General features: G+C 37.3%; 1 protein-coding gene across 1 annotated transcript; it reads left to right on the top strand.

Moving 5' to 3' along the window:
- Positions 1–20,209: 20,209 nt before the first annotated feature.
- On the top strand, positions 20,210–22,479 carry LOC111050829. The gene is made up of 2 exons (XM_039442316.1): positions 20,210–20,715; positions 22,350–22,479. Exons 1-2 carry the CDS (start codon positions 20,340–20,342, stop codon positions 22,382–22,384), a joined length of 411 nt encoding a protein of 136 aa, XP_039298250.1. The 5' UTR covers positions 20,210–20,339; the 3' UTR covers positions 22,385–22,479.
- Positions 22,480–54,942: the final 32,463 nt, after the last annotated feature.

The following is a 54,942-nucleotide window of genomic DNA, read 5'->3' as shown; positions in this document are numbered from 1 at the left end:
TTACCTTCTCATATTATCAATCAGCATGATAATGAGATATGGAATCACTTTTATATTTTCCTAAATTATTTTTCTTAATTGGTCAAACAAACTTTTAAGAATAGCCTAATATTTAATTCTTTTGATGTGAAATTAATGCATGTTTAAAATGTTTTGTTTTTAATTATACATTTTTAAATTTATAGTTTTTCATGTTCTATTTCCACATAAAGTCATACCTATCACAATTTATTTATTTATTTTACTATCTCGAGATATTTCATTACTGATATTTTACGAATACCCATTAAAAATTTGATTGAAATGATGAACATTCATTACATTTAAAAAATTTATAATTCTGTAATTAACGGATGTATATATAACTTTATGAACCTAATTAAATTTTCATTTTTCTAATTTTCGTTTATATGGACAGGATTGGCAAGAGTTACTTTAGTTGAAAAGTCAATAAATTATGTAGGAAGATGATAATTCAAAGTTTTTTATCTTTCAACAGGAACGATGTTCATCTCATCAAACATTTCTGGAGATACATGTAGATTATTATAGAGATGCCACGAGCTATTCAATGCAATAAAGAGCAGCTCTACTTCCCAAGTGGAGATGTGGATCAGTGGATGTGGTATGAGATATCTGGTATTAATATTTTCAGTTCTCTAAACAGGTTAGAATTCACTAACACTTCCCTATTCTAACATAGATAGCGGCTAGGGCTGGGATGTTTATGGTGGTTACTATTATGACAGTTCATGCTGACCCTTTCGGCAGTGCCATGTTCAATACGGTTGGTTTTGAGTCCAATGGGTGCTTTCAAGTTAGAGTATTAGTTAATAAAATCTTAGTTAATAAGATGATAGTTTTGAATTGCAATAAGATCTGTTCACTCAAATTACCTCCAGCCATTGCTGGTTGGTACAAGAAAGGGGGGATCAAAACTACCCTTTGATAGTTTTGGCGCTAAATTCATCACTAATCTAAGGTAATGAGTTGATAGTTTTGAGTTGTAATAAGATGTGTTCACTCAAATTACCTCCAGCCTCTGCTGGTTGGTACAAGAAAGCGGGGATCAAAACTATCCTTCGATAGTTTTGGGGCTGAATTCATCACTAATCTGAGGTAATAAGTTGATAGTTTTAAGTTGCAATAAGATGTGTTCACTCAAATCACCTCCAGCCTTTGGTGGTTGGTACAAGAAAGAGGGGATCAAAACTATCCTTTGATAGTTTTGGGGCTGAATTTATCACTAATCTTAGTTAATAAGTTGATAGTTTTCAGTTGCAATAAGATGTGTTCACTCATATTACCTCCAGCCTTTGCTGGTTGGTACATGAAAGGGGGGATCAAAACCATCCTTTGATAGTTTTGGGGCTGAATTCATCACTAATCTTAGTTAATAAGTTGATAGTTTTAAGTTGCAATAAGATGTGTTCACTCAAATTACCTCCAGCATCTGCTGGTTGGGGATCAAAACTATCCTTTGATAGTGTTGAGGCTGAATTTATCACTAATCTTAGTTAATGAGTTGATAGTTTCAAGTTGCAATAAGATGTGTTCACTCAAATCACCTCCAGCCTTTAGTGGTTGGTACAAGAAAGAGGGGATCAAAACTATCCTTTGATAGTTTTGGGGCTGAATTCATCACTAATCTTAGTTAATAAGTTGATAGTTTTAAGTTGCAATAAGATATGTTTACTCAAATTACCTTCAGCATCTGCTGGTTGGGGATCAAAACTATCCTTTGATAGTGTTGAGGCTGAATTTATCACTAATCTTAGTTAATAAGTTGATAGTTTTAAGTTGCAATAAGATGTGTTCACTCAAATCACCTCCAGCCTTTGGTGGTTGGTACAAGAAAGAGGGGATCAAAACTATCCTTTGATAGTTTTGGGGCTGAATTTATCACTAATCTTAGTTAATGAGTTGATAGTTTCAAGTTGCAATAAGATTTGTTGACTCAAATCACCTCCAGCCTTTAGTGGTTGGTACAAGAAATGGGGGATCAAAACTATCACTTGATAGTTTTTGGGGCTCAATTTATCACTAATCATAGTTATAAGTTGATAGTTTTAAGTTGCAATAAGATGTGTTCACTCAAATTACCTCCAGCCTTTCCTGGTTGGTAGTGGGAAGGGGGGATCAAAACTATCCTTTGATAGTTTCGGGGCTTGATTTATCACTAATCTTAGTTAATAAGTTGATAGTTTCAAGTTGCAATGAGATGTGTTCACTCAAATCACCTCCAGCCTTTGGTGGTTGGTACAAGAAAGAGGGGATCAAAACTATCCTTTGATAGTTTTGGTGCTGAATTTATCACTAATCTTAGTTAATAAGTTGATAGTTTCAAGTTGTAATAAGATGTGTTCACTCAAATGACCTCCAGCCTTTAGTGGTTGGTACAAGAAAGAGGGGATCAAAACTATCCTTTGATAGTTTTGGGGCTGAATTCATCACTAATCTTAGTTAATAAGTTGATAGTTTTGAGTTGCAATAAGATGTGTTCACTCAAATTACCTCCAGCCTTTGCTGGTTGGTACAAGAAATGGGGGATCAAAACTATCCCTTGATAGTTTTTGGGGCTCAATTTATCACTAATCATAGTTATAAGTTGATAGTTTTAAGTTGTCATAAGATGTGTTCACTCAAATTACCTCCAGCCTTTGCTGGTTGGTATGGGAAAGAGGGGAGCAAACTATCCTTTGATAGTTTTGGGAATAAATTTCACCAAACTTAGATAAGTGGATGTTTGAATTATCTTTGTCTTGAATTATAATAATGGAATTTAAAATCTATGTTTACAATTAAGACTGGAGTTAGTTTGGTATAGCCTCTAGCCTTTGCTAATTGGCGAGGTGAGAGAAAGTATAGTCTCTTGCCTTTGCTAGTTGGCAGGGGACTAGAGATCAACGCTCTCTTGTGATAGCTTGGAGTTCAACTCATTCCAACCTAATTTCAAGTCTTTATTTGCATGCAATTTAGTTGGTAGGTGACACTATCCCATCGGTAAAAAAAGTGCACACATTATTTTGCATCGATGAGGGTGGATCACCCTTGGAGATGCTGGAAAGTGGAGATATTCTTGTGAAATTCAAGAGTTCTCTACTACTCTAAGAGTATCATTGAGAGTATGAAACTCTCGGATACTTTAGAGTACAAACATTCACCCCTACGCAGTGCCTTAGTTTGGTTCAGTGACAATTTTCCAATCTCAGGCAATTGAGCTCAGGTTGCATTCATGTGGCAATCCATTGTCTGCTGTCTGTGGCTGTCCACCTATTGAACAAGTTAAACAGTATAGGTATCTGGGTGTTGTATTCGATCATAAGCTGAGCTGGGGGGCTCATGTGCAGTACCTTAGGCAGCGGCTGCGAAAGCTGAACTACGCATTTGGTCAGCTAGGGCAAGTCCTGGGTGCCGGTTACTGTAGGAACGTTTATCATGCTTATGTTCAGTCCCTGCTCGAATATGGCATCTTGGCGTGGGGGGTGCCTCATCCAATGTATTGCAGCCCCTTGCAGTTTCACAAAGTTCACTCATTAAAACGCTTCTTTTGAAAAATAACAGATACCCTACTCATTTGTTGTTCCTCGAATCTCCAGTTTTGAACATTAAACAGCTCTTCATTAAAAACCTTTTAATTTTTATTAAAAAAAAACAATTCCCTATTCACAGAAATTCAGCATAATTATCCTACCAGAAATAGATTAAATATTAACATCCAAATCCCTCGTCTCGAAAACTCAATGCAATTATCAAACTGTTTCCATTTGGCCCATTGGCTTTATCGTAATGCTCCTCCAGAAATTCTATGAATTGGTGAGGGGTGTAGCATCGCCATCTATAAGCGTGGAGTGAGCAGGTGGCTTCTCAGTATTGGCCCGGCGGCTGCAGAGGCTCTGTTGCAATCTCCTTATGTCTAGCTGTAATAGTCCTAATAGTTCGTCCTTACCTTTAATTGGGGTTGTTCAGTTTTTTCTTGTCCTTCAACCACAGATACTGTACTTTTTATTTATATTTTGATTGTATGATACCTTAAATGCCGCAAATTAATTTAATAATTTTTTTTCGTTCGTCACTTAGTTGAACCTTATTTTTTGCTTATAATTTTCAATTTCTTATTCTATTATTAAGTTTTTAGTTACTAGATTTTTTATTGTATCTAGTGTCATTAAAGTATAGTTATAATTTTTCTTATCGATTGTCAGAAGACTCCTCCATGCACACGGACTTGTCGTCCAAGCATGGAGTTATTCATTTACTTTTTACTTGTTTTTCATATTAATGTTACAAACTAATGTATCGTCTTTACTTTGTTTTTACATACTATGTAATGTATAAAGTTTTTGAATAAAATGAATTGAATTGAATCTGGGATTTGCAAGCTCCTGTGAACATATTGTATTGACGCTTGAAAATTATGGATATTCTTGAGAAATTCAAGGTTCTCTAATGAGTATTATTGAGAGTAAGAAACTCTTATTGATACTGTATTATACAAACATTCACTCCTGGTAGTTCAGGTAGTGTCTTTGTTTAGTTTAGTAATAAGTCCAAGTTGGTATTTGTAACTTTTTATCAACATTATATTGAACTTCTCTGTCTCTTAATTAGGTAGTTTCTTAGTTTAGTTTAGTAATAAGTCCAAGTTGGTATTTGTAATTTTTTATCAACATTATATTGAACTTCCCTGTTTCTTAAATATGTTCCAGGATCATCATGGCTTCTCTCCTCACCTGTACACATGTTTACAACTGTGTGCATGTGAATAGTCACTAATATTCAAAGTTTTTGTGAAATATTATAATATAATATTTTCAATATTATTCATTGTATTCAATTGCTCTGTGTCTTAAATATGTTTCAGATTCATTGCAGCATCTCTCCCCAAATGTATACACGTTCATAAATTAATAAAAACTTGTAGTACCCTTTATTAAAAACTTTAAAATAAAGCTTAATTAAAACTTTAATAGAGGGTACTACAAGTTTTTATTAATTTGAACAAAAGTAGCCCATATAAGTGAATTGATTTCACGATCATAAATATTTCTTCATGTATGCTCTGAGTCATCTATGTTTCATCTAGAACAAGTTGTATTTTTCATCAATATTATATTCAATATTGCGCTTTTTCTCAAGTATGTTTCCGGTTTTTCAGTGGCTCATCTTCTCAAACGCTGACAACTATCACTTTATTTTTATTGAGTGCATGCTTGGAATGTTGGATCTTGATAAGATGTGTTGTGGTTATTCCTTGCATAATGAATGTGTTCCTGAGGATGATGCGCATATAAGCGGTAGGCTTGTGCATGTGGGTATGTGTGGAAATGAGAGGCTTGATTGTTGAGGCTTGAATGTTTTGTTGGTTAGACCTATGTGCATCTTGGGTAGTACTTTTATCAGTGGCGGCTGGTGATTGGAAATACTGGGGGTTGCTGTTTTTACAACATAATCTTCATTAACTGGAAAATAACTGGTACCTTAATGATTAAAACAAATATTTATTCATTTTCTGATTCTATCTTTACAAAGCAATAAAAGCTCATCCAAACAAAGCATTCTCCAAGTGAAACCATGGCGTATGGCAGCTGAGAATTTTCAACTCTGATAAAGATGAACAATGTAATTTTTTACAAAATGATTGGACCTACTTGTTTTGTTTCGAAAATATCAAAGCAATTGAACATGATATTTATTATAATTTTATTTTATCATGATGATAAATTATTACATCATGCTATTGAGGCTGTTATAAAATTATAATATAGCCCCATCAAAAGATTATATACTCATGAGAGAGCAGATAGCAGACTTTCACATTCATCAGAATCTGGTACGGGGTAATTTCACATCTAGAGTGGTATGGACTGCTAGCACCTCAAGCGGATGGTTGCAGAAAAATTGCCACCACATTGGTCTTATGGGCTCGAGTAGAAAAATATATGACACTACTAATATACATAGTAATAGTGCGCGTACATGAGTTTGGTTGCAGGAGGATTGCATATATTCACTGTTCAGTTCTACCACAGCGTCTGATTTCGCATGAACTGTGTTCACGTTCTACAGTTTGCTGCTCTTATTATAGGATTATGATGAAATTGTGAAGCGAATATCAGTAATTGAGATAATAATAGACCTCACTTATAAATTCATATATTATCATCAAAATGAAGGGGGTTGTGCAACCATGCAACCTTAACACGAGCCGCCACTGACTTTTATGATATTCCTGATTACATATTCCATTCATCATCATATTTCATTGAGATTTTATTCAACAGTCATTTTAATCATTTATCTAAATACTTGACTCAGTTCTTTTCAGTCCTTGAGAATCATAGGAAAATGTTTGCTATTCCTCTCTGTTGCCTGCACTCTGCCTCAACCGTTCTTCTCCATGTCATCCGTGGGCGTTCTTGTCTCCGCGATCCCTTGGGGTTCCAGCTCAATTCAGCCTTCCCTATTGCACCATCTTCTTTCCTCAACGTATGCCCGATCCATTTCAACTTTCTTCTTTTCAACGCCTTTTGGACTGTTCATTGATTCGTTAACTGCCAGAAATTTTCATTGTTGATTACCTCTGGCCAGTAAATGCAAGTGATAGGACGTAGACATCTATTTAGGTGGACTGTCCACTGGAACCGACTTCGTCCGAACTAGCATAGGCCGAAAACTACCGAACTCGTCCCAACGATCCCCCAACAAAGAAAGCTATAGATGCTCGTCCATTGCAACAGGTTCATAGGCTACGTCCGTGCACGGCCGATCAAGTTTTCGATCCGAATTGAATGGGATTTTCCGGCTCTATCCGGCCGAAGTCGAGCTCAGACAACATCATCCTAACATTAAAAATATTTCACAGTCTTGTCTGTTTTTGTTTTTTGAACTTGTTCTGTTCTATAAAGTTTTAACTATGGACGATGAAAAGTTGATAAGTTTGGTTCAAGAGCATGTTCCATTGTGGGATATGCGTGACAAAAGATATCATCGTCGTGATGTTCAAAGGAATCTGTAGTCAAAGATTACTAAACAAATAGATCTGAAGGTAGGATTATATTGTAATGAATAACTTAATTTAGTGGATATTTGTTTATTCAATTTTCAAAATCTCAATATAATCATTGTTTATGAAAAATTATGGTGGCTATGATAGTAGTTAATTCAATATTTATTCAATATTCAATAGTTCAGCCAACTACTGAACTAGACTAACATAAACGGTTCCAATGGACAGCCATATTCGGCCGAATTAACGGCCTGCAGAATCGTTCGATGTAACGGCCGAACAGATCGGTTGAATACGGTTCCAGTGGACGGCTACCCTATGGAGGTCTGCAACTGTCCCACAATTCGCCCAGTGATCTACCATGTTTCACATCCATATAACAGCACTGACTTGACATTTGTATGAAGAATCCAAATTTTTGTTGCTCTGGATACATTAGCAATTGTTAATGAAACTATTTCTGTAAAATTGTTGTTTAATCACACTTATTTATTGTCAATATATTTTCAATTATATTATTTAGAAAAATATTAATTTTAAAAAGTAAAATGTTTAACATATCTTTATAATCTTCAATTGTAGTTCAATCACTCTTATTTATTGTCAATTAAATTTCAATCAATTATTTTATTTCGGAAAATTTTAATCGTTTAAGGTATCTATATAATCTTAGCTTTTCAGCAATATTTTTTTAGAAATATTTATTTCCATGTAGGTCTACAAAAATGTTGTACTTATGAATCGGAAAAACATCTCAAGAATTGAAATTGCTTATAAAAGTGTGGAGGAACGGATTGGTTATAAGGGGTGATATGGAGGCCAAGGATTATAATTGTATTTGTTTGAACATCATAATTAGTCTACATGTCCTCATCATTTCAGTTTGTAATTATTATTGTAATTCTACTTGAAACAAAACATGTTTCTATTTTATTGGTTTTTTTTATTGTAAAAATGTTGAAATATTTGTGAGTTCCCTCATTAAAAGATATCTATATTATTTCTGTTTTTCTGTTAAATTGTAATTCAATCATACCTATTAGCTTTCCATATAATTACAATCGTATGTAGATAAATGTTATTTTATTTAAGCGCTTAACGTCTCTATAAAATCTTAGTTTTATATATTTTGTGAAAAGTATCTCCAATTAGACCTACAAAGATCTCCTTCTTATGAATGAAAAAGATATAGTTCAAGAATTAAAATTGCTTATAAAAGAGTGGAGGATCAGATTGGCTAGAAGGGGTGATGTTGAGGCCAACTATTATAAGTATATCAATATTTGTCTTATTTTATCATTAATACATGTCCTCACAATTTTAATTTGTAATTATTATAATTATATAAATCATTATCAATGATAATTCTACTTAAAGCAATAAATTCTTTTTTTTCATTTAAAAAATTTTAAAATAGGTACTTTTTAATTTCTTTTTTAAAAGATAGCAATATTATTTCTGTATTTTGTTCAATTGTAAGTCAATCACACCAATTGGTTGTCGAAATAATCAACTATCAAGTATTTTAATAAAGAAAATTTAATTCTATATGACCGCTTAACATAATCTACATAATGTTAGTTTCTCAGTAATATTTTGTAAAAAGAATTTCAAGTAAGCCCACCAGTGTTATTTTGAATGGAATATGTATGTTATTATTGTTACAGTACATGAAAATAGCATAACATTGCTCAGAAAATTATGGTGGAACGTATTGGCTGTATAGGGTGTTGTAGAGGCCAACTATTTTATAATTATTGCATATTTGTTTCAAAATAAAAACATGTCCTCACAATTTCAAAAGTGATGTGATTTTTTTGCTCAAGTTGTTATTTATTTATTTTCAGAAATGCCTACTCCGCAGATACGAGTAAAGCCCGGGCTACACTTATCATGCAGTGTTTCGATCCTACCCATGTCTATTTATTTATTTATTCATTCGTGGACAGAATCACAAATCATATAAATCAATAGGATTAGGAAGGAACAACAGGCTTGGCCCAAATCTATTCCATTCCCAAATTTCGATAAATTAATAAAATGTCCAAAAAATAGGTTATGTTTCTACTGTCAAACGTTCAAGTTCAATTTTCGTCCAAAAATATATACAAGCTAAACATTTTGAATTTATAGGAATTAAAACACCAATACAATAATTAATACAGTGTATTAATACAATAATTACATTTTTCACAAAGAGAAAGGTCTGCTCAAGGATTATTTTCCTATTTAAGCTGACATACATGTGCTCGTCGAATAAAAGTTAGTCCATCAGTAGAAAACAATTCAACAGTAACTGGACTAATCCACTCTTTTATCAGATAAGGCCCAGAATATCTAGGCAACAATTTAGCAGTAATCTGATTACTAGCTTTACTAATGGGGTTCGATTTTAGAAAAACAATATCACCAGTTTTATATGGAATTGGATTTCTGTACATGTCAAACCTTTTTTTACTGGAATTGTGTGACTTCAATAAGTTGTGATAGGCCTCTTTCCAAATTTTATTTGTATCCATAACAAATTTTGATGGAAGGATATCATCAATTTTCCAAATATTATTGATTAGATTATTAACCTTATGACAGAACATGAGATCATGAGGAGAAAACTTGATATTGATAGAGCTTTAAGATGGCAATAATTTAAGTATTCATTGTTTTCCACGCAAATTCGATGGGTTCAAGTGGATAAATTATTTCAAAACAGATTGGCCTTGACATAATACAGCTTGAAGTTTAAAGCTAAAATTTATCTCCTTCTCTTTCTTCAATTATTTATTTGAAAATGAATACATCATCATAATGTTCACTTCTTGATTCACTATATTTGTGACTTGAGTAGGATCATGTTTATTATTATTCAATTATATGAACATTCAATTATATGTTCACCAATTGGTTGGTAACGACTGATCATATTTGTGGTGGTGGGACATATCACATCATGACGGAAATAAGTGGCATCTGCTCCATTCCAGGCCTTTGTCATCAAACGGTTGCAAAAATGTCGCCTTATTCCATATGAAATTAGCAGTTTACTTAATTAAATTGAATGAATATGATGTATACATTACCATAGCAAAATAATAGCGTAAGTAGATATCCCATGGTATAGGGCGTTTATGTCGCAACTTTTACTGTTATCTCAAACCGATTACTGTCGATTATTGTCGATTTTTACTGTTTTGGCCGGATGAGATGGTATGAACGGCACAATATGAGAGACTGCCAGCGTCACATAGCTTTATGGGAAAGAACTACGTGGACTATCGGCTTGAGATAACAGAGAAAGTTACGACATAAACACCCTATACCATGGGATATCTATTTATGTATGCTATTGTTTCCCTAAGACATTACTTATACATTGAAGAAATATCAAAAATGGTAAAAATATTATAACTACAGAGAAGTACGACTGTTCATGTCAACCTCTTTGCACTATAAAAACACTGAATTATTATTATCATTATAGTCCATGCAAATTCACTTCAGACTTAGAGAAATATGAGGCACAGATAAATGGAGGGAGATCAGCCAATTACAGTGATTAATAGAGTCATAGGTGGAAGCGCAGTTGCCAATTTGTCGTCAGTCATCTGCTTTCAGACAGGAAAATTCGCATGTGTAGCATGAGCACATGAACAGTCACTAGAAGTTGGAGAACGCTGGCCGCTTCAAAACGGCAACATCGCGCATCTGTATCTCTCCCACTGTATGCTTTCTCTGCTGCGCATGTCCATCCCAAGTCGGAAGTAAATTTGCACGGACTATAAATCATACTATTCTATTTGACATAGAACGTATGCTGATATCGAGGGCTGTGAAGTGTACCTTGGCCACTCTACTTCTACATTGCAATCACTCATTGCCATTGTATATCTTCATATCTTCACAGTCAGTTCTGGGTTTGCTACTCACTAACGACGCAAGTCGTTTCATGGATTTCATGAAAAATGAAAATCTCCCAGATATGGATAGAGGTTGACCTAACAAGTGTCGTACTATAATATGAGACGTTTCGCAACAATACAGGGTGTTATTCACTGAAACATAAAATCTTACCTCAACTCTCAGATCAGAAAAATCACTCATCTTCAAATGATTATAACTCAAGAATGTGAGTGAATTTCGTCAATGTGATGTCATATCATTGTTCCTCTCGTCAAGTACTATCATTCCTGAGAGTTTGAGCTATTTTAAATAAAGACCATTTTTGCAAAAATCCATGATGTATTCATGGATTTCATGAAAAATGCAAATCTCCCAGATTTGGATGATATTCGGGCTATGGATAGAGCTTGGCCTAACAAGTGTTGTGCTACAATATGAGACGTTTCGATACAATACAGGGTGAGTTATTCACTCAAACATAAAATCTTACCTCCACTTTCAGATCAGAAAAATCACTCATCTTCAAATGATTATAACTCAAGAGTGTGAGTGAATTTCGCCAATGTGATGACATATTAATGTTCCTTTCGTCAAGTTCTATCATTCGTTTTGAACTATTTTTGACCACATTACAGTCTAATTTTTGAATAATAGTTATCTAAAATTAGTTCTCACGTGTGGAGCGCTTTCAGATTTTTTAAAATATGATAATGAGTGTTGAAAATGGATTTTTTGAAATCCAAAAGCGCTCCATACGTGAGTACTATTTTTTACTATTATTCAAGACTGTAGTGTCGTCAAAAATAGTTCAAGACTAATAATTAGCTTACTCAAGAAACAAGAGATATGGGAGTGTCTATGGTAATGTGACCACGCCCCAAATTCAACGAGCAGTCTCATTGGATAATGACATGCATGTGACGTTCTGAAGGTGCTTGCTTCCTAATCAATGGACCAATGAGACAGCTCCTTGGCTTTGCAGGCGTGTGCTACTAATTCACCCACTCCGACATCAATTTCGTGTTATTGCCTTGAGAAAACGATTAGTATGCAATAACGTATTTATTCCAAGAACGCTTGAACTAGAAAATGTTAAATCTAATACACAGTATCAACTGGAATGACGGGAGTTTTGATAATGTTTCAAATGAACTGTTTCGCCGTTAAACTGGAAATTTCATTTGAAATTACTATTTTGAAAGTTTGACTCAAAAGTTACTTACCATTAGCAAACGAGTTGTTGAATACGTAATAAATTATTGCTGTCTGGGACGTTGGAAAATAATTGTTTTCCAAAACTCATGTATAAAATAACTTGAAATTCAATAATCAGAATGTTCTATTAACCTGATTTTTCCAAATCAATACAGAAATATATTGAGTTGTGGCTATTCATTTCGATTTCTATAATTTTTTCCTTCATCTAGTCATGCACTAATTCTAATTTATGGTCTAATCGAATTTTATATTTCAATTCAGCCCTGAAGGTTGAATTAAAATCCAGCTTGGATGTTTGGTTTCTATATTTCACGAATCAAGTTTGGTCATAAGTTTGTTAATATTGATTTTAATATGTTGATTCCTCTTTTCGAAATCTTAATAAGGTTCTACTGTTTTTACATCTGGTACTTGTATAATTGAATTCTAGAATCCAAAAAAGACACTTGATACTGTATTTGAAAAATTGAGATTCTTCGATTTATATAAGTGATATGCTATTCTACAATAGCATGATAAGAATCAGGAAATTGACAACATGCGCATATTTGAAGGCTGAAAGAAAACTTCAAGCTTTTCTAGAATCAGAAAACTAAGTAGAATAAGATAGGATAAAACTGATGTATAAAATTAGATTAGACCATAAATTAAAATTAGTGAACATTTATGTGATACACATTCAATGATGTTCAAGGTCGAAAAACAGCCATAACAAATAATTAAAATTAGAGTATAGAGGTTAAATTGTAAATGAAATTGTACTAATTGAAATTTGTTTCAATTGTGTTTTGCGATTTTGAATGGCAATATGCTCATATTATTCAAGATGTTCTTATAAAAGAACATAAGAGAATAAATAAATAATTGAAAAGCAGAAAGCTTGCATTTCAGAAAATGTTTGTGTTCTATAGTTTGGCAACGAACTGAAATTCTTTTTGTGTAGTTGAGAAGTTGATATTGTGGTAATTATTCATATTGAATGAAAATACTAAGAAATTGTCAAAAACCACAGATTTTATAGAAAGTTAGAAAGACCGGTTTCGGTTGTTACACCATTGTCAATCTCTGATAAACTTCCTCTGAGTTTATCACACAATAAAATGTGCTTTTGACAATTTCTTAATCTTTTTATTTAACTCAAATTCTATTTATATGGAATTATGTACAAAAATAATTGATATTTGCTATCACTACTATCAAATTATAATTATCACAACAGAGAAAAAACTTGAAATATCTACTACATTTACAATATTATAAGAATTTAGATAATATCAAGTAATTCGTAAATTACAATATGAGGATAATTATTATGAAATGGTAAATAACCAAATAATAAGAGAAACATACAATTCAACATTTAAAATTATATGTTGATAAAACGATGGTTGTGGCAAATGTCACAATAACAATAATTGGAAAGCTTATCTTATGGTATTACTAAATTACAATACTAATTGTACATACAACTAATTATGGTTTTTATTAAAAATAAACCTGGCTCGAATGAAATAATGCATAATAAAGAACTTGAAATTTAGTACCATAAATTTAGATAAAAAGATGACATACAACACTTGGCTGGAGGGGAAGGAGGAAAATTCAGTACATGATGAAGCGGCTATTTCCAATAAAAATAATGCGAAATTCTACTTTGAATATAGAATAGAATGTAAAAAACGTTCATTGAATAAATAAGCTACCTTAAACGAACCTCAAAGAGGCTGCTTGACAAGTATAAATGCTACTATACAAAACATGTAAATTCAAATATAAATATACATGTCAGTGAACTTTATTTTTACATGAATTTACTCAACAGTTAAAATTATCATGATATTGACTAAATTAATTGTTGGCTCAGCTGTTATAATGTATAGTCAACTGAACTTACATACAAAAAATAGAACGGAATGAATTACAACAATACAATACATTACATGAATTACATTATGCTACATCAAAAGTGTAATTATTCAACCAATTTTTTTAATTTCTTTTCAATATGCGCATATTAACAAACTCGACACAATTTAGATACAAAGATGGTATACAACACTTGGCTGGAGGGGAAGGGGAAATTTCAGTACATGAAGCTGCTTTTTCCAAAACTCCATGAATAATATGAACTATGAGCTTCATAAAAAATAAGCTATTGAGCAATACTAGTTTTACTGATGAAAAATACTAGTTGTTTCTAGGACTAGTACTACTTGTTTCTAGCATTGGCGATTCAGCTACAAAATTGAAACTAACAATGTAATGTAACTGTCAATTTGCCATGAATTTTGAACAATTTATAGACTACCGGTGACAAGTTTAGAAGCTGGACATATCTTTAGCAGATGAATTCCTGTCGAATGACAGGAAATTTCGGTTTATTGGAATTGAGGTTTAATCTTGTTTCATATCATAAACTTATTATATCGTCACTTATTCATTTAGCTTATTCACGAATTCAATTTGTAAGCAGGATGTGGAACGGCGGGTGTCATGTATGACAAATTCGTTTATTTCCACTTGGCATAACAATACATATATTTGATTTTTAACAAAATAAGAATAACATTTTACATAAAACAGTGAAAAAGAATTTGATTGAGTGGAATTCCCCCAATAAGACTATGCGTCTTGAGTTTGGGGGACACCACGCAGTATTATTCAATAAGTAGTATTTGTATGTATTATAAATTACAATATGTGTAATTCAAATTACAAAATAAGAAACATATAACAGTAGGTGAATAAGTGATACCGTCAACTGGGGTGACTTTGAACACTTTTTTTGTTGTATTGATCACAACTTTCTTAATTCTTCAACAATATTCATGATTTTTTCCAAAAAGTACCCGAATTTAGTGTAATTTATGATACATATAACATAAAAGCCACCAAAATTTTATTTTTTTCAAAATAGAGAAAAAGGTACTGTTCAATCTCACCCAGCAAAGGGGTGAGTTTGAACACATCATAAAATATGGATTATTAACCTGTGAAAACGAGCAAATGTTCAATCTACCACCTCTAAAACGTTATCCATAAGCAAGTAGCTTATGAATGAAGATGAATATCCAAATCACTACCTAAATAATTAGATAATTTGAAAAATTTACGGAAAATTGAAGAAAATTTATGATTTTTTAGATAGAAAAATTTGTTTGGACTATGAATCATTATAAAATTGAAAAATATATAGGGCCCAAGAGATACAAATTTATTATCAAATTATTAATTGATATTATAATTGTCAAATTAAACATTAAAAATAGTCCTGTCATTTTTTGGGGTTGGGAGCAATTTGGGGTTGGGATATCAGCCTGATGGACAATATTGATGAATCTTCAATGTCAGGCCAAAATAATGTTGTGCCAGCTGTAGAGCTGACACCACGAGTTTTTAGGAAGAAATTTCCAAAGAAATTTTATTTCAAATGTGTCTTAAAATTCACCAAACATCATCATTCATAGGTTAGAATTTCCGAGATTTTACACAAAATGTTGATCATGATTTATTCCACGAGAATCAATCAGAAAAGCCGTATTATCAAAAAGGCCTTCTCTGATTTATTCTGGTTGAATTAATCACTGTTAAAATTTAACCAGCTTTTGTGCAACCGGGTTAAACACAACAAAAGGCAACAGCTGGTCGCTGTTCAATCTCACCCCACAAACGACAGACATTGGAGAAAACGTTCATTGCGTAAAAAATAAAACTCTCAAAATTGTTTATTTACATATTCTGAAAGAAGAAGAAAAGCTTCATTCAAATATATCAGATTGATGTCCATGGCTTCTCTTGAAATATTGTCTGTATATTAAAGTTTCAAGGCAACTTGAAAAAGGACCAACTATTTGAAAGCATGAAATCGTGAAGGCAGTGGAATAGTCGACCTATCTGATATAATGATTGTGAAAATCGATTCTATGGGAAAAAATCGATTTTATACAACCAAGATCGACTCTATATGTTGAACAGTTTATCTGATATCGAACGAAAACGAAAGGCCTGATCTTGTGTTCAAACTCACCTCGCTGTTCAAAGCCACCCCGGTTGACGGTAACATAATAATTATAGTTTAGGGTGTACCTTGATTTCCGAGTGGGAGAGCAAGAGGACTCAAAACCGGCGATAATCCATTGTTTTATAAGACTGTATTATACTTTGAAATTCCAAATATATGAAAGTGAGGTATGGATGCATTGTAATACAGCAGTAGTTTTAATTTCTAACAAGATGATGCAGTCATGTGTCGTGGTCTTGGTGTACTCAAATCTTGGTTAGATTGATACCTTCCATTTTGTGTGTATTCTGTAGCTGAACGGTTGCTCATGAGTCATTACTGACAGATGTTTCCCTTGTTGATCATATTTTGTAAACAAAACTAGAACTTAATCTATTTCATTGTAATCAATTAAAATGGAAAACCATCAGGTGATTGGAGTAGTTTTAAATGCTTTGTAAAATATTTTAAATGTTATTGAATTATGTAATCATGCACCGTAAAATGGGGTGTATAGCAACAGGGGGGGGGGTGAATGACAACAAAACTTCAAAAATACTTTGTAGCTCTGTAACTTTTGATGTGTATGACAAACAGAGAGTATTTTTGTTCTAAAATGTAGTTCTCATTGTGCTTTAGCAGGGAAGTTATGTTTTGTTATGTTGCATCACTGTTCGAGATCGGAGCTGCCAATCACGTTGCTGAAGAAAATAATTGAAAAATTTCTTCCCTCCAAAACTTCTCCTGTAAGTACTCTAATATTATAGCTATGAACTTAAGATATTGCTTTATAGATTACCTTAACCATCCTACAAAGAATTATCAAATCATATTGCAGTTAAAAGTAATAGTTGTTTCATCAGAGCAATATGTTTTAGGTTAAGTCGTGATTTTTAAAAACCTGGGGTGAATAGCAACAGAATAATAGTGTTGCGATTCACCCCTTGGAAGAAACAGCTGATCAGGTTCTCTTCTTTTTAAAATATGAATCACGGTATGCTGTAGTAAATTGATCATATATTATAACAATATACTTAAGCAAGTATTTTAAGATTTTTTCTGTGTTTCAGGAATGATCTGGATAGAGTGACAACAAAAATGCCCTGTAAGTACGTAAGTGTGAAAAAATGTAAGACCTATGATGCTGTATCAATCGAAAAAGCTCTTAGTGAAGTGAAAGTTTTCGAAAAGTGGCAAAAAATATGGAATGGATCATACAGTTTTATATAGACATATGAAGAGGGGTGTAACAAAAAAGAAAGGTGGCCAAACAGCCTTGTCAGAAGCTGATGAGAATCTATTGGTCAGTCGCCTCCAAATCTGCAGTGACTGGGGATACCCAGTTGATTCACTGACTCTGCAACTCTTGATAAAAGATTTTCTTGATAGGCAAGGCAGAACAGTTTCCAAATTCAAAGATAATCTGCCTGGGCCTGATTTTGTAGATAGCTTTCTAAATCGACACAAAACAAATCTGTCAGCTCGTATGTGTCAAAATATTAAAAGGTCCAGGGCAGCTATAAATCCTGAAATCATTAACGAGTATTTTGATCATCTTGAAGCTGAATTAAAAGATGTTCCACCATGTAATATAATAAACTATGATGAAACCAATCTCACTGACGATCCAGGCTGGAAGGTGGTCATGGCTCGAAGAGGGACAAAGTATCCGGAAAGGGTAATGAATTCAACAAAATCTTCAATATCTGTCATGTTCGCAGCTGCTGGTGATGGGACCATTCTACCACCATACATTGTGTATAAAGCACAGCACATCTATGACAGCTGGAGAGAAGGGGGCCCACTGAACTCTAGATATAATCGAACAAAGTCAGGGTGGTTTGATTCACATTGTTTTCAAGATTGGGTTGAAACAATTGCTATCCCCTATTTGTCAAAACTTGGAGGAGTAAAAATATTGTTAGGTGATAACCTGGCCTCACACCTTTCCATAGATGCCATCAGACTATGCCAGGAACACAATATAAAATTCATTTTCCTTCCAGCCAACTCTACCCACCTCACCCAACCACTGGATGTGGCTTTTTTCCATCCCCTAAAACAAACTTGGCGATCCATTCTCTTGAAGTGGAAACAAGGCCCAGGGAGAGCAGAGTCTTCGTTGCAGAAGGATCGATTTCCACCCCTTCTGAAAGAGCTGTATGGGTCTTAGAAGATAATGTTATTGCAGGCTTCAAGAAATGTGGCATTGCTCCTCTGAAAAGGGAGAAAGTACTCGAGATGCTGCACTCATCTAGGGGCTCTATGGATGTGGAAGGTACAGGTAATGAAGCTGCTGCAGTGACCATGGATGCGACCTTCAAGAACTACATGGAAAAACTAAGAACATCGGACGCACCTACAACAAAGAAGAAAACAGTCAAAGTGGCAGTTCAACCCGGAAAGAGCATTGATGTTGCTGATTTTCAACCTGAGATACCTGCTGGCGATGATAATTCTTCAGCAGGACGTGAAAACAGTAGAAAAGGACAGAAAAAAGGAAGGAAGCATGACGAGCAATAAGAGTCATCCACAGAAGAAACTGAGTCAGAATCCTCCGAGGGAGATTTGCAAGAAAAATCATCCAATGAAAAAGATCTCTCAAAATTTTCTCTTGGGGATTATGCTGTTATAAAAGTGATGGGGAAGACTATAAACTCATTTCTTTTGTATGTGGTTAGGGTAATTGAATTCGATGAAGAGGGGTATATTGGAAAATTTTATAAGAAATCCACTCATGGATTGAAATTTTCTGAAACGGATGAGGAAGCCCTTTTCAAAGCTCCGGATGACGTTATTTGAAGGCTCCAGGAACCAAAACTCTGCTCATCCACAAGGTTCAAGGGTCAAATAACATTTGAAGATGATCTGGAAGGGTTATCTTTATATTAATCCATGTGATTTCGACGATTACAAGATTTTTTACGACTTACAATTCCAAAAAAATGTAATTTAACTTCATATTGATTTTTTATTTTCTCTTAAATTCAATATTGAACGAATACTGTGTGCTTTTATTCACCCCGTGTCGTTTCAAACATGAAAATCAGTGAATTCTTATGAGTATTGCTATTCACCCCAATTTGAGAGGTGAATTGCAACAGACATATTATTATTTTTACTTTTTTAATTTATGATACAGGTCTTTTTTTGGGAAATCCAACTTATAAAAGAGTATAAGACCGAACTTTTAAGATATTGAAATCATTTTTCTAACATCAAACAAAGTGGCTGTATTGGTAAGAAATGTGAAAATGTTGCTATTCACCCCATTTTACGGCATTTCTCTGCTCCCAAATACATTATAATGGAGTCCATCATTTGTAAACAACCTCATATTCAGCCATTTATGTTTACGTTCAGCTACTCTATTTACGTTCTTTTCCATCGGTGGAAAAGTACGATTAACTGATCAGTGAAAGAAATGGATATGACATTTTTTTTCTTATCAGTTAGACCAAAGACCTTGAAGAGGTATAAACGCACAATACCTATGCCTTCCCAATGCTTAGTCTTACTTCAAATTAAAGGTTCCATTGAGGTATTTTAGCGCAAGATATTATATAATATATATTTTTTGTAACACGTTGACTGCCATGTGTACCATTTATGTACCACAGTGAACTTTACCACCACGCCGTGTGTACCAAAAATGGTCCACACTACACATCATGTTTCAAAGCTGTGTGGTATAAAAATGGTACACGTTCCAATGCTTTTCTCCATATGAATCGATAGTCGAAGCCTCATAGAGTAACAAAATGCTCTTAGCCAGTGCCATTAGGTTTTTTTGTAATTATTATCGAATTTCAAAAAAAGTAACATTTTACGGGCTATTCTGGTTGAAATTGGAATATATTTATTGAAATATTTGTTTTTACGGTTTATATTGAACACTTATTTTATTTAAACTTGTGAATAATAATCTCAGATAAGCTATTATTTGGAAGGCAATGGTACAATCAGCCAAAAACGAAGCTACGTTCCCGTTGCCGGATACGTTGTTTATACGTTGTTTCGTGTTGGTCAGTGATCATACTAACCTGTAAACAGTAACTGTATTTTGTTTATGTGTTGAGTGTTTACGATTGAAGTCACATGTTTGAATGAAGTTAAAGCCTACGTAAATAGAATAGTAATGTTATTTTTATTTTAGTAGTTTCATTTAGTTAAATGTAAAGTAGATTTTTCTGTGTAAATAGTAGTTTAGATAAAATGGATGACATAATAACGAACGAAGAATTGTATAGAATATTGAATGATAGTGAAGATGAAGATTTTAACATGGATTATGACAGTGACAATGATCCAGCTTATGAACCTGATCCTGATGTTGGTGCAATTAGTGATTCAGATCATGACATGGAAGATGAACAATTGATTGACACTGAGGATGATCCACCTGAAGATTTAGTAGCTGAAGTTGAACAAATCAATAGAGGACAAGAAAGGTATGTTTGGGGCCCTGTGGGTGATTCAAATATGCTTACTAACTTAGATTATAATCCAAACAATGAAGATGTGGGTGTAAATAGCGATATAATTGAGACAATGATAAACTGTAAACCAAAAGACTTTCTTGAATTATTTATAGATGATACAGTTATTGATTTATTGGTGTGTGAGACAAATAGGTATGCCAATGCTCGTAAAGCTGGAGAAGGTCTTTCTCCATATGCTAGGATAAGGAAATGGACTGACACAAATAGGCTTGAGATGAAGTGCTTTTTAGGTTTAGTTATGTTTATGGGACTAAATACCATGCCAAGCATAGGACATTATTGGAGGAAAGAGGGAAAATTTATGTCTGTACTCCCTAAATACATGTCTCGAAATAGATTTGAATTGTTATTGTCAAACTTTCACTGTGCCAACAATAACGAAACTCCTGCAGGCTACCGTTTGCATAAAATCCAGGGTTTAATTGATTTGGTAACTGACAATTTTACTCTTGCAATGACCCCTGAAAATTCGATGTGTATTGATGAAAGCATGGTCCCTTTCAGAGGGCGTATCATATTTCGTCAGTACAATAAGTCAAAAGCTCACGCATATGGGATAAAAATTTTTAAATTGTGTGTGAAAGATTTTTACACAATAGCTTATAAAGTATATGCTGGCAAAGAAGCAACTGCTGGTATAGAAGTCTCATCGAAAGTGGTGTTAGAATTAAGTGAACCATATCTGAACTTTGGAAGAACAATTTATATTGATAACTGGTACACCAGTGTCAAACTCGCTGATACACTTTTACAAAATAAGACACATGTTGTGGGAACATTGAGAAAAAACCGGAAGTTTAACCCAAAAAATGTGATTGAAAAGAGATTGAGGAGAGGAGGAGTTGTAGCTCAAAAAAACGAGAAGAACATCGTTGTATTGAAGTGGAAAGATAGAAGAGATGTTCTGATGCTCAGCACAAAGCATGTGGATGACCTGGTTACAACTGTGAAAAATGGCAAGGAGACTACCAAGCCACAGATGGTGATTGATTACAACAAGGGAAAGTCATTTATCGACTTATCTGACCAAATGAGTGCTTACCATTCTGGTTGTTTAAGAAAAAGTGTGAAATGGTACAAGAAAATTGCATTTGACCTGCTTATCAACACATGTGTAGTCAATGCTTTATCAATCCAAAAGACAGTGACAAACACTCACATGAAGTTGACAGATTTCAAGGAGGCGATTGTCGACAGCTGGCTTGATGAGTGGCTGCAATACAGAAGAGAAGCAGAAACCCATTTACCAGCAATAGCTGGCCCATCTCAACCTACAAGTATTTCACCCCACAATTAATAGCAACAACAAGAGGACGCTGCAAAAGCTGTTACAAGAAAATGATGAGTGATTATGGAAGAAATGCTGCTGTGAATAAAACAAAAAGAATTTCATTGAAATGCAACATGTGCAATGAAACTATGTGCAAAGACTGCTTTTTCCAAATTCACAAATCAAAAAAAATTTGAATGTAGCCTACATAGATGTTTTCATATATTTCATTCATTCACTACTTACTGTTATTATTATTAGCCTATTACTATTTACTTTTCTATATATTTTCAAATTTAAATGTACATAGATGTTTTCATATAATTATTTTATTCACTCAGTACTTACTATTATTATTATTACTATTTACTTTTCTAAATATTTTCATAGCATGATGAAATTTCACAATAAATTTTTTTACTAGTTTCAATCTTCTTTCCAACTTTATTTTTGTGGTTTTTGTGGTAGATATGCATAATGAATCATAAGACTTGACTTGATCACAGTGATGTTTATTACAAGACTAGTTAGTATCTTGTTTTATAATAAACAAATATGTGCTAAGTCAAATCTTATTTTTCGATATTCCTCACTAATTTTAGTTAAATCAATCACTAATGTTATTTGAATACATTCTGTCTAACTAATAGGTTACATTCCAATTTTATTTTACTATAAGTACTGTGGTACAATTTTGGTACACATGGCTTCAGAGTGTGTCAATCTATCAACTAGGCCATGTGTACCAAAATTGTACCACACTTTTTTTTGCTGAAATTGGTAAATTTAATTTTTTTAACTTAATTTGAATTCAAAAGAAGCAGAATATAAAAGAATAAATTGAAAAATTGATAAAAAAAATTATGTGGCGTCAACAGAAATGTCATGAAATATTGCTTGGCAGTCAACGTTCCAATCAAGGTTCCATTGAGGTATTTTAGCGCAAGATATTATATAATATATATTTTTTGTAATAGTATAGATCACAAAAATCTTCAAGATCTCTAGTATGTAATAATCTTCCAGGCTGTCCCCTTAATGGCCGATTTCAATTCCAAATAATCTAGCGCTGCATGTGAGTCTGTGCATCGTTCAATGACAAAACAGTACATCGTTCAGAGCCACGTTCACTCACCGATCTCATCGTTCACTCACCGATTAGTGGCTTTGAACTGAACCATTGTGATTCTTTTCACGGTAGCCTAAACTAATTACTTGACAAATTTAATGAGAAAGTTTTTATTCAAGTATATTGAATGTGGAGTTAAAATTCACATTTATTAATTATCACTCTTGACTTTTTCTACATTAAATTATCCTAATCTGTTGCCTAACATTTTGATCTGTAAAAGATTACCATAAACTACTCAACAATAGCCTACTGTCAAATACTGAAAAAAGTAATTGAATTTAGTTAATAGAACTTGATGAATATGATGGGAAGAGTAGGTTATTTGATGAAATTGTATTCAGTATACAATTGTGCTGGGTTCACAAATGCATGTATGTAGCGCTTACATAAGTAGCACTTGAAGTCAATATTCAGAACAACTGGCAAATGTAAACATTAACATGCAAGAAAGCTATAGGCTACGCTCTGCAATTAAAACTTGCTATTTCACATCATTTTTTGATGACCTGTTATAAATTTCAAGTTTCATCAGATTTTTCTTGTATAGCATAAAACTTGTAACTTATAGCCTACACTGCTATGTTTTTCATGATACAGTAATATTAGGCCTATATTTAAATTAGCTATGGATGTTTTTAAATAACAACTATTACTGTTTATTTGTTTCAGGAGAGCAGATAGAGAACCTATCTGATGCCGCATTGGCGGTTGTTCTGCTACTGGGAAAGCATGTTAGGCTACCACCCTTATGTCGGCTTGGACAATATGTGGGAAGACACGCTAGACTGGTTACACAACAAGCAGCCTATAGGACAGCAAATAGGTGAGGAATACTACTGCGACCTTATATATGACAAAATGAGGTACATCATCAATACCTGGTGGCATGCGCCTGAGCAAACATTGACAGCAAGCGAGTGGATAAGCACCGGCCAATGGTTGCAGGGGAAAGCAGGAACCGGGGGAAAAACCACCGTGGAAATCGCCCATAAGACAAAGAGAAGCAAGGGCATGAAGGCCGTGGCGGGGGTTTATTACGATGATGAAGACATCCTGCTCAACATGAACAAAGTGAGGCGTGAAACCATGATCATCATGGAAAAAATTGAACAGGGTAAATCGCGGCCAGTTGTGAAGTGTGGCGATCACTCCAACAGAATGATGAATTTCCTATCCCAGTGGGTTGAAAGAGGATTCAAGAGCTGTCCTATCTCCTCATTGTTTATGACTGCGCAGCAAAAAGAAGAATATGACATTCACATGGTCAATCTCATGGAGTCTACATCAGTATATAAAGTGCCTCTAGATCAGGGTTCCTTCGATAATATGCAGAGCAATGGTACCATCAAGGCCATCTTCTGCGCTTTAAAGGACGGAATTCATGCTCATACATCAGACGCGGAGTTCAAGCACTACTTCGAGGTACTATTCGACAGTATTTTTAACCATCCTCCCCTTGTAAAAGTAGGAGCACGTGAAACCACCTGGGAGAACGGAGTGCCAAGTGGCTGGCGGTGGACCGCTCTCCTGGACACAATGTTAAATCTGTGTAGTTTCCTGGTCATAGTCGATCTTGCGCAAGAGGAAAAAGGAAGCAGGGTGCAATACGACAACCTTATTGCACAGGGAGACGACATTCTATTCACGACCACAAACTATAGCGACGCTGTGAGGATTATCGACTGGTATGCTTATATAGGATACGACGTCCATCCGGAAAAAACATATATATCTCGCGTATGTGCCGAGTTCCTGCATAAGTCTTACGAGCCAAATACCATCACTGGCTACTGAGCAAGAGGCATGCTTTCGATCCTCTATTGGAATCCCATAAAAGTACCCGAGTTAATCAAGCCTATGAGACTATACGGTCGCATTTCTGTTTGGAGTCTTTTAATTCAGAGAGGAGCCGATGCAGACAAGGTGGGCTCTTTAATGATTGAAGATGCGAGGCAGGCTGGTGTAGAGAAAGACAAGGCGTTAGGCTTCATGCTCCTCCCAGCGGCGTACAGTGGTGCCGGCGTCCCCCACCAGTGCCAGCTGGGAAATCGACTACGGACCGAATGGGACGGCAGGTATTGGCGCCCATCTTGGATAGCTGAACCCAACAAGACTAACATTCGCCTCGGAAAATGGAGCAGTAGACTTGCCCGCTACGAAATAGAGCTTAAAGGAAGTATCAGAACGGCTTTTGAACAGAACCTCCTCCAAACGTGGGGCTATATACCACAGCTGTTGACTAAGGAAGTGCAGCTTGATTGGGAAGAAGTCGATGTACGAGCACAGCTACAAGTATTTCATGAATGTGAACCAGTTCCCGACCCTGACACGCTATGGAACATCGACGGTGTGGCTGTTCAAGCGCTCCCGTTCGTAAAGCAGCAGATTATCGAGGATCAACTCGAATCAAAATACATTCATCCCCAGTTTGTCGATTGGTTGCGTAGCTACAAGAAGAGGGTGAGCAAAGCAGTATATAGGCGCTACCTCTTGGGGCAAATCAACATACCCGCTCCAGCCACGGACCTGCGTTCGACGAGATTCGGTGCTAAGATAAAGAAGGTATGCCAGCATTGGTGCCATAGACTACTGAACACAAAGAACTTGACTTTGTCAAGCCTGGAGTCCGGGCTATACGCTCTGGAACTGTACTACCTGAAACAGTGCGATATTATCTTTAAGGATTTAATCCTTGCCCCATGATGCTTCATCATGCCGTCCTTCGGACGTAAAACACAGGATTTGACTACCGGATATGACCTCTTTGGCTTGATGAGTCACTTAATACGATTTCCTGACACCTTCAACCACATGTTTTTACATGCCGTCTTAGCGGACATCAACTTCAAGATTTGACAGTTTGATCAAATTTACGTTTCTACCACTGGCTCAGAATGAAACATCTCCCCTACACTGTAGATGATGTAAGGAAAATTTGCTCCAATTGTGCAATTTGCTCTGAAATAAAACCAAGAACTTGTTTTGTTTTTGGTCAAACATATGATTTATCATATCACAGGGTATGAGTAATCAAGAAAAATCCGATGGAAATCGATGTAACAAGTCTACAGCTATCATATTATACCACTTTCAATTTTTGGGCTCGATATTCACGCCGTCAGCGGTGGGGAAGTGTTGTAGGTAACCAGGTCCCTTGCCGCCCCCAGGGAAGTTGTATTTCATAATAATTTAATGGAAATTGATGTAACAAGTCTACAGCTATCATATTATACCACTTTCAATTTTTGGGCTCGATGATCACGCCGTCAGCAGGGGGGAAGGGTTGTAGGTAACCAGGTCCCTTGCCGCCCCCAGGGTGAAATAGAGCTTAAACACATGCTTTTGTAGCGGTGTTATGTTGCATATGCAAGCACCCTAAGGCCTATAACAGTGAACATCCTAAATTTATCCAATACTTACGACGATTCAACACGAAAAACATCCAAAGAACACTACCTGAAAGAGGCTTTTTAGAAGATAACTTCAATCTCTACTTATTTACAGCCAACCCTGCAGAAGTGGAGCCGTTGGTGGAGGAGTGGTACCGAAGGAAAAACCTCAGTTCAGAGTTCTGTCTATGCAAGCTGCGGTCTTATTTTAAGAAGGTCACCGGACTCTATAAAAAAGGAGGAACCTATCTGATGCCGCATTGGCGGTTGTTCTGCTACTGGGAAAGCATGTTAGGCTACCACCCTTATGTCGGCTTGGACAATATGTGGGAAGACACGCTAGACTGGTTACACAACAAGCAGCCTATAGGACAGCGAATAGGTGAGGAATACTACTGCAACCTTATATACGACAAAATGAGGTACATCATCGATACCTGGTGGCATGCGCCTGAGCAAACATTGACAGCAAGCGAGTGGATAAGCACCGGCCAATGGTTGCAGGGGAAAGCAGGAACCGGGGGAAAAACCACCGTGGAAATCGCCCATAAGACAAAGAGAAGCAAGGGCATGAAGGCCGTGGCGGGGGTTTATTACGATGATGAAGACATCCTGCTCGACATGAACAAAGTAGGGCGTGAAACCATGATCGTCATGGAAAAAATTGAACAGGGTAAATCGTGGCCAGTTGTGAAGTGTGGCGATCACTCCAACAGAATGATGAATTTCCTATCCCAGTGGGTTGAAAGAGGATTCAAGAGCTGTCCTATCTCCTCATTGTTTATGACTGCGCAGCAAAAAGAAGAATATGACATTCACATGGTCAATCTCATGGAGTCTACATCAGTATATAAAGTGCCTCTAGATCAGGGTTCCTTCGATAATATGCAGAGCAAAGGTACCATCAAGGCCATCTTCTGCGCTTTAAAGGACGGAATTCATGCTCATACATCAGACGCGGAGTTCAAGCACTACTTCGAGGTACTATTCGACAGTATTTTTAACCATCCTCCCCTTGTAAAAGTAGGAGCACGTGAAACCACCTGGGAGAACGGAGTGCCAAGTGGCTGGCGGTGGACCGCTCTCCTGGACACAATGTTAAATCTGTGTAGTTTCCTGGTCATAGTCGATCTTGCGCAAGAGGAAAAAGGAAGCAGGGTGCAATACGACAACCTTATTGCACAGGGAGACGACATTCTATTCACGACCACAAACTATAGCGACGCTGTGAGGATTATCGACTGGTATGCTTATATAGGATACGACGTCCATCCGGAAAAAACATATATATCTCGCGTATGTGCCGAGTTCCTGCATAAGTCTTACGAGCCAAATACCATCACTGGCTACTGAGCAAGAGGCATGCTTTCGATCCTCTATTGGAATCCCATAAAAGTACCCGAGTTAATCAAGCCTATGAGACTATACGGTCGCATTTCTGTTTGGAGTCTTTTAATTCAGAGAGGAGCCGATGCAGACAAGGTGGGCTCTTTAATGATTGAAGATGCGAGGCAGGCTGGTGTAGAGAAAGACAAGGCGTTAGGCTTCATGCTCCTCCCAGCAGCGTACAGTGGTGCCGGCGTCCCCCACCAGTGCCAGCTGGGAAATCGACTACGGACCGAATGGGACGGCAGGTATTGGCGCCCATCTTGGATAGCTGAACCCAACAAGACTAACATTCGCCTCGGAAAATGGAGCAGTAGACTTGCCCGCTACGAAATAGAGCTTAAAGGAAGTATCAGAACGGCTTTTGAACAGAACCTCCTCCAAACGCGGGGCTATATACCACAGCTGTTGACTAAGGAAGTGCAGCTTGATTGGGAAGAAGTCGATGTACGAGCACAGCTACAAGTATTTCATGAATGTGAACCAGTTCCCGACCCTGACACGCTATGGAACATCGACGGTGTGGCTGTTCAAGCGCTCCCGTTCGTAAAGCAGCAGATTATCGAGGATCAACTCGAATCAAAATACATTCATCCCCAGTTTGTCGATTGGTTGCGTAGCTACAAGAAGAGGGTGAGCAAAGCAGTATATAGGCGCTACCTCTTGGGGCAAATCAACATACCCGCTCCAGCCACGGACCTGCGTTCGGCGAGATTCGGCGCTAAGATAAAGAAGGTATGCCAGCATTGGTGCCATAGACTACTGAACACAAAGAACTTGACTTTGTCAAGCCTGGAGTCCGGGCTATACGCTCTGGAACTGTACTACCTGAAACAGTGCGATATTATCTTTAAGGATTTAATCCTTGCCCCATGATGCTTCATCATGCCGTCCTTCGGACGTAAAACACAGGATTTGACTACCGGATATGACCTCTTTGGCTTGATGAGTCACTTAATACGATTTCCTGACACCTTCAACCACATGTTTTTACATGCCGTCTTAGCGGACATCAACTTCAAGATTTGACAGTTTGATCAAATTTACGTTTCTACCACTGGCTCAGAATGAAAAATCTCCCCTACACTGTAGATGATGTAAGGAAAATTTGCTCCAATTGTGCAATTTGCTCTGAAATAAAACCAAGAACTTGTTTTGTTTTTGGTCAAACATATGATTTATCATATCACAGGGTATGAGTAATCAAGAAAAATCCGATGGAAATCGATGTAACAAGTCTACAGCTATCATATTATACCACTTTCAATTTTTGGGCTCGATATTCACGCCGTCAGCGGTGGGGAAGTGTTGTAGGTAACCAGGTCCCTTGCCGCCCCCAGGGAAGTTGTATTTCATAATAATTTAATGGAAATTGATGTAACAAGTCTACAGCTATCATATTATACCACTTTCAATTTTTGGGCTCGATGATCACGCCGTCAGCAGGGGGGAAGGGTTGTAGGTAACCAGGTCCCTTGCCGCCCCCAGGGTGAAATAGAGCTTAAACACATGCTTTTGTAGCGGTGTTATGTTGCATATGCAAGCACCCTAAGGCCTATAACAGTGAACATCCTAAATTTATCCAATACTTACGACGATTCAACACGAAAAACATCCAAAGAACACTACCTGAAAGAGGCTTTTTAGAAGATAACTTCAATCTCTACTTATTTACAGCCAACCCTGCAGAAGTGGAGCCGTTGGTGGAGGAGTGGTACCGAAGGAAAAACCTCAGTTCAGAGTTCTGTCTATGCAAGCTGCGGTCTTATTTTAAGAAGGTCACCGGACTCTATAAAAAAGGAGGAACCTATCTGATGCCGCATTGGCGGTTGTTCTGCTACTGGGAAAGCATGTTAGGCTACCACCCTTATGTCGGCTTGGACAATATGTGGGAAGACACGCTAGACTGGTTACACAACAAGCAGCCTATAGGACAGCGAATAGGTGAGGAATACTACTGCAACCTTATATACGACAAAATGAGGTACATCATCGATACCTGGTGGCATGCGCCTGAGCAAACATTGACAGCAAGCGAGTGGATAAGCACCGGCCAATGGTTGCAGGGGAAAGCAGGAACCGGGGGAAAAACCACCGTGGAAATCGCCCATAAGACAAAGAGAAGCAAGGGCATGAAGGCCGTGGCGGGGGTTTATTACGATGATGAAGACATCCTGCTCGACATGAACAAAGTGAGGCGTGAAACCATGATCATCATGGAAAAAATTGAACAGGGTAAATCGCGGCCAGTTGTGAAGTGTGGCGATCACTCCAACAGAATGATGAATTTCCTATCCCAGTGGGTTGAAAGAGGATTCAAGAGCTGTCCTATCTCCTCATTGTTTATGACTGCGCAGCAAAAAGAAGAATATGACATTCACATGGTCAATCTCATGGAGTCTACATCAGTATATAAAGTGCCTCTAGATCAGGGTTCCTTCGATAATATGCAGAGCAAAGGTACCATCAAGGCCATCTTCTGCGCTTTAAAGGACGGAATTCATGCTCATACATCAGACGCGGAGTTCAAGCACTACTTCGAGGTACTATTCGACAGTATTTTTAACCATCCTCCCCTTGTAAAAGTAGGAGCACGTGAAACCACCTGGGAGAACGGAGTGCCAAGTGGCTGGCGGTGGACCGCTCTCCTGGACACAATGTTAAATCTGTGTAGTTTCCTGGTCATAGTCGATCTTGCGCAAGAGGAAAAAGGAAGCAGGGTGCAATACGACAACCTTATTGCACAGGGAGACGACATTCTATTCACGACCACAAACTATAGCGACGCTGTGAGGATTATCGACTGGTATGCTTATATAGGATACGACGTCCATCCGGAAAAAACATATATATCTCGCGTATGTGCCGAGTTCCTGCATAAGTCTTACGAGCCAAATACCATCACTGGCTACTGAGCAAGAGGCATGCTTTCGATCCTCTATTGGAATCCCATAAAAGTACCCGAGTTAATCAAGCCTATGAGACTATACGGTCGCATTTCTGTTTGGAGTCTTTTAATTCAGAGAGGAGCCGATGCAGACAAGGTGGGCTCTTTAATGATTGAAGATGCGAGACAGGCTGGTGTAGAGAAAGACAAGGCGTTAGGCTTCATGCTCCTCCCAGCGGCGTACGGTGGTGCCGGCGTCCCCCACCAGTGCCAGCTGGGAAATCGACTACGGACCGAATGGGACGGCAGGTATTGGCGCCCATCTTGGATAGCTGAACCCAACAAGACTAACATTCGCCTCGGAAAATGGAGCAGTAGACTTGCCCGCTACGAAATCGAGCTTAAAGGAAGTATCAGAATGGCTTTTGAACAGAACCTCCTCCAAACGTGGGGCTATACACCACAGCTGTTGACTAAGGAAGTGCAGCTTGATTGGGAAGAAGTCGATGTACGAGCACAGCTACAAGTATTTCATGAATGTGAACCAGTTCCCGACCCTGACACGCTATGGAACATCGACGGTGTGGCTGTTCAAGCGCTCCCGTTCGTAAAGCAGCAGATTATCGAGGATCAACTCGAATCAAAATACATTCATCCCCAGTTTGTCGATTGGTTGCGTAGCTACAAGAAGAGGGTGAGCAAAGCAGTATATAGGCGCTACCTCTTGGGGCAAATCAACATACCCGCTCCAGCCACGGACCTGCGTTCGACGAGATTCGGTGCTAAGATAAAGAAGGTATGCCAGCATTGGTGCCATAGACTACTGAACACAAAGAACTTGACTTTGTCAAGCCTGGAGTCCGGGCTATACGCTCTGGAACTGTACTACCTGAAACAGTGCGATATTATCTTTAAGGATTTAATCCTTGCCCCATGATGCTTCATCATGCCGTCCTTCGGACGTAAAACACAGGATTTGACTACCGGATATGACCTCTTTGGCTTGATGAGTCACTTAATACGATTTCCTGACACCTTCAACCACATGTTTTTACATGCCGTCTTAGCGGACATCAACTTCAAGATTTGACAGTTTGATCAAATTTACGTTTCTACCACTGGCTCAGAATGAAACATCTCCCCTACACTGTAGATGATGTAAGGAAAATTTGCTCCAATTGTGCAATTTGCTCTGAAATAAAACCAAGAACTTGTTTTGTTTTTGGTCAAACATATGATTTATCATATCACAGGGTATGAGTAATCAAGAAAAATCCGATGGAAATCGATGTAACAAGTCTACAGCTATCATATTATACCACTTTCAATTTTTGGGCTCGATATTCACGCCGTCAGCGGTGGGGAAGTGTTGTAGGTAACCAGGTCCCTTGCCGCCCCCAGGGAAGTTGTATTTCATAATAATTTAATGGAAATTGATGTAACAAGTCTACAGCTATCATATTATACCACTTTCAATTTTTGGGCTCGATGATCACGCCGTCAGCAGGGGGGAAGGGTTGTAGGTAACCAGGTCCCTTGCCGCCCCCAGGGTGAAATAGAGCTTAAACACATGCTTTTGTAGCGGTGTTATGTTGCATATGCAAGCACCCTAAGGCCTATAACAGTGAACATCCTAAATTTATCCAATACTTACGACGATTCAACACGAAAAACATCCAAAGAACACTACCTGAAAGAGGCTTTTTAGAAGATAACTTCAATCTCTACTTATTTACAGCCAACCCTGCAGAAGTGAAGCCGTTGGTGGAGGAGTGGTACCGAGGGAAAAACCTCAGTTCAGAGTTCTGTCTATGCAAGCTGCGGTCTTATTTTAAGAAGGTCACCGGACTCTATAAAAAAGGAGGAACCTATCTGATGCCGCATTGGCGGTTGTTCTGCTACTGGGAAAGCATGTTAGGCTACCACCCTTATGTCGGCTTGGACAATATGTGGGAAGACACGCTAGACTGGTTACACAACAAGCAGCCTATAGGACAGCGAATAGGTGAGGAATACTACTGCAACCTTATATACGACAAAATGAGGTACATCATCGATACCTGGTGGCATGCGCCTGAGCAAACATTGACAGCAAGCGAGTGGATAAGCACCGGCCAATGGTTGCAGGGGAAAGCAGGAACCGGGGGAAAAACCACCGTGGAAATCGCCCATAAGACAAAGAGAAGCAAGGGCATGAAGGCCGTGGCGGGGGTTTATTACGATGATGAAGACATCCTGCTCGACATGAACAAAGTGAGGCGTGAAACCATGATCGTCATGGAAAAAATTGAACAGGGTAAATCGTGGCCAGTTGTGAAGTGTGGCGATCACTCCAACAGAATGATGAATTTCCTATCCCAGTGGGTTGAAAGAGGATTCAAGAGCTGTCCTATCTCCTCATTGTTTATGACTGCGCAGCAAAAAGAAGAATATGACATTCACATGGTCAATCTCATGGAGTCTACATCAGTATATAAAGTGCCTCTAGATCAGGGTTCCTTCGATAATATGCAGAGCAAAGGTACCATCAAGGCCATCTTCTGCGCTTTAAAGGACGGAATTCATGCTCATACATCAGACGCGGAGTTCAAGCACTACTTCGAGGTACTATTCGACAGTATTTTTAACCATCCTCCCCTTGTAAAAGTAGGAGCACGTGAAACCACCTGGGAGAACGGAGTGCCAAGTGGCTGGCGGTGGACCGCTCTCCTGGACACAATGTTAAATCTGTGTAGTTTCCTGGTCATAGTCGATCTTGCGCAAGAGGAAAAAGGAAGCAGGGTGCAATACGACAACCTTATTGCACAGGGAGACGACATTCTATTCACGACCACAAACTATAGCGACGCTGTGAGGATTATCGACTGGTATGCTTATATAGGATACGACGTCCATCCGGAAAAAACGTATATATCTCGCGTATGTGCCGAGTTCCTGCGTAAGTCTTACGAGCCAAATACCATCACTGGCTACTGAGCAAGAGGCATGCTTTCGATCCTCTATCGGAATCCCATAAAAGTACCCGAGTTAATCAAGCCTATGAGACTATACGGTCGCATTTCTGTTTGGAGTCTTTTAATTCAGAGAGGAGCCGATGCAGACAAGGTGGGCTCTTTAATGATTGAAGATGCGAGGCAGGCTGGTGTAGAGAAAGACAAGGCGTTAGGCTTCATGCTCCTCCCAGCGGCGTACGGTGGTGCCGGCGTCCCCCACCAGTGCCAGCTGGGAAATCGACTACGGACCGAATGGGACGGCAGGTATTGGCGCCCATCTTGGATAGCTGAACCCAACAAGACTAACATTCGCCTCGGAAAATGGAGCAGTAGACTTGCCCGCTACGAAATCGAGCTTAAAGGAAGTATCAGAACGGCTTTTGAACAGAACCTCCTCCAAACGTGGGGCTATACACCACAGCTGTTGACTAAGGAAGTGCAGCTTGATTGGGAAGAAGTCGATGTACGAGCACAGCTACAAGTATTTCATGAATGTGAACCAGTTCCCGACCCTGACACGCTATGGAACATCGACGGTGTGGCTGTTCAAGCGCTCCCGTTCGTAAAGCAGCAGATTATCGAGGATCAACTCGAATCAAAATACATTCATCCCCAGTTTGTCGATTGGTTGCGTAGCTACAAGAAGAGGGTGAGCAAAGCAGTATATAGGCGCTACCTCTTGGGGCAAATCAACATACCCGCTCCAGCCACGGACCTGCGTTCGGCGAGATTCGGCGCTAAGATAAAGAAGGTATGCCAGCATTGGTGCCATAGACTACTGAACACAAAGAACTTGACTTTGTCAAGCCTGGAGTCCGGGCTATACGCTCTGGAACTGTACTACCTGAAACAGTGCGATATTATCTTTAAGGATTTAATCCTTGCCCCATGATGCTTCATCATGCCGTCCTTCGGACGTAAAACACAGGATTTGACTACCGGATATGACCTCTTTGGCTTGATGAGTCACTTAATACGATTTCCTGACACCTTCAACCACATGTTTTTACATGCCGTCTTAACGGACATCGACTTCAAGATTTGACAGTTTGATCAAATTTACGTTTCTACCACTGGCTCAGAATGAAACATCTCCCCTACACTGTAGATGATGTAAGGAAAATTTGCTCCAATTGTGCAATTTGCTCTGAAATAAAACCAAGAACTTGTTTTGTTTTTGGTCAAACATATGATTTATCATATCACAGGGTATGAGTAATCAAGAAAAATCCGATGGAAATCGATGTAACAAGTCTACAGCTATCATATTATACCACTTTCAATTTTTGGGCTCGATATTCACGCCGTCAGCGGTGGGGAAGTGTTGTAGGTAACCAGGTCCCTTGCCGCCCCCAGGGAAGTTGTATTTCATAATAATTTAATGGAAATTGATGTAACAAGTCTACAGCTATCATATTATACCACTTTCAATTTTTGGGCTCGATGATCACGCCGTCAGCAGGGGGGAAGGGTTGTAGGTAACCAGGTCCCTTGCCGCCCCCAGGGTGAAATAGAGCTTAAACACATGCTTTTGTAGCGGTGTTATGTTGCATATGCAAGCACCCTAAGGCCTATAACAGTGAACATCCTAAATTTATCCAATACTTACGACGATTCAACACGAAAAACATCCAAAGAACACTACCTGAAAGAGGCTTTTTAGAAGATAACTTCAATCTCTACTTATTTACAGCCAACCCTGCAGAAGTGAAGCCGTTGGTGGAGGAGTGGTACCGAGGGAAAAACCTCAGTTCAGAGTTCTGTCTATGCAAGCGGCGGTCTTATTTTAAGAAGGTCACCGGACTCTATAAAAAAGGAGGAACCTATCTGATGCCGCATTGGCGGTTGTTCTGCTACTGGGAAAGCATGTTAGGCTACCACCCTTATGTCGGCTTGGACAATATGTGGGAAGACACGCTAGACTGGTTACACAACAAGCAGCCTATAGGACAGCGAATAGGTGAGGAATACTACTGCGACCTTATATACGACAAAATGAGGTACATCATCGATACCTGGTGGCATGCGCCTGAGCAAACATTGACAGCAAGCGAGTGGATAAGCACCGGCCAATGGTTGCAGGGGAAAGCAGGAACCGGGGGAAAAACCACCGTGGAAATCGCCCATAAGACAAAGAGAAGCAAGGGCATGAAGGCCGTGGCGGGGGTTTATTACGATGATGAAGACATCCTGCTCGACATGAACAAAGTGAGGCGTGAAACCATGATCGTCATGGAAAAAAGTGAACAGGGTAAATCGCGGCCAGTTGTGAAGTGTGGCGATCACTCCAACAGAATGATGAATTTCCTATCCCAGTGGGTTGAAAGAGGATTCAAGAGCTGTCCTATCTCCTCATTGTTTATGACTGCGCAGCAAAAAGAAGAATATGACATTCACATGGTCAATCTCATGGAGTCTACATCAGTATATAAAGTGCCTCTAGATCAGGGTTCCTTTGATAATATTTAGAGCAAAGGTACCATCAAGGCCATCTTCTGCGCTTTAAAGGACGGAATTCATGCTCATACATCAGATGCAGAGTTCAAGCACTACTTCGAGGTACTATTCGACAGTATTTTTAACCATCCTCCCCTTGTAAAAGTAGGAGCACGTGAAACCACCTGGGAGAACGGAGTGCCAAGTGGCTGGCGGTGGACCGCTCTCCTGGACACAATGTTAAATCTGTGTAGTTTCCTGGTCATAGTCGATCTTGCGCAAGAGGAAAAAGGAAGCAGGGTGCAATACGACAACCTTATTGCACAGGGAGACGACATTCTATTCACGACCACAAACTATAGCGACGCTGTGAGGATTATCGACTGGTATGCTTATATAGGATACGACGTCCATCCCGAAAAAACGTATATATCTCGCGTATGTGCCGAGTTCCTGCGTAAGTCTTACGAGCCAAATACCATCACTGGCTACTGAGCAAGAGGCATGCTTTCGATCCTCTATCGGAATCCCATAAAAGTACCCGAGTTAATCAAGCCTATGAGACTATACGGTCGCATTTCTGTTTGGAGTCTTTTAATTCAGAGAGGAGCCGATGCAGACAAGGTGGGCTCTTTAATGATTGAAGATGCGAGGCAGGCTGGTGTAGAGAAAGACAAGGCGTTAGGCTTCATGCTCCTCCCAGCGGCGTACGGTGGTGCCGGCGTCCCCCACCAGTGCCAGCTGGGAAATCGACTACGGACCGAATGGGACGGCAGGTATTGGCGCCCATCTTGGATAGCTGAACCCAACAAGACTAACATTCGCCTCGGAAAATGGAGCAGTAGACTTGCCCGCTACGAAATCGAGCTTAAAGGAAGTATCAGAATGGCTTTTGAACAGAACCTCCTCCAAACGTGGGGCTATACACCACAGCTGTTGACTAAGGAAGTGCAGCTTGATTGGGAAGAAGTCGATGTACGAGCACAGCTACAAGTATTTCATGAATGTGAACCAGTTCCCGACCCTGACACGCTATGGAACATCGACGGTGTGGCTGTTCAAGCGCTCCCGTTCGTAAAGCAGCAGATTATCGAGGATCAACTCGAATCAAAATACATTCATCCCCAGTTTGTCGATTGGTTGCGTAGCTACAAGAAGAGGGTGAGCAAAGCAGTATATAGGCGCTACCTCTTGGGGCAAATCAACATACCCGCTCCAGCCACGGACCTGCGTTCGGCGAGATTCGGCGCTAAGATAAAGAAGGTATGCCAGCATTGGTGCCATAGACTACTGAACACAAAGAACTTGACTTTGTCAAGCCTGGAGTCCGGGCTATACGCTCTGGAACTGTACTACCTGAAACAGTGCGATATTATCTTTAAGGATTTAATCCTTGCCCCATGATGCTTCATCATGCCGTCCTTCGGACGTAAAACACAGGATTTGACTACCGGATATGACCTCTTTGGCTTGATGAGTCACTTAATACGATTTCCTGACACCTTCAACCACATGTTTTTACATGCCGTCTTAACGGACATCGACTTCAAGATTTGACAGTTTGATCAAATTTACGTTTCTACCACTGGCTCAGAATGAAAAATCTCCCCTATACTGTAGATGATGTAAGGAAAATTTGCTCCAATTGTGCAATTTGCTCTGAAATAAAACCAAGAACTTGTTTTGTTTTTGGTCAAACATATGATTTATCATATCACAGGGTATGAGTAATCAAGAAAAATCCGATGGAAATCGATGTAACAAGTCTACAGCTATCATATTATACCACTTTCAATTTTTGGGCTCGATATTCACGCCGTCAGCGGTGGGGAAGTGTTGTAGGTAACCAGGTCCCTTGCCGCCCCCAGGGAAGTTGTATTTCATAATAATTTAATGGAAATTGATGTAACAAGTCTACAGCTATCATATTATACCACTTTCAATTTTTGGGCTCGATGATCACGCCGTCAGCAGGGGGGAAGGGTTGTAGGTAACCAGGTCCCTTGCCGCCCCCAGGGTGAAATAGAGCTCAAACACATGCTTTTGTAGTGGTGTTATGTTGCATATGCAAGCACCCTAAGGCCTATAACAGTGAACATCCTAAATTTATCCAATACTTACGACGATTCAACACGAAAAACATCCAAAGAACACTACCTGAAAGAGGCTTTTTAGAAGATAACTTCAATCTCTACTTATTTACAGCCAACCCTGCAGAAGTGAAGCCGTTGGTGGAGGAGTGGTACCGAGGGAAAAACCTCAGTTCAGAGTTCTGTCTATGCAAGCTGCGGTCTTATTTTAAGAAGGTCACCGGACTCTATAAAAAAGGAGGAACCTATCTGATGCCGCATTGGCGGTTGTTCTGCTACTGGGAAAGCATGTTAGGCTACCACCCTTATGTCGGCTTGGACAATATGTGGGAAGACACGCTAGACTGGTTACACAACAAGCAGCCTATAGGACAGCGAATAGGTGAGGAATACTACTGCAACCTTATATACGACAAAATGAGGTACATCATCGATACCTGGTGGCATGCGCCTGAGCAAACATTGACAGCAAGCGAGTGGATAAGCACCGGCCAATGGTTGCAGGGGAAAGCAGGAACCGGGGGAAAAACCACCGTGGAAATCGCCCATAAGACAAAGAGAAGCAAGGGCATGAAGGCCGTGGCGGGGGTTTATTACGATGATGAAGACATCCTGCTCGACATGAACAAAGTGAGGCGTGAAACCATGATCGTCATGGAAAAAAGTGAACAGGGTAAATCGCGGCCAGTTGTGAAGTGTGGCGATCACTCCAACAGAATGATGAATTTCCTATCCCAGTGGGTTGAAAGAGGATTCAAGAGCTGTCCTATCTCCTCATTGTTTATGACTGCGCAGCAAAAAGAAGAATATGACATTCACATGGTCAATCTCATGGAGTCTACATCAGTATATAAAGTGCCTCTAGATCAGGGTTCCTTTGATAATATGCAGAGCAAAGGTACCATCAAGGCCATCTTCTGCGCTTTAAAGGACGGAATTCATGCTCATACATCAGACGCGGAGTTCAAGCACTACTTTGAGGTACTATTCGACAGTATTTTTAACCATCCTCCCCTTGTAAAAGTAGGAGCACGTGAAACCACCTGGGAGAACGGAGTGCCAAGTGGCTGGCGGTGGACCGCTCTCCTGGACACAATGTTAAATCTGTGTAGTTTCCTGGTCATAGTCGATCTTGCGCAAGAGGAAAAAGGAAGCAGGGTGCAATACGACAACCTTATTGCACAGGGAGACGACATTCTATTCACGACCACAAACTATAGCGACGCTGTGAGGATTATCGACTGGTATGCTTATATAGGATACGACGTCCATCCCGAAAAAACGTATATATCTCGCGTATGTGCCGAGTTCCTGCGTAAGTCTTACGAGCCAAATACCATCACTGGCTACTGAGCAAGAGGCATGCTTTCGATCCTCTATCGGAATCCCATAAAAGTACCCGAGTTAATCAAGCCTATGAGACTATACGGTCGCATTTCTGTTTGGAGTCTTTTAATTCAGAGAGGAGCCGATGCAGACAAGGTGGGCTCTTTAATGATTGAAGATGCGAGGCAGGCTGGTGTAGAGAAAGACAAGGCGTTAGGCTTCATGCTCCTCCCAGCGGCGTACGGTGGTGCCGGCGTCCCCCACCAGTGCCAGCTGGGAAATCGACTACGGACCGAATGGGACGGCAGGTATTGGCGCCCATCTTGGATAGCTGAACCCAACAAGACTAACATTCGCCTCGGAAAATGGAGCAGTAGACTTGCCCGCTACGAAATCGAGCTTAAAGGAAGTATCAGAACGGCTGAATCTAAAGATAATTTGACACAAGGTGGTATCTTTGGGCATGAAAGCTCAGAATAGTAATAATAAATAAAAAGGCTTCTTCTAGAAATGTGTTATAGTTGACCAAGCGAAAATGGGTCTCTCAAGGCCACTGCAATGTTGCCACTTGTGGCCACCCCTCACTCGACCAATCTATATACATTGACTATATTTCTACACCCTGAACATCGCTCTTTCCTTCTCATACCATCCCTCTTCCTCTTTTCTGACACTACCTGTCACAAATTCTTTTGAGCACGTCAGGTTCAAAAGTTCTATTGTGTCATTCTTTGAAGTTAGAACAATAACATCCTCCGTTACCTCCTCCCATCATCCGATATATTCTTCAACATCATGAAATGAAGGAAAGAATATTGTTATATATAATGTATAACTCTTTCTTGAGTCATGACATCAAGAAATCCAATTTTATAATGATGATTAGATTTTTCTTTGTAAATGCAACTATTTATAAACTGAGCTATTACTTCATAAAGGTTACTTGAAGACTTATAAAAATCAATTGGAAGTGGAGTGATGTAATTTTATTTATTTTAGTCGATATTCTTGTAATGCCCACTTCACTCTGCATTTTTCAATTCGCATGAATTCTCATTTGATTCCCATCACACTTCAACCAGGCTTTGGACAGAGAAGACAAACAATACTCCCCACAATAACAATACTTTACTATCACACCCTCTCTCACACACACATTCACTTTCTCTCTTACTAGCCACCCTTAGTACAAAGTGGCAACAGTGTTGGTAGAGACGGGTGGTGGTGTCAAGAGCAAGCTTTGACCTTGAGGGACCCATTTTCGTTTGGCCAACTATAGTTAAAGATATTCAGCCTAAGTGACAAAATCAATATATCAGAATTGTCTCCGACACATTTGTTTCTAAAGCGTTCTTAGAGAACAAAGGAGATGTTGAAAATCATTACAATAGAATCGACCCTAGTCTCTGCAGATACATTTCTATAGTCAATAACAAAAGTTGAGCATGCATATTCTCCTAGTTTGCTCGTTTTCAGTTTCAGAATTCATGAATAGACTTTTGTTTTGCTAGCTTGTTTTACAAGTGCGGCCCCAGTATGTTTTTCTTTGAAGGAATGATTTTGGATGGAGAGCCAACCCTCACATGTCCATGTTAACAATTTTCCATTTTCTCATCACCCTATTGGTCATTGCCGTCTATGTCATTTTATCTCCACCCCATTGGCCATTGCCATTTTAGAGTGGGATACTGAAGAGAGCTTTCTTCAGAAGTTAAGAAATACTAAGGGCACCAGTTGAATTCAAACGTTTGTGTTCTTACAACGGCAGTGTCTTCGGCGCAGATCAGAACAGCATCCTCGGATACATCAAAACGCATCACAAGACAGAAATTGCCTTACAATACGGTAAGATAATATTTACAGAGATTCCACTATTGATTTCATTGTAGAATATTAATTTCTTTGTATCGCAGTAGCCCCATATCAAAGAAATTTCAATTTAAACTTTTTTCAATCTCACTCTTGGATAATAAGAATAACCGTAATTGTTTATTTCACATTCATTCATGTGCTATGTAAAACTTTAATATCAATCAATTTTAAACTAATTCTTAGTTAATAATAAATGACAATCTACTTTCTATCCTTTGTGCACTACGAATTATCCTGTTAGTTCTTGACCGAAATTCAATCAAAATTTATTACATAATAATATTTTCACATATATTATTTTAATATATAATTGTAAACATTATAATATTGTTATAACAGTATAACTCCAATATATATTACTTGTATTATTGCAAATACATCGAAATCTTGAAATATTTGGTTTTTAGATTATAAGCTAGGTTCATTTGAAATAGTTTCAAAAGAATCTATCCTTTTAATGAAGAGATTACCTATTTGTTGTAAAACTGGGGCATTATGAAAGGTTCTTAAATTGTTCATGTAATGATCATAAAAGTGACTAGAACCACCTCTATATAAACAAAACCACTCTCTCAAGTTCTCATAAATTATTTTTTGTGTAGTTGAGAAGTTGATATTGTGGTAATTATTCATATTGAATGAAAAAGACTGAGAAATTACAATGGTGTAATAACCGGAACCGGTCTTTCTAATTATCAATAAATTAGTGGTTTTTTGACAATTTCTCAGTCTTTTTCATTGAAAAAAAATTATTTCTTGCGATTTAAAGTTCTCATAATTTATTACTATTCCAATATTTCTATTGAGATTATAATATTATATTGAAAAATATATATTGATATACGGTACACCCCTCGTATGGACTTTAAAAAAGTATATTTTTGAAATTGCCAAGTGGCTAAACAATTGATGCATTATCTGTTACATTATTTTATACTATAGGATAAAATCCTCGCTTGCTGACTGCCGAAACTGAAATTTATATCTTATTATTTTCAGATTTATACCATCAACCTGAAATCTGTGGTGAGTCTGGTTCTCTTCAGTTTGTCGCTGATGCTGCCATTCATTCTTCCAGAGTGAGCTGTCAACAGCTACCATCAGCTGTCAACACCATGGACAAGGTAGGAATTTATTTTGAACACAGCTTAATTATCACACATCATAATATTATTATTTTCAATATAAATATTTATCTTGGTATTGAAACTCAACAAAATTTTTACCTTATGTTTTAATAAAACACACACATATTCAAATAAATTTGAAGAAATTTAATAACCTGGCCTGATTTGAATACCAGAAAAATTCAGATAATTTTCAACTTTTCAAGAAATAGATTCATAGAAAATTCTTAAGCAGATATTCGAGTTATATCAATTATTTGAGGTTTCATTCCATGTAATTGAGAAACAGAAATTAAATATTGTAATGTTCATGTGAAGCTATTTAATTTATTGTTATTTTAAAAATAGTTTGTGTCATGGTTTCAATATCAAGTGTTCATGGGAAATCTTCTCTTTGTGAAAATATTAGTCTGTATTATTTATTAATGTACATTGATACATAGGCTACAATATCATTCTCAACAAATACTAATCATCAAACAAGTTATCATGATTTAACGAGAGTGATTTATCGTTATATTTCTACCTGAAACATTTCTTGAAAAGTGAAAAAATATTTGAATTTTTCCTTTATGCAATCAAAATATATTCGGTATATATTAGGGATGGGTATCGAAAGACAAAACATCGATGTTTTGAACATCGATGTTTTTTTCATCCTAACATCGATAAGTAAAAAACATTTAAACATCGTTTATCGCCCTACGTTTTTAACTTTTTATGGATGATACTATTAGTCCAGTCAATATAGACATAAAAAAGGGGGTGTGCTTGCAATTTATATTGTAGTTCTGATTTTTTAATATATTATTTGGGTACATAAGAGAAGTCCAGAACCAATTTCTTCATGCAAGATTTCCTTATGATACAAGATAGCCCAAAAACCTCGTATTTTTGGTTCATTTTCCAGTTTTCAGCTATTTCTGCCAAATCTCTCCCAGATATAATTCTGAAAAAAAAATGAGATCACTCAGAACTCTCTATCTCCAATGAGTACTTTGTAATAATTTTTCAAAAAATGAGTAAAATTTGAAGAAAAAATCAATTTTGATGAATTTTAGTTTTTAATCAACAATATCTTCTGATTGTTACAATTTAGATGTATATTTCAAAATCCCTCTAGGCGTATTTTTGTGCTATACAATCTGAGATCAGGTAGAGCGCTCTATGTCATATAGATTTCCAGGTACACCTGACAACAATGCTCCTTGTATTGTGGAAAACACCTAATTTTCAGCTTCAACCATCATCACCATCTACTTTGTCCTCACATTGATATTTCGCACAATGACATAAGTTCATGGGTAAGAATCACCCGTTAGATGCACTCAATTTCAGTATTTCCTAGTAGAGGCACGCTTAAGGACACCTCAAGGATCAAAATTTCAAACACTTATAATTTACTTTTGACACAATGCTCAGATTTCATCGTACTACACTTCATTCTTCTCGGCTCGCCAAGGCGGTTCAAAATCATGCATCAACAGTCAAATTCGGTCAAAAAATAGAAAAATTATTGTTGATTGTAGGTACTTATTCATATTCAATACATAAGAAATGGCCAATTTCTATATTCAAAGCTATGTATCTCGGTAACCCCTTATTATAAAAATTATTACATGATCTTGAAATGTACAATAGAATTTTCTATTTCATCTGCTGTAAACAATTCATGAAAAAATATGTTCGTAAAGTGAGATTTGATTGTTGAAAAAAATCCGGAAATTGTAGATATTTTTCTCATATTAACGGTTTTGGCAGTTCTATGATAGCTAAAAGTGATTCAAGATGGATTTTAGGCAACTGAGCTCGTACAGGATGAATTTATCTACAATTTGTAATCAATCGTAAGTTTCTATGATGTATCAGACTCGTTTTAGAAACTCTTGATCAACAGTAAAATTACGAAAAAAATGTAAAAACTGAAATCGCCATTTTTAAAATCTTAACTTCCAAATTGTTTTGGAATCGAAAGTTGGTTAGTTATTGGAGTGGGTAGAGGGGGACAATTTTCACATTCTCACTAGATTTGGAAATTTTATCAGAAGTATTTCACAAGACATGCAACTTTGAATATAGAAATTGGTCAGTTTCTGTGTATTGGATTATGGGCTTAAGTACACTCAACAATAAATTTTCCATTTTCCATTTTTCGACCGAATTTGACTTATTATGCATGATTTTGAACCGCCGTGACGAACCGAGAAGGATGAAGTGTAGTACGATTGAATCTGAGCATTGTGTCAAAAGTTATGTGTTTGAAATTTTGATCCTTGTATCTTACGGGTGATTCTCATAGAACATAATCTCAAGAACTTATGTCGTTGTGCGAAATATCAATGTGAGGACAATGTAGTTGGTGATGATGCTTGAAGCTGAAAATTAGGTGTTTTTCACAATACAAGGAGCATTGTTGTCAGGTGTACCTGGAATATGAGATAGATCGCTATACCTGATCTCAGATTGTAGAGCACAAAAAGAGCTTCTAAAGTGACTACAATTTTATCTGGAGCTATTGTTCCAATATTTCAACAGTTACTAACTGGAATCACAGCAATTTTGGACTTGTGGTATTCAAGTAACAGTCTTTCGAATAATTGAAGTCAGGTAGTGACTAGATAGATACATCAACTCTAGTTCACAAGATTTGTCATCTTCATGGTTTAGTCTGAAACCTATCGGGATATCCTTGAGGATTCGGTCTTGAAATTTCACCCTAAGCTAATTTTAGCAATCATTGATACTCATGTCGTATTCATTCAATACCTGATAGATTTTTTAGGAAATGAAAATGGATTAAGTTTTTTTATATGGATCTCTGCACTCCTTACAATACGAGGACCTCTTTTCCAGAGCTAGATTAATTAGTGTTAAACACATGTTGAGGAAATAATTGTAGTAAGAAAAAACTCTTTCTTCCTAAGAAACGAAGAATCCGACCTCTTATTCAATTCTAAATAACTAACTATCTAACCTTGACACGGGCCACAGAAGTAATGTAAACCTTCAAGAGTATCCAACAGTCTCACATAAAAATACAGAGAGCCTGATTGAAAAACAAAAATAGCAATCTGCAGGAAATCAAAACTTATGTGAGATCTTTCACAAGAGTGATCTATATTCACAAAAAACACTAAACAGAATACTACACTAAATATGATAGAGATAATGATTGTAATTCTGTTACTATTGCTTATTGCTCTCAAGATAATCCTCTTCAAACAAAAAAAAAAAAAAAAAACTTGTATCAAATTAAAAAATTAGAATTGTTTTTACTTTTTAGTTGGGAAAAACATCGGATGACCGATGTCTAGGTAAAACCATCGATAAGTGAAAAACATCGAACAGTAAACATCGATGTTAAAAACATCGATGTTTTTAAACATCGATGTATCGATACCCATCCCTAGTATATATATATATATATATATATATATATATATATATTAAGCAAAAAAAGAAGAATTTCCAACCAATTAAGGCTGTGCAAAAGCTAAAACTAAACATTTTTCTGGTGATATTTTTAAAAGTTTCTCGATTTGTATATCATCAAGCAATCAAAATGAGAAAGTTTTCTCAGGAAAACATTTTTTCCGATAACTACTTCTTGAGATATGAGCGCCTCAAGTTTAAATTTTTGATACAAAACATTTCATATTCGGTAAGAGAAAAATCCATTAGATTTGGAGGATTGATTCTTCATGCTATTATTGATCTAGTGAAAGTAAAATTTTCTAAAGATATGAATTTTTGATAAAGTTATTCAATTTACCAAAAATAACTCAACTAAAAGGTATTTTTGTTACGTTTTTATTAAATTCAATAACTTTCTCATAAATTGATATTTTCAGAAAATTTTTTTTTCACTAGATCAACAATACCATAAAGAATCTATCCTCTAAATCTCATGAATTTATTTCTCACCGAATTTGAACTGTTCTGTCGAATAAATTTAAACTTAGGCGCTCATATCTCAGAAAGTAATGATCGAAAAAAATGTTTTCCCGAGAAAACTTTTTCATTGTGATAGCTTGATGATATACAAATTGAAAAAAATTGAAAAAATATCACCAGTAGAAAGTTTATTTTTAGCCTTTGCATAGCCTTTTAATGTTTTGTATGTTGTTGAACTTTCATTGTTGTAATAGTCTTGATGATCTTAAGAGCCTTTGGCAATCTTACTGGGTCACATTATTTCAACACTAGGAAAAAAATATCTTGATTACCGTACTTTCAGTTTTTAATCTTCAATATCTTTCGATTGTCATCATTCAAATGTATAATTAGAAATCTCTCTGGTCGAAATTCTGTGCTCTACAACCTAAGACCAGATACACAGCTCTATCTCATATAGATTACCAGATACATCAGATAACAATGTTCCCCGTATTTCAAAGAAAATATCAATCCATATAAATATGTACTAAATAATAAATTACAATCTAAATAATTAAAATCTAAATTCTAAAATTCTAGAATTTTCCAAATTATAGGTAATTTGTGATTTCATGAGAAGTACACTTGATTTGAAAATTTGAAAAGTTGTGATCACTCTGATCATGAAACAGAGTTTCAGTAATATTGTTAAATTCAATAAATACATCTATTTTGCTATTTGATAATCAAAAATCGAAAAATCACGTTCTTATCAAAAGGACATTAAATAAGAATAATTTGAATACTGTTCCGAACGATGAATTACATGTACATCTATAGATAATTGGAATCTATTAATTTATATGATAATATGTATGATTAACGTATCTCGAGATTCTGGTGAATATGACATTTCTCATGATTCTTTCAATTTGATATTATAGACGTGAGAAGTATAGACGAATAAAACATCATCTCACTCTATAATGTAGAAATTAATCTACAATAATAATAAAGAGAAAAACTGGCCTGACCGACCTACAGCTGAATAACGTGTGCAGGAGGTGGATAGACAAGTCGAAGAATAAAAAAATTCTCAGATCTACAAGTTTATTGCAGCTAATGTTTATTGCATTTCGACATCACAATCACAATATTGTTTGGAATAATTCATCTTTGCCAAACACCGCCTATTATTATTTTTAAATACACCGCCTATCATTTAAATTTATTCCAAGTTTCGATCCATAACTATCGTACAGAATATGGCAATGAGAAATGATATGCACAAGAAAGTATACTGAACTTGAATTAAAACGTTGAATGCTACAAACAGTTACTACATTCTATAATAAACATTCTCCAACAGCCTTAAGACAGTTCCTCATATAATATTTTATTCTAATTCAAATTACTAGAATATTACTGAATTATATGGAATATGAATCATTGATTTGTACAAGAACTATTCATCCAGTTGGGTATATACTCAATGACAAGAATATACAAAATAAATGTTAATTACTCAAGAATTGTATCATATAAGATATACCTGATTGGATATAGGTATGAAGAAACTCGTCAAAAATATGATCACAAGCTCAGAAAAGCTAAAATATCATTGATTAATAATTTTTTAACAAAAATAAAATGAGAACGCAAAAATCAGTTGAATGTCCAGGTCGGAAGGTTGGATATTATTCAATTTTGATAATAAACTAACAACAAATTGGAGAAATAATCTTATAACTTCGTTATTTTTGAACAGATTGATTTGAAACTTAATGGGTGTGTTAATTGTAAGAAGGGAATCGTTCATGATTTTTTGTAGAATTTTCCTATGTCCCCTTCTCCCTCCTAAACCGAAAACATTTTCGACGTATTTCTGATGGTATATGAGAGAGGATTCAAAAGTAGCGCTAATGAGTAGACCAATAGCGTTGTTCCGCGGGCGATTTAATCCAATCCTCTTCCTTGCCGCGAAGCACAGAGGAAGCTCAGAATAGCGCGACTTTTGAATTTTCTCGCATATAGCATCAGAACTACCATATTATGTTTTTTTGGTTTGGGAGGGAGAAGGGGACGTGGGAAAGTTCTACAAAAAATCATGAACGTTTCCCTTCATACAATATTAACACACCCATGAAGTTTCAAATCAATCTGTTCAAAACTAACAAAGTTATAAGAATTTCACGAATTCGATGTTAGAACATAATCAGAATTGAATAATATCCAACCTTCTGACTTGAACATTCAACTGATATTCGAGTTTTCATTTTATTTTTGTAAAAAATGATTATTCAATAATATTTTAGCTTTACAGAACTTGTTACTGTATCATATTTTTGGGGGCAACAAGGTGCCTGGGGGCAACCTTTCCTGGGGGCGGCAAGGGACCTGGTTACCTACAACCCTTCCCCTCCGCTGACGGCGTGATTATCGAGCCCAAAAATTGAAAGTGGTATAATATAATAGCTGTGAATTGAAACCCATCTCCAGTTGAGCCCAAAAATTGAAACTTGGTTATTCTGGAGGCCCAAAAAAAGCCCTAAATATTGGCATATGTTTCAAATTTTGGGCTCGATATGGTGGGGCCAGCTTCATGATGGTTTCAAAATTTCCAACAGAATTTATTCAACTACTCTTTTTATATATGTAATAGTTTTCGAGATACCGGTATCCAAGCCTCAAGGTGTGACATTTCTGAAAGGATAGTGTTTTTCTCCAATTTTTTGCCTTTTTTGGCCTTAAACCTTTTCAATTCATCTATGTTCCACCTAGTCATTCACTGAAATAATACATTTCCGTATAATACTTATATAAATTCATAATAATAGTATTCAATAGTAGTAATATTGATGTTTTTAAAGTAATAATGTTATTAAAGATTCCCACTATTATGTTACATAATAAATACATTTTATTGCTATAATCAACTGATTTGAATATTACTTACATACTTATTATAATAATTATTCTTCCTGTTCATGATTCCATTATACTTCAGAGGAATTGACTTGCAATAATTATTACTCTTCTATCTTCTACTACTCTTCGAAGAACAAAACAGGTAGACCGCCAACGGATGATTATAAGTTTATCGAGCATATTCTTATATCCAATAGAGATAGAATTATATCCGATGGCAAATTACGGGGGCCTACTGACAACGTATGGAAGAAATTGAAAGAAGAACACAAAATTGAGAAAAATCCAAAAGCTCTTTACACCTCCATCGTTTGTAATAGACGGAATCTGAAAACTCTGTTGGGGCTGGAAGAGGAGAGACTTGAAGAACACGTCAAGAAGGAAGAAGACGAAGATTCAAATTATTATGAAGAACTTATTGATAACACAGATTCTGAAAGTGTAAAGAGCGAAGAAGTGACTCGAGAAGAATCATCATCTTCATTCACAATTTTCATTCCTAAAGAAAAGTGGTGTATTATAAAGCCTGAGGAGCATGTTTATAGATCAAAAGCTGAACAGAGCCGCGCAAGAAAATACATGGCTCTGCGACCAGAAATTTGGACTGATGTGATTAATAAGCTAATATGGGAGTCTATAAAGTGGCCATGTGCTTGGTCATTCAAGGGAAATTATATTAGTGTGAGAGAAGATGCCTCCCTCTGGATATTGATAAGGGCAAAATGTGCATGTGGGAATGTTCTACGAATAACTTGCCCCAATCCTCCTCCACAAAATCCAGATGATTTTGGGCTGCTTCTGAACGCAGAGGTGAGCGGCAGCAAGCAGCAGCATGGAAAAAGTAAAGTTGTGCGGAATAGACCCTTGAGGGGAGAGAGTAGAAGAAGGCTTGGAGATGAGATGGTAGATAGAGGCATAAAAGCCACAAGGATGAGGAAGGATATTGCTAGTGACATTATGGATTTTGGCGATCCAATTCCAGCCCATCTACCCTCCAACGAGGTAGGAAGAAAGATCAGGGAAGAGGTATTAAAGAAAAGGAGAGTGGATGACGATCCTCTTGAAGCACTTGCATTATTGAAGTACAGTGAAGACACTAGATATAAATACAGTGTAAGAGAGATAGGGTTGGACCCATTTATTTTACATTTGATTACCCCAGATCAACTTAAAATGTATAAAATTTATTGCAAGAACAATTACGCTAGAGTAGTAATTGATGCAACAGGATCTCTGGTAAAGAAGTTATGGAGGCCTGCTGGAGCCCATAGTGGACACATCTTCCTGTATATTGGTGTAATCAAAATCCCTGGTACAAGAGAATGGTTGATACCAGTGATGCAAATGCTCTCGGAAAGGCATAATGCGAATGCCATAGCGTATAGGCTTTCAGAATGGGCACGAGCTGGTGCACCGATTCCAAAGGAGGTCGTTGTAGATGATTCGGCAGCTCTCATCTCAGCCATATGCAGAACATTTGGAGGAGAGTCTTCAACAATGAATTACATGGACAAATGCCTCTACTTTCTGAAGGGAGATGAGAGCATGAAGCCATCAGTGTTGATAAGAATTGATGTGGCCCATTTAACAAATTTAATCAGGAAGTGGTCTGAGATAAAATGTCTCCGAAAAAGAAGCAGAGAGTTTTACATGAGATGTATAATTCTAATTGCAAAATCGACATCTCTTGAGGATGTGGAAAAACTTTTGATATGCATTGTTGTAGTGGCTCTAAGTGAAACAGAAGGTTTATCAATGAGTACAGGTGAAGCAACTTTTTGTGAAAAATTCAAGATGATATTGCTTAAGAAAATTGCAGGAGAGGAGATTGTGGAAGACAACAGAGAAGAAGAGGAAGGTGATGGAGAGGAGTAGAAGAGGATTCTGTATATGGCAGTACCCTGGATGAATTGGATGGTCAGACAGGGATGCATTCATGGTATTCAAAAATAATAGCAGAAATAGAGGTAGATATTATTGATGATGGAGATCGAGACAATATAATGTACTCTCCAGGAGTTTTGAACAAATTGATCCGACTCCACACAATACTACCATTGTGGAGCAACTGCTTGGCTTCAAAAATGGGTAGCCCGTACCAGACAGCTACTGGAGCATTTGTTGAAACAGAATTTGGCCAGTTGAAAAACAATTTAATTAAGAAGAACCTACGAGTTGATGATTTCGTGATTGACTACCTGAAAGTAGTTGATGGTAGTTTAAAAGTTACTAGAGGGAGTAAGGAGTACACTGTGAGTAAGAAAACCTCATCTCAGAAGGAGAAGGAGGAGGAGGATTATGTAGCTCAGAAGGAGGAGGAGGAGGATTATGCAGCTCAGAAGGAGGAGAAAGAGGAGGCACCTCAGAAGGAGGCATGGGTCACACCTCAGAAGGAGGACACATTAAACAAGAAGAAACATAAGAAGGAGGAAGAAGAGGAGGCACCTCAGAAGGAGGCACGGGTCACACCTCAGAAGGAGGACACATTACACAAGAAGAAACCTCAGAAGGAGGAAGGAGAGGAGGCACCTCAGAAGGAGAAGAAGAGGAGGCACCTCAGAAGGAGGCACGGAAACAAATGAATCATTTTCGGAATGGCCAACAGATCGCAGCAGTTTCACAGCTCCTACCAGCTGGTAAAGTGGTGAGTACATATTACAGCTGTTTATTCGCATTAATCTCAATGTTTCTGCTACAATATTGAGTTTATATTTGATTATAATTGAGTTTATATTTTTATTATATTTGCTTATTATTGGAGAATAGAGATTCATGACTTGACAGGTATATTTCTAATGATATAATTTTAGGTTTCAGATAGCCAATAGTTGATTTTTTATATGTTATTTTTTTCTCATTTACAACATTATTATAGAGAAAATGGAAATGACAACTAAGACTGGTCACAAGTATTCAGGCAGGAAAAACATGACATCAATAACTATTTGCATAAAATCTCAATTACTATCAATAAAAGTATTTTTCAAAAAGAAAAGCAATTATGTAAAGTATTGTAGAAAAGATGTTCAAGAGAATGAGCTAGAAATATGGAATGATTGTTGTATATTAATTAATTTATGGACTCATGAAACTTTGATTACAATTCACCAAAAATGTACTTTTTTGAGATGTCACAGTGTTCTTGCCAAGGTGCAATATGAAGGGGCCAGTGGCTTGTTGAACGTGTTTGAGAACGGAAGTACATATCTAGGTTTGCTGATGGGAAGAGAAATAATAGAACTCGTTGAAATATTAAACAAGAGTTTTCAAGGTGCCAAAAGAACTGTGGACTCTGTGATTCTGTCCAACACATTTCTGATGGTCTAGAAAATCTGAGGACAAATGAGAAGTTTTCTTATGTGCTTAGAATGTGAAAAAATTACAGAGCTAGGTCTGGAAGAGTTGAAACTGCCAAGGAAGAAAAGGTGTACAATTTCAGTGGGCTATGTAAACCAAGGCCAAACTAGAACCAGAGACAGTTTATAATATCCGTAATTAATAGTAATGTCCAAATAGTATTCAGTTTCTGTATGCTAAAACCAACAACTGAGAAAAAAGGAAAAGGAATTATTTATTTTCAAATTCTACAAAACAGAACACACTTGAGAATTTGTTTTGATAAACTTCCTTGTGTTAAAAATGGAAGAGGGAGTACAATTATTAGTAATAATAGATAATAATAATTGGTAAAAGACTAACTCCAGGTTTATAGACAATATAGAGGAATTCAAAGAGTGGTGTTACTCAATGTATAAAAGACATGTTGGACCCCATACCATTGAAACTGTTTTCAAAATAATTCACAGATGAGTTAATGGACTATATAGTATTTCAAACTAATTTGTATGCAACTCAGAAAGGCAAGAATTTTACTCCCACCACTGTTGATGGAATGAAAATATTTCTTGGAATCAACTTGTTCATGGGGAGATTCAGATAGCAAAAGTATCAAGCCTACTGGAGAAGAAAGAGAGGACATATAACTTCATATGAAACCTCATGCCAGTGAAGCGATTCAGTTATTTGTTGAATTATCTCCACCTTGATGGAAGTGTTTATCACAAACGTTTGACTCTCAGAAGGAAGGGGAAATACCAGTTCCTGAGGAAAATATTGGTGAAGAAAGAGAGGACATATAACTTCATATCAAACCTCATGCCAGTGAAGCGATTCCGTTATTTGTTGAATTATCTCCACCTGAATTCTTCAGCTGCTAATCGTCCTCTGCTGATAATGCTGAATCAGCTGATTCACTAGAAAATCATCTTCATAAAATATGCCACTTTTTAAGGGTTTGTTCAAGAAGCGTCAGATTCTAGTGGAATGTGATGAGGAGGAGATGGCTTCGTCTGCTGATTCTCCTGCTGCCAATCGTCCTCTGCTGATAATTCTGAATCAGCTGATATTGAAAATATTAATTTGTTCTGATAACAGAAGGAAGTTTGCCACAGTTGTGAATAAAATAATTGATTGAGTAACCTTTTCTTGCACTGCTAGGTTGCATTGGCATGATTGATATATTTATAAACTTACAACATTTCATTACTTTCTTCAGTGGGGATACAAACTATCTTTATCAAAGAGATAAACTACTTCGGAAATATGTCCCTCTAGGAAGAGAAGGGACCCTCATGTTGACTTCTGCAACAAAGTGGCTTCTGCAAGACAAGAACATTAAAAATGCTGAGGAGGAATTGGAGAGAGGCGAAATGAGCCTCTCCAATTTCTTAAGCTCCATGAGCCATCGTGTGAGAGTGGTCAACATTGCCAACGATTATGATGAAGAAGAAGAGGCAGCCATGAGCATGACCTAGTGTCCTTGGCAACTTGGAAGGTAAATTTGAATTATTTGACCTTGGGTACAATTAATTGGTGATTTCAAATCACACACCAACAATTTTGTGCTTAATCTCTAACATTTATACAGCTCTTCAGCTTTCCATTACCGTATATATCTGGGATTACTTATAGATATTCAATATAGTTTTTTAGAAGCCGTTTGATACAAATATTTCTGTTTCATTTAGAAGCCCCACAACAAATGGAGGAAGCTGCTGCCGCCGAGGTTGTTGCCCCACGAGAGGATTATGCCCAAGAGGTGGACGAATCTTTGAATGAGTACAGAACAAAAGCAAATATCCTGAAACTCCCTTCGAGATGTGTTGTCGAAGATTTGTTGAGGAGCAGAAAGATAGATTAATGAAGGATTTGGAGAATGCCGGGGGTACAAGCACTTCGGTGAAAGTGGTTTTCTGCCTATGTACAAATTTCGAGGCAACTAGAGTTTGTTTGCCTTGTGGCCACTCTCTGGGCTGTACATAGTGCATAAAAAACTTCTCATATGCGAACAATAATTGGGTATGACAATGGGAGATGGCAGTATAGGGGTTTTCCAGCAGCATCCTCTCCCAGGACGATGCCCAATTTGCTAATGCCTGATAGGCAAAATACAAAGGGTATTTAATAAGGAATGTACAGTACGAAAGAATTTTCTGAGAACTAGCAAACCTGAGCTGTTGAACTCTGACATTATTCCCATTTTCTGGTTTCATATCTATGAACGTCACTATCTATCTATCAGTTATTTTCTCTCTAAGTTAATTA

The sequence above is a fragment of the Nilaparvata lugens genome, chromosome X, assembly GCF_014356525.2.
Source record: "Nilaparvata lugens isolate BPH chromosome X, ASM1435652v1, whole genome shotgun sequence".
NCBI classification, from domain to species: domain Eukaryota; kingdom Metazoa; phylum Arthropoda; class Insecta; order Hemiptera; family Delphacidae; genus Nilaparvata; species Nilaparvata lugens.
This window is presented reverse-complemented; position numbering and strand designations above follow the sequence as displayed.

Coding starts and splice junctions, on each gene's coding strand:
- LOC111050829 (XM_039442316.1), top strand. CDS start 20,340: ATGGATGACATAATAACGAACGAAGAATTGTATAGAATATTGAATGAT. Junction 20,716..22,349: donor AGACTTTCTTGAATTATTTA/TAGATGATACAG, acceptor ACTTTATTTTTG/TGGTTTTTGTGGTAGATATG.